We start from the raw sequence: 72089 nt of genomic DNA on the forward strand, positions 1-72089 counted from the left end.
CGTCATTTAATGTTCTTGTTAGTCATTTGCATATTTTCTTGGAAGAAAGATTTATTCAAGTCCTTTGCCCATTTTTAAATAGGGTTGTTGGTCTTTTTGTTGTTGAGTTGTAAATGTTCTTTATATATTCTGGGTATAATACTTTAACAGTTATATGATTTGAAAATATTTCCCCCCACTCTGTAGGTTGTCTTTTACATTGTTGATACATTTATTTGATGGACAAAGTTTTTAATTTTAAGGAAGTTTAATTTATTTTTTGATGGCTTGTACTTGTGGTGTCAAATCTAAGCATTCATTGCCAAATCCTAAGTCATGGAAATTCTTTCTTATAGTTTCCATGTTCTGCTTACCTTACCATCTGTCCTTGCACATTGTCTACTTTTTAAAAGTAGAGTCCTTAATATATCAATTATAGTAATTTTAAATTCCCTTTCTGATAAATTTATATTAGTGTTATACTTGAATCTGGCTCTGGTACTTGCTTGATCTTTTCAGCTATGTGTTTAATTGCTTTTTGGCATGACTTGTATTGTTTTGTTAAAAGTCAAAGATGTACTGGGTAATAAGAACTGATGCCATTGGACTTTAGTGTAAAGATTTATGTTAATTTGACTAGGAGTGAGACTGTTTAATGTTTGCTCTGTTAAATGTTTATGTGCCAGAGGTTTCAAGTCCCTCTAGTTTCCTGTTCCTGTCTTCTCCATTATCTCTGAGCCTCCCTGACAACTCCTCCTTAGTCAAAATCTAAGTCTCACAACTCCCTCAGCTATAATGTACTGATACTACACTGGAGCCCTGTCAGTAGTGGTAAGGTGTGGTGGAGGGAAGCATTCTATAATCTTATGATTTTATCTTAGTCTTTTAGGGGGTCTGTGTCCCTAGATTGTGACATTCACACGTGTTTTTTCATTACTTTTCAATCCCTCTAATCACCCATCACCAGGTGAGGCCAGAAGTTTAGAAGGAGCTGGAGTGAGGACAAATGTCCTTCGCCAGATGGAATAAGACTCTGATAACCATAGATGGTAAGCTTCTGTTAAGTAGAATAGTCTGAACCCATTCCCCAGTGGGTTACTCTTCCCTTCCCACTGGGGAATTTTCTGAACTCTTCACCCTGAAAATCTGGTGTGGTCTCAAATGACAAAACCTGTGAAAGTATGGGGACCCTGTAAGATTGCAGCCCTCAGATGTTTCTCCAGAAGTCTCCACTCAGCTTCCATCAATTCATCAAAATTACTATTTAAGTGTTTCTGCCTGTGTGTGGTTCTACAGGCTTTGGCTTCAGGTAAGTAAATCTCAGGTGTAACTCTGGATTAACCTGTTTCTCCAGATTCCAGAGTGGAGTTTTCCCTGCTACCTCATTTCTCTGAAGGGACCAAGAAAACTAATTGATTTTCAGTTTGTTATTCTTTTTTCTGTGTGTCCAGGAGTGATGTCTTCTAAGCTCTTTACATGCCTGAACTAAAACAGGAAGTCCCTCTGGCAATATTTTTACTTCTCCGATTGCTTGGGTAGGCTAGTCCTGCTCCATTTTCTCTCTCTCTCTCTCTCTCTGTCTCTCTCTCTCTCTCTCTCTCTGTTTTCCAATAGTTCTTTATAACCCTCCTGATTATAAACTCTTATGCCCATAGCCATACTGTCATCAACTCTGATTTAATATACTCCTGGAGCAGCTCTGTTCTTAGCACTCTACCAGTGGCATTTGGCTTCAAATTAACTGCATGGTTTGTGGCTTTGCATGATCTAGCTTTATTATCTCACTTTATTTTTGTAAGGATCTTCTATCCAATCCTCCTAGCTTTTCATCTTGCATAAATTTTTCTTTCTGATCATCATGCTCCTCTACTTATCTCCAAGATAGTTATTGCTTCACAATCATTAGGTTTAGACTTTCTAAGGACTAATGAATAGATTTTAATAGTTTACCTTTTGGAAGCATAATGGATACAAATCTCACACCACAAGCTTAGGTACACAGAAACTTCATTTTCAAGAATTGTACTTAAATTTGTATTTCAAGCTCCCATTTTAAACAGGGGGCAGAAAATTAATCTTAATCAGTTTAACGTAATCTAAGCCTATGGTGGGTTTTATCATATTTACTGGGAATTTATATATGTCAAGGCATCCACATATTCCCACAATGTAGGAAAAAATTGAGGGTATTTGGCATCCACTGAAAGTTCTTTGATCCTACTGGTGTTCTGGTCATTCGTCTGCGATGGCATTGGCCACCATCACTTTTTTTTTTTTTTTTTTTTTTAACTTGCAATGCTGCTCTACGTCTGCTGATTCATAATGACAAATTTTGTACCATTAACAATCACATGGAAAAATATTTGCCTGTGTCCATGTGATGATGCTATAATCAACAAATGTCTTCATATTGCATGCATCTGATTCCACCCTAATGCTCTCACATGGTATATTGTTTCAGAAAGCCCCAGATGAGATCTTGAGAAGCTTTTATTTCCTTTAGTGCAAAAGAGAGAAAAAAGTAATTCTTCACTTCCTACTTGAAACATCCATTGTTTATGGGAAAAAAGTATGCTTCAAGTCTAATATTGATTCTGACATGAGTTTCAAGCACTATTTTAAATGCAGGGAAAAAGTCTAATCTTAATGTCTAGCTTTAATAGGATAAAGCCAATAGGATAAAAACAAACAGGAGAAGTTAAAGACACAGAGATTGACATTAAAAAAGTTATCCCATGCTCCAAGTTATTTTATATTTTAATAGATTTATTTTTAAAGTAGTTTTAGGTTCACAACAAAATTGAGCAGAGTACAGACAGTTTCCATTTTACTCCTTCCCTCACATATGCACACCTTTCATCAAGCTCAACAGCCAACACCAAAGTGGTACATTTATTATAATTGATAAACCTCTATTGACATATCATTATCACCCAAGGTCCATAGTGTGTATGGGGTTGTACAGTCTGTAGGTTTTGCAAATGTGTATTGACATATATCCAAAATTATAGTATCATCGAGAACATTTTCACTTCCCTAAATATTCTCCCTGTCTACCTATTTATCCCTCCCTATTCTCAACCCTTGGCAACCACTAACCACTTACTGTCTCCATATAAATTGGGGTTCTAGACCCAATTCCAATAAAAAACTCTCAGACACAGAAAGTCTGAGAATGAATTTATTACTGACATTATCTTCCTATAGATAACATTAGATTCCACAGGGTTAATGGTCCAATCCCATAAGACTGCCCTCCACATGACCGACCATACACACACTTCACACACCAGCCTCAAGCCCAGTCTCTTACCTATAACTCTGAACAACCAGCTATAAATTGGGGGGTTCCAATGACCCCTCTGCAATTCAGAATGCTAATCACAAGTCCAGGGTGCACTTTTGACCAACTGGCCATAAATCAGAAGTTCCCACAACATCCTCCTTGGGTTTGATTAATTTGCTAAAATGATTCACAAACTCAGAGAAATGTTACTCACTCGACCACTGGTTTCCTGGAAAAGGACATAATGGATATAACTCAGGAACAGCCAGATGGAGCAGATGCATAGAACAAGGGATGTAGGAAGGGGTTCAGAGCTTCCATGCTGTCTCCAGGTCACCAAATTTCCCCACATTTCCATGTATTCACCAACACATAACTTCTCTGTACTCTGTCCTCTTGGGTTTTTATGAAGACCTCATTACACAGGCTTAAATCATAGACTGCTGGAAATTGATTCAATCCCTAGCCCCTCTCCTCTTCCTGTATGTCAGGAGTGACATACAGGATTGAAAATCCAAACTCTCTACTCAGTGATTGGCCCCTTGACAACCAGCCCACTTCCTTAGGTGCTTTCCAAAAGTCACCTCCTAAATATAACAAAGAACACCTTTTCACTCTTCAAAGCTTCGAAAATGTCAAGGGTTTCAGGAAATATAAGCCAGGAATTATGGGTAAAGACCAAATATATGTGAAAAATATATTTTGGTCATCTGAATGAGCAAATATACATTGCTTATAAACCACAATATCTCACCATAGTTATGTCTTTTCTAGAGCATATATAACAAAAATCATACAGTATGTAGCCTTTTTAGATTGGTTTTCTTTACCTAGTAATATGTATATGTATATGGACATATATTTTCCATGTATTTGGGTCAACTCCAAAGAGTGGATTGCTGAATTGTTTAATAACGATACATTGCATTTTTTAAGAAACGACAAACTATTCCAAAATGGCTGCATTTACAACAGAAACAAATGAGAGTTTCTGTTGGTCTACATCCTTGCCAGAATTTTTTGTTGTCAGTGTTTTGGATTTTGATCATTCTAATACGTAAATGGAAAAGGGGCCACAGCCTTGGCTTGTTAGGCTTAGGGGTTAGAGCATCAGCCCGCCAATTGAATGGTCTTGTGTTCAGTTTTGGTTAAGGGCACATACCTGGGTTGCAAGTTTTATCCCCAGCCCAGGTCAGGGCCATGCAGGAGGCAACCAGTCCATGTGTCTCTCTCACATAGATGTTTTGCTCTCTGTCTCCCTCCCTCCCTTTCACTTTCTCTAAAAAAATTTAATGAAAAATATCCTCAAGTGAGGATTAACCAAAAAAAAAGAAAGAAAGAAAGAAAAATGGGCCACATACTAAATTGGCCTCGTGAGGTTATGTGGGAATGACCTTTCTAACTTGGTAACTAAAAGTAACTTACACAGAATGGCCTGAACATTAAAATTCCTAACTAAACCAGGTGTGGCAGGTAGACCTGTCCAAAGCCAGGAGTTTCCTTGTCAATCTTTTCCTTAAGTGAGCCCATTTATTATCTTTGTGCATCTAGGATAACATACGTTTGAAAAAACAGAGTAATTTTCTTTCTTTTTTTTTTTATCTCTTAAGGGCACAGCCACTGTCACCAGAGCACAAGACCATAGGGGCAGGCGACCGCAGAACCACTCTTTGTTATTATCTTGTTGCATACATACCATCTCTATGTGCTGTTGATTATTTACTATTAATTAAAAAAAAACAAAAAAACATTTTTTTGGTTAAAAAATATCACCTGAAGATATTTTTTTATTGATTTTTAGAGAGAGTAGAAGGGTGGGAGGGAGGGGGAGAGACAAACAATGTGAGAGAGCCACAGTGATTGGTTGCCTCCCACACACACCCTAATTGGGGCCCAGGACTGAATTTGCAACCCAGGAATGTAGACCAGGAACTGAACTTGCAACCCTTTGGTGCACTAGACAATGCTCTAATTACTGTGCACCACTGGCCAGGGCTTAACTGTTAATAATTAATGACCTTGTACCCATAAATGTAACAGAAGTATGTGTCTCTCCATTTTGCTTTTTATCCAGTCCTAGAGATTTCTCCACTTTGCTTTCTTTCGCCTCCTTAATCTACCACCAGTGGGTTTGTTGTACCTTCCTTATATCTTCTCCTTTGATCCTAATGTGTAAAATAAGCTACAAAACTACAATTCTCTAAAGCATTTTCTCAATCCCTTGAGGTTTTTCTTCCAGGCACAGTCTCAAAATTTGGCTCAGATAAAGCCTTATAAGACTTTTCTACAGACTGGACATTCTTTTGTCAACAAATAGATGAGTAGTGGTATTTCATTTTTTTAATTTGCAATTTTTCAATAACATATGAAGTTAAACATCATTCATATGATTACTTGCAATCTTAATATCTTTTTGGGTAAGGTGTCTTTTTTTCTTTTGTGCATATTTTGTGTTGTAAGTTACAGTATTGTTGAGTTTAATAGTTCTTTGTGTATTTTGAATATCAGTCCTTCATCAGATATAACTTTTGCAAATATTTTCTTTCATTCTGTGGGTTGTCTTTTCATTATCTTTACAGTGTCTTTCACAGTTTAGAATTTGTTAATTTAAGAAAATCCCATTATCAATTTTTTGTATCATGTCTTTGATGTTACACTAAAATATTATTGCCATAAGGAAAGTCATCTAGATTTTTTCCTATGTTATCTTCTGGGAGTTCTATAGTTTCATGTTACATTTAGGTTGATGATCCAATTCAAGTTTTTTGTGAAGATCCATGTCTACATTTTTTTTTAACATGTCAATGTCCAGTTGTTCCAGCATTATTTGTTGAAAAAATTATCTCTTCATCGTGTCAAACACCTGTTAAATATATTTATATGGCTCTATTTCTGAGCTTTTAAAATTATAGCAGCTACATAGTGTGTCTTGAAGTCAGACAGTGTCAGTCTTCTACATATGTCCACATCCTTTAATATTCTGTTGGCTGTTCTGGGTCTTTTACCTCTTCATATAAATTTTAGAATTAGTTTGCAATATTCACAAGATAAACTTCTGGAATATTGAATTGGGATTGTGTTGAATATATTAATCAAGTCAGGGAGAACTAATATCTTAACAATATTCTTTTTATCCATGTACATGGAATATTTATTTATTTAATCAGAAATCCATAGATGTGTTTATATGTAGTATATACTTTGTTAGATTTATACATATATATTTTATTTGTTCATTGATGATATATAACACAGCAATTGACTTTTGTATATTATCCTTGTATCTTGCAACCTTGCTATAATTGCTTATTACTTGCAGATTTTTTTTATTTTCTTCTCTTTTCTGTAGATTCTTACAGATTTTTTTTTTTTTTTACATAGAGGATCTTATCATCTGAAAACAAAGACATTTTAATTTTTTCCTTTAAATCTGTATACCTTTTATTTTATTTTCTTGTATCACCATTAAGTATGATGTTAGCTATATAGTTTGTTGTTTTTTTGTAGATGCTATTTATGAAGTTAAGAAATTTCTACGTTATGCCTTTTTTTCACAGATATTTTTATAATGAATGAGTGTTGGATTTTGTGAAAGGCTTTTTCTGAATGCATTATTATACTTATATGAGTTTCCTATTTTAGCTTGTGTTAGATTATATTAATTGATATTTGAGTGTTTACCAGCCTTACATATCAGTGATAAATCCCACTTGATCATAGTGTATATATTTTTGTATACACTGTTAATTTAGATTTTCTTCAAATTTGTTGAGGGTTTTTAGATTTATGACCATGAGATATATTGGTTTGTAGCATTATTTTCTTATAAAGTCTTTGTCTTGGTTTGGTATTAGGTTAATGCTGGCCTCAAATGAGTTAAGAAGTATTTCCTTTGCTTCTGTACTCTAAAAGAGATTGAAGAAAAGTGGTATAATTTTTTTCTTTAAATGTTTGGTAGAATTCATCAGTGAACCCATCTAAGCCTGGGGCTTTCTGTTTTAAAATGTTATTTATTTGTTATTCAGTTGGGCATTTCCCTTCCCCCAGGCCAGTTAGGTTCTGATAATACTCTAGCAAGTTTGGTTCTGGACATGCCCAGTTAGAAATTTATAGTCAGATCACCTTGTGAGGTTATTTTCAGTCACTGAACTTGTCAGATCTATTATTGAGCTGCTTTTCTGTCCACAATTATTCCTTTCAGTGGTAAATCAATCCTAAGAATTCATTGAGGACCTACGATTTGGTTGGATAGTCTCACAGTGCTAGAAATGATCATTCCTAGGAAGTCTCAGTATTGAGGTCAGTGTTGAAATGGTGGACCATTGTGGACGGAGCAATATCATAAACATGGGATGTGAGTTTAGGTCAAAATTTCCCAAAAGGGACGGGCAGGTAAATGGAAGTCAGTCAGGTCTTATGGCCTTCATTGAAAAAACACTGGATCATATCTATTCTATGAACCATCATGATCCAGATTTTGCAGGCTGTCTCATTTTTCTGGATTTTGCATCTAGTACAACATTTACATAAGCCATAAAAAGAATATTAACAGTTATATTACACATCTCCAGTAATCATAAACAGTTGTACTCCACAGAAAAACCCAAAGAACAAGTATAATCATTATTATGACTAATACCATTGGCATACAGATAAAGACAATCAAACAATTGATTCCTAGTTCAACATCAATTCGTAGGTATACAGACCTCATTGATATCTTAGGGTTGCTATATGTCTTTGATGTCAGTGGCTTCACATCTTTGAGGAGTCTGTTGTAAGTGGAGGAAAGTATCATAAATAGGGGTATATATTCATTCATGCTTGGATGACTGATATGGTCTTTCAATGAGACTGGAGAGTGTCTTTTATTCAATATCCTATGCAATAAGCAAAATCTCCAAGTAGCAGTCAATAATTTTAAAAATATTTGCTTCCTGGGAGCTCACCATGATAGGAAGCACTTATCTACTTTGCATGTTCTTGAATTAACTTTATCAAAACTTGGGAATAGTGTAAGATGTCTTCTTTCAATAATATCGAATTATAAATTCCTTCATCTAACTTACTTGTAGCTTAAATTCACTATGATGCATAAAGGAATGCAAACATCAAAAAACAGGGTTAGCCAGCAAACCAGTATGAAACAAGCAGCTCTCTTGGATTTCCCATAGTTTCAACTATTCATTTAGTTTACTACCATTGTTTATACATAAAATATAATCTAGAAGTTTCTTATCACTTACTTGATAATTTTTCCCATGTAATTTAAATGACAAATATTTTAAGGTATTTCAGGGGACTTTCTGAAACAACACAAAGTTATTCTTACATATTTTGAGATTTAAAACCTTAAAACCTCAATTACTAATGAAAGCTAAGAAGTCAAATTCATGAAGACATTTTATAACCTCCATAAACATATTCCATGGATGTTAAAGTCATTATTGAAATTGATGTATTTTTGTAAATCACAAGTAAAATATAAATACATTTAATATCAATAAAATACATATCTGTTTTACTTAAACCAACAAACTTCAACTAGCTTTCATTTGCTAAGGATTAATCTTAGATAATGTGAATTTGAAAAACATTTTAATTAGTTTCTATATTCCTGAGTATTTTAGAATACCCATTCATTACAAACATTTGTCTTTAAATTAATTTTAAGAATACTATTTGGTGGTAAAAAAATTATTTCACATTTACTACATACCTATATATACACATATAGTCAGACACAAAAAGACCTTTTAGCCATGATAAAAACTCTCTAGATTATAAAAGAACAGTTGGATACAAATTTTGTTTTGGACACTTATAATTTATATCTATCTTTGACAAATCTGGTTTCAAATGACCTTACCCATTTACAAATAAGCTCATTGCCCTGGCCAGTTTGGCTCAGTGGTTAGAGCATCAGCCTGTGGACCAGAGAGTCCCAGGTTCGGTTCCCACTAAGGGCACATACTAAAATTAAGCTTATCTATTTTTCATGCCTCAAAGAGTTGGATTGACACCTAAATGACATCATAGGTTGATCAATTATCTAAATCCTCTTTTTGAAGCTTTGGGGAATCAATTAAATATTTTTCTAAATTTATTCTGCCTAATTTTATTTCTTGCTTTTTCTAATTGTGTGCACAAAAGATTAACTTAGAAGTATCAAAGGGTCCTCATCTCGGTCATCTTCCAGCAGTAATAGTAATGAGAAGCTGATTGTCATGGGGCTTGTCAGCCTCAGAAGCTCAATTTTTCATGTTAACTTTTAGTTTTTGTTTGAGATCTCTAGAGTCTAAACAGACTTCAAGGGGAAATCAGCCTTTATGTGCATGTCTTGTGCCAGTCACTTCACACCAGGGGGGAATTTTTCCTCAGGCAACCCCACAAAAATTCTTAGTCATCTAGGAATACCTGAGCAAGCACCAATAAGAGCTTACCTGATGCCCCCAGAATTGTGATGCTTCCCAAGACTCAAGCCTCTCCTTCTTGGTGAAACCAAGCCGGGGTGCCCTGCCTTCACAGAGAACTCTCCCGTTGTCTTCTCAGGAATCAGTTGCATTACTGTACTAGATGCCTCTCAGTGCCCATCTTCACCACTCCAGATACAGGACTCTGCAACAGCCACCACTGGTGTCTATTAGGGTTAGGGAAGCAAGTGTCTTTTCAGAGCTAAAGAGACTTTAGTCTCTCATTTAACCAGCAAACCTTTTTTTTTCATACTCTCAGTAAGCAACCCAATAAAAAGCCAAAATTAGAAGCAGCAACCATTTTTTTTTCTCCCTTCCCTGGGTTATTTCAACCCGTGTCACCTTAAGGATTTTCTAAGAACAACTAGAAAAATTAGAACCTGCTACCAAAATCAGGGAGGTCCAGGATTCTGAGAGAAAACTCACCTAAGTTCACCTATTGGAAAATGAGGAGCTGGTGGGCACAATGGGTCCATGCTGACACCTAGAACTGGGCCCCGGTGCACTGGATGATGCTAGGAACCTTGTCTACTACACCAAGTAAATGTCAACCTAAGAATATCCAAACCTGTAGAAACTTTTTATAAGGTTATTTGAGTTTATTTGAGCCTGGAAAAAGACCTCAACAGATTGAGAAAAATATTTCCCAGAATGGCAGTTTGCAGTTTTTTCTTTTATTTATTTATTTTTTGGATTTGTTTAGTTTTTATACATTTGGAATTAAGGACAAAAAGTAAGGAAGGTTATAAGGAAAGTTATCTAAACATGGCAGAAAGCAAGGCAATTGTATTACAGGATAGTTACCAAGATTATGTAATGTTTGAGGGCGGTTACCTTTCCAAGTGGTCTGAAAAAGAGGTATTTCAGAGAAAGATGGTGGTGGGCAGGACCAGAGGGAGGGTGAGTGCGTGAGAGAGTGAGCAAATGTGTGAGAGAGTGTGAGTGGACCAGAAGGTGGACGACCAAACTCTTGCAGTGCAGAGATGCAGAGCAGAAGGTTCCTGTGCCGTGGACGGGGAGCAGCCGGCAACCTCAGCAAGCAGCTCTTCAGGGCACTTCCCCATGAGCCATGGGGAGATCCCACAATTTTGGAAGATCCCAGGTCTTCCCTGGGAGGAGGCAGTGAGGGTGGCTAGGGCCCAGCAACTTAAGCCCACCAGTGCACATGGCGCCATCAGACCAGTGGACACTCTGTGCCAACACAGACCAGTGCACAGTAGTGGAGCTGTCAAGGTGCAAGTTGTGGATATCGCAAACAGCCGGGAGCCCAGCCCCATCCCCCGCAGTAGCAGCCTGATCAGAGCTGAGATATATACCCCTAGCAACAGAGGCTGGGGAGCAGACATCCATCCCCAGGCAACAGAAGCACAGACCAGCAGCAGAGGACCATCCCTCAAAACTACAGCAAAGGCTAAGCAGGTACTGAGCCCCACTGGGCAGCAGGACTCCCTAGTCACCAGCAGCGGGACCTGGGGCTCCATTGGGGCCTGTGCCACACAGCTGCTCACAAAAGCAGTGGTGAGCTGGGGATCCATAGGGGCCTGTGCGACCCAGTGGCCCATGAGAGTGGTGCAGAGCCTTGGCCCCAGATGGCCCTGTGTGACCCAGCTGCCCAAAATGCGGGCAGGGAGTGCTGCTCCAGCAGGGCGGGAGTAATACAGCTACAGGTGGCAGCAACAACCAGCTGGGAACACAGGTCCAGAGGAGCCCACATGATCCAGCAGCAGCACCTACCAGGACACACCAATGCCAGCCCCAAGTAGTCAGTCCTTCAGGATCCACAGCAGGCAAGAAGCCATAGGCAACAAAACAGTCTGGGAGGCACAGTAGCCTCATTTGATACACAGTAAACTGCCTACACCTCCAAACTTCCCTAACCAGATCCAGAGCTACCAGATGGCTAAAATGGGGAGACAAAAAAAACAACACCTAAAGGAAAAAGAGGAATCACTAGAAAAGGAACTATAGAAAATGGAAGAAAGAAACCTGTTAGATAAAAAATTCAAAGCAATGATTTTAAGGGTGCTCAATTTGATGAGAACTACAAGCAACTTAGTAAGACTTATGAAGAGCTCACTGAAACTACTTCAACTTAAAAAAAGAGGTAGAAGCTATGCATAAAAATCAAGAGGAAATAAAGAATGACATAGCTGTTATGAAAAATACCTTAGAAGGGTTCAATGGTAGATTAGAAAAAGCTGAAGACTGAAACAGCAATTTATAAGACAAAGTAGAGAAAAACACCCAAATAGAGCAGCAAATGGAAAAAAAAAGTTTAAAAAGCAGGAGGACAGTTTAAGGGAGCTGTGGGACAGTATAAAACATAATAACATTTGCATTATAGGGATACTGGAAGGAGAAGAATCAGAGAAAGGAATAGAGAATCTGTTTGAAGAAATAATGATGGAAAACATCCCTAAACTGGTAAAGGAAAAAGTCACACAAGTCTAGGAAAAACAGAGTCCCAAGCAAGATGAACCCCAGAAGACACACAGCTAGTCACATCATAATAAAAATGGCAAACATTAAAGATGAAGAAAGAATCTTAAAAAAAGCAAGAGAGAAACAGAAAGTTACCTGTAAGGGAGCTCCCATTAGACTATTAGCTGATTTCTTAATAGAAACGCTGCAGGCCAGAAGGGAGTGGCATGAAGTATATAAAGTAATGCAAGGCAAGTGTCTGAATCCAAGACTACTCTATCCAGCAAGGCTATCATTCAAAATTGGAGGAGAAATAAAGAGCTTCAGAGATTTAAAAAAAAGCTAAAGGAATTTATCACCACCAAACCAGCACTGCAAGAAATGCTGAAGGGACTGTTGTAAGAAGAAGAAGAAACAGAGAGAGAGTGAGAGATAAGAACACAGGCATAAAATTAAAATGGCAGCTAATAACTATCTGTGAATAATTACCTTAAGTGTAAAATGGCTTAAATGCTCCAATCAAAAGACATAGGGTAGCTGATTGGATAAGAAAACACAACCCATATATATGCTCTCTACAAGAGATCCACCTCACAATAAAAAACCCACACAGGATGAAAGTGAAGGGACGGGAAAAAATTTTTCCAAGCAAATGGACATGAAAAAAGCTGGTGTAGCAATACTCATATCTGACAAGATAGACTTCAAAACAAGGGCCATAATAAGAGACAAAGAAGGTCACTACATAATATTAAAAGGACCAATCCAACAAGAAGATATAACACTGGTAAACATTTACGCACCAAATACAGGAGCACCAAAATATATTTAAAAACGTCTAAAGTACTTCAAGGGAGAGATCAATAACAATATAATCATAGTGGGTGACTTTAACATGCCACTGGCACCACTGGATAGATATTCTAGACAAAAAAGTAACAAGGATATAGAGTCCTTACAAGACAAACTAGATCAGTTGGACTTTATTGATATTTACAGAACATTTTACCCCAAAGCTTCAGAATATACATTCTTCTCAAGTGCACATGAGACATTCTCAAAGATAAACCACATGTTAGGACCCAAAAAAGTCTCTACAAATTTAAAAAGATTGAAATCATATCTAGCATCTTCTCAGATCACAGTGGCATGAAACTAGAACTCCATTACAATAAAACATTCAAATACTTGGAGGCTAAATAGCATGTTATTAAACAACAAATGGATTACTAGCAAGATCAAGAAAAATATAAAAACTTTCTGCAAACCAATGAAAACAAACACACAACAACACAAAATTTATGGGACACAACGAAAGCAGTCCTGAGAAGGAAGTTCATAGCACTACAGGCCTACCTCAAGAAACAAGAAAAATTCCTAATTGACTTTCTAACCTTACAACTTAAAGAACTAGAAAGTAAACAAAAAGAAAAACCCAGAGCTAGTAGGAGGAAGAAAATAGTAAAGGTCAGAGCAGAAATAAACAACATAGAGACTAAAAAAACAATTCAAAAGATCAATGAAACAAAAAGCTGATTCTTTGAAAAGATAAACAAGATCAATGGACCTTTAGCCAGACTCACCAAGAAACAAAAAAAGAGAGAAACCAAATAAACAAAATCATAAACAAAAGAGGAGAAGTAACAACTGACACCACAGAAATACAAAGGATCATAGAAGCATACTATGAACAATTATACACCAACAAGCTGGACAATCTAGGAGATACGGACAAATTTCTAGAAACACACAGCCTCGCAAAACTGAACCAGGAACAGATAGAAAACTTAAACAGACCAATAACAACAAAGAAAATTGAAGATGTAATTAAGAAACTCCCAGCAAACAAAAGCCCAGGCCCAGATGGCTTCACAGGGGAGTTTTATAGAACATTCAAAGAAGATCTAATACCCATTCTCCTCAAACTATTCCAAAAAGTCAAAGAAGATGGAACACTTCCAAACTAATTTTATGAGGCTAGCATAATCCTAATTCCAAAACTGAATAAGGACACTACAAAGAAAGAAAACTACAGGCCAATATCCCTGATGAACACAGATGCCAAAATCCTTAACAAAATACTAGCAAATCAGATCCAGCAATACATCAAAAAATTATTCATCATGACCAAGTGGGATTCATCCCAGGGATGCAAGGATGGTACAATAATCACAAATCAATAAATGTGATACACACATAAACAAAATGAAAGATAAAAACCATATGATCTAATAAAAATGCTAAGCAATGTGGGAATAGAGGGATCATATCTTAGCATAATAAAAGCCATATATAGAAAACCTACAGCCAATATCATACTCAATGGGCAAAAGCTAAATGCATTCCCCTTAAGAGCAAAAGCAAGACAGGGATGCCCACTTATTTAATATAGTACTGGAAGTCTTTGCCGTAGCAATCAGACATGAAGAAAAAATAAAAGGGATCCACATTGAAAAGGAGGAAGTGAAACTGTCATTATTTGCAGATGACATGATATTGTACATAGAAAACCCTAAAGACTGCATCAAAAATTTACTATACTTAATAAATGAATTTGGCAAATTAGCAGGATACAAAATTCATGTCAAAAAATCGACAGCATTCTTATACACCAATGATGAACTCACAGAAAGAGAAACTAAAAAAACAAACTCATTCACCATCACAGCAAAAAATTAAGATACTTAGGAATAAACTTAACCAAAGAAGTAAAGAACCTATTTGCAGAAAACTATAGGACATTGAAAAAAGAAATGGAGGAAGATATAAAAAAGTGGAAGCATATACCTTGTTCATGGATTGCAAAAATTAACGTCATTAAAATGTTTATACTATCCAAAGCAATCTATAGATTCAATGCAATCCCCATCAAAATACCAATGATATACTTCACAGAACTAGAACAAACACTCCAGAAGTTTATATGGAACTAAAAAAGACCCCAGATGGCCACAGCAATCTTGGAAAAAAAAAAAAAAAGTAGGAGAGATCACATTACCAGATTTCAGGTTATACTACAAAGCCACTGTAATCAAAACAGCCTAGTACTGGCACACGAACAGACAGATAGATCAATGGAACAGAACAGAGAACCCAGAAATTGACCCAAGACAATATGCTCAATTAATATTTGAGAAAGGTGGCAAGAGCATACAGTGGAGTCAAGGCAGTCTCTTCAATAAATGATGTTGGAAAAATTGGCCAGCCACTTGCAAAAAATAAAGCTAGACCACCAACGTACACTGTACACAAGAATAAACTCACAATGGATAAAAGTCTTAAATGCAACTCGTGAATCCATAAAAGTTCTAGAAGAAAATATAGGCTTCAGACATCATACGCAGCAGAATTTTCACTGACACATCACCTAAGGCAACAGAAACTAAGGAGAAAATGAACACATGGGACTACATCAAACCCAAAAGCTTCTGCACAGCAAAAGATACAATCATCAAAATGGAAAGGCAACCCACAGTATGGGAGAGCATAATTGCCAATGATATATCAGATCAGGAGTTAATTTCCAAAATATATAGAGTACTCATACAACTCAATATAAGGAAGACAAAGAACACAATTAAAAAATGGGCAAAGGACCTAAATATACACCTCTCCAAACAGGACAAACAAATGACCAAGAGACAAATGAAAAAATGCTCAACATCACTAATCAACAGAGAGTTGCAAATTAAAACAACAATGAGGTATTACCTCACACCTGTCAGAATGGCCGCCATCAACAAATCATCAAACAACATGTGTTGGTGAGGGTGTGGAGAAAAGGGGACTCTAGTACACTGCTGGTGGGAATGCAGACTTGTGCAGCCACTGTAGAAAACACTATGGTGTTACCTCAAAAAATTAAAAATTGAACTTCCGTTTGACCCAATGATCCCGCTTCTAGGAATATACCCTAAGAAACCTGAAATACCAATCAGAAAGAATATATGTACCCCTATGTTCATTGCAGCTCTATTTACAATAGCTAAGATCTGGAAATCACCCAAGTGTCCATCAGTAAATGAGTGAATAAAAAAGCAGTGGTATGTGTACACAATGGAATACTATGCAGCTGTAAGAAAAAACTATCTCTTATCATTTGAGATGACATAGAAGAACCTGGAGAGTATTTATTTTATTTTATTTTTTTGGTACATGCCCCTAGCAGGAACCAAACCCAGAACTCTCTGGTCTTCAGGCCAATGCTCCAACCGCTGAGCCAAACCGGCCATGGCGGACCTGGAGAATATTATGCTAAGTGAAACAAGCCAAGCAGAGAAAGACAAATATCACATGATCTCACTATTTGTGGAATATAATTAACTAAACAAACTGAAGAACAAAATTGACCCAGGGACACAGAGGTAGGGTACAGACTGATAAACCCCAGAAGAGAGAGTGTTGGGGGAGAAGAGATAAACCACAGAAATTATATGCCTGTATGCATAACCAATGGACATAGACAACAAAGCTGGGGATGGGGCAGGGGGCATGGGGAAGAGGGTGTCAATGGGGGGAAAAGGAGAGACATATGTAACAAAAACAAATTAATAAAAATAATTTTTTTAAAAAAAGAAGTATTTCAAAGGTGTGTTGACCTGGATGCACAAAAACAACGGACGGCAGTTGCTTAAGGCAAAGATAAACTTGGTGCTAAAGAAGTTATATGCCTTGGGTGCGACTACCCACCAAAACCTGCCCAGTAAGAAATTTATGATCAGATCACCTTGTGAGGTTACTTTCAGTCACTGGATTTGTCAGATTTATTATAGAGCCCATTTTTCATTCACATTTAAAAAAAAAATTTTTTTAAATCCCCACCCCTTGCCAGAAAATTGAGAGGATTTTTCTTTAATACTTGTGAGAATCTGATTGAGCTTCTGTAGGTAAATTTCACAATATTGTGAGAGCTCCCCTATGACTGATGCCCTCGGAGTTTGTAACTCTCACAATTGTTCACATTATGAATGCAGTAATTTCTCAGCCACAGTTCAGGTTTTTCTGTACTTACACTGGTACCTGTGGCAGTTTCCACTTGTCAGCCTCTGCTTCATGCACCTGTCTCTCCAATCTTGGGTGCAGTGTTTTGCCTTGTGTTCTGCCCTCTCCTCTAGATCCAAGATGACTTGTTTTTTAGTCTACTCAGTTTTTTACTTGTACGGTGGCAACTTCCAAGCTCCTTACATGTGTATCTGAAAAATGGAAGTCTCAGTTGCATTTTTCATCTTCCTCTTAATAGAATAAAATGTCATATAAATTATAATGGTTGAGGATGATAATGTATTTGGTCTTATGATTTGATTTTATTAAGATTGTATTTTGAGATATTTTGGAGTTCATAATAACACCAATAATATTTTATTGTGTTTATAATTTACTTTCAGTCAGTAATACTTATAAGCAATAAAAATACTTAAAAATTTTTAGAGCTGATAAAAATGGTAGATTCTGAAAAACATCTAAATAGGACTATATAGGATAGCAGTATAGTCCTTTGGTGGTATAATTACCTGGACCAAATTTAGTAAAATAAAATCAAAGAATAGGCCTTCCATTTTTGGCACTGTAGCAGACTATATTCTCTGCAAAACCCTGTGGATAAAAAACACTTAGAAATGCTGGATAAAATGCAAAAGTGTGTTTTTAAAGAAATATTCGAGCTTATAAGAAAATAAAGGAAATCTCTTGTTGACTTCAAATTTAAAAGACTGAAAACCAGACAGTTTAGTGTGTACAAAAGCTGTTGTTTTACCAATTCCAGGCAGCTTTTCTGTAAGAAACCCCAGAGATGAAACATGAGCATCCAGTGCATACCTCTTATCCTTGCTCAAGTATTACAACATCATGTATATGTTCATCAGCAGACTGTGAGTTCTTTGAGGGCAGGAATGCTACCTTTTTCATCTTTGTACCCATGGTTTATGCAAGTACTTGGCACGTAGAAATAACTCAGTAAATATCTACTGAAATGAAAAGAAAACAATGCAGCTTAAGAGAATAGATAAATGGCCTACAGAGAAATGACATTACAGTAAGGGCAGAACTCCTAGAGCAGCAAGAGAAAACTGTCAAATAATGTATTAAATATTTTGAGATGAAGTAAGTCTCAATATAGCTCAATCATCACTTAAGAGAAAAAATATAATTATGAAAAATTTAAAAATAAAAAGTTTATTACCACCTACTAATGTTTAAAGTGTATTATTTTGTTGTTGTTGTTAATCCTCACCCAAGGATATTTTTTCCATTGAATTTTTTAGAGCAAGTGGAAGAGAGGAAGGGATGGGAGAGAGAGAGAGAAACATCAGTGTGAGAGAGTCATATCTATTGGTTGCCTTCGCATGCCCTAGCCAGGGATATGGATCAAACCTGTAAGCCAGGTACATGCCCTTGACTAGGACTCGAACCCATGACCATTTGGTGCTTGGGCTCATACTCTAACCACTGAGCCACACTGGCCATGGCAAATGTACATTCTTCAGGACAAAGAAAATGACTTCTGAAGAAAATACTGAGATGCAAGGAGATATAACAAAAAACAAAATTAGTAAACATATGAACAAATTTTAGTAAACATTGACACATTTCATAATAATTATAAATATGGGGAAGATAACAAAAGATGACATTAAAATCATGTAAAATAGTAATGTGTAATAACAGAAAGTGTAATTGGTTTTAAAATGATTTAGCATCCTTATATTTTAATTATTCATAATCAAAATTAAGGGTAACTACTAAAGAATTAAAATAGTGTATATTTAGAAATTAATTGATTGACAAATAAAATTTAAAAAATTAATTCAAAAGAATGCCAAAAAAGCATAGAAAAACAGAATACTTAGAAAGCACATAATAAAATAATAAAAATAATTTCATAAGTAAAAATAGACTAAATTAATTAATAGAGATTACATGAAAAAAAATCAGGTAGCAGAAGAACGCTTATAATATGAGACCATTGATATACATGTTATAAATGTGCAAACAAGATATTGTTCTTTAGGGATCGTATATCAATAAAAAAAGCATTTATTAATGATAAATATTTCATTTAAATCAGTGATTATCTTAGGAGTACTGAGTATACGTAGTGAGCATTGGTTTATTCTTTATGCCTTTATAGATCTGCCTTTATGCCTTTATAGATCTGAAACATTTGCTAATATTTTTGGTAAAAATCCAGATTAGATTTTAATCTGCTTTCAATTAAGATATTATTACACTCAGTAATACTGCATACAGTAATTTTGGCTCTCAGAAAACCCTGTATGCATTGTAGTATTTCAATTGTGTGTATTTTCATTTTTGGCCACCTGCTGCTTTGATGCTTCACATAGTGTCTTTAAATTATGGCCTTGAAAGATGACAGCAGCAAAGAAACCAGTTTTCATAAGCAGCATCTTAGAAGTTCAACCACATCTTAGATCTTGAAAGATGAGGAATGGCCTCAGCTGTGGGAAAACTGGAATGTAGAAAAACATTTAAGCCAGTATCAAGTTACAAGAATTTTCTATCTTACTACTGCTCATTTTTAAGGGATGCCATTTTAGGGAGTGTGAAGAGCAAAATGAATTCCTTTATTCTCCCAGCTTCCAACACTACAATCTGCACCATCTGTATTAAATGACTCTACTTGCCCAATGGAGCAATAGAGTTTGTTATATTAGCCTTTGTGAGATAAATGACTTGTTAGAATTCTTCAGTTTAACTAATGTGAAATTCTCATTATCCTGCCAATCCTTAGACTTGGTTTGAGTGTTGACAGAACACTCACCAAAATCACTGCAGAGACTGACACATAGTACCCAATCAATGGTTCTCTTCTCGTCTCAATTTTTCTTTCTTCTGCAATATATTCTTTCACTTTTTGGACATTATTAAATGTATGCCTTTTTTCGTTGATTTTTTCCAGCAATATTGAAAAAGTGGTAGAAGTATTTGCAGAAGACTTTTTCATTGTAATTTCAGCCCTGACATTTGGTGTATTTCATTACTCATGCTGCAGGCATAAGGGAATATGGCTGCAAATAATAAGAGTAGTCACTGCTGCAATATCATAATTACTGGAGAAGTGATTATTGGACACCAGCTGGATATCCTAAACTTCAACTCAATTCTGAGACTTTATACCTAGAGATGGCCTCAGATCACACCGTTTAAGGGTTCAGTTCCACAACACTGCCCCACCCAATTCAGAAGCCAATTACAAGCCCAGGTTGTCATCTGTGCTCCTGACCTGGTGACTATAAATCAGAGGTTTCCACAACTCTCTCTTTAGGTTTGATTAATTTTCTAGCACCTCACACAACTCAGAGAAATAGTTTACTGCCAGATTACAGGTTAATTCTAAAAGAATATAACTCAGGAGCAGCCAGATGGAAGAGTCACACAGGGTGACTTACAGGGGAAGGTGCAGAGCCTCCATGTCCTCTCCAAGCCAACTCTCCCAACATCTCCTCGTGTTCAGCATCTGGGAAGCTGCCTGAATACAGTCCTCTGAGAGTTTTATGGAGGCTTTATTTATTACATAGGCACAGTTGATTAAATCATTGGCATTGGTGATCCATTCAGACTTCAGCCCCTCTCCTCTCTCCAGAAAAAGTTAGGGGGTCAGAGAGAAAGTTCCAACCCTCTAATCATATGATTGGATCCTCTAACAACCTGTCCCCAAAACCTCCCAAAAGTCACACGTGAACATAACAAAAGACAACTTTTTGGCTCTCATCACTTAGGAAATTCCAATGGCATTAGGAGCTCTTTGCCTGAAATGTTGAGGAAGACCACATATATATTTCTTATAAATCACATGTCACAGTAGCTTTCTTTAGTTTCCTTGACATTTAGTTCTAAAAATCTTCTTTGTTTTTAAAAATTGAAAAGGAATTTTTCATAATATCATGTATATGAGAGAAAACCTACCTCATTTTTAGTAATAATTATGATATTTAGTACTTACAAAACTTTAGTTGTAAAAGATCTTATGTGTTATCTCAATTTATCCCAACAATTCAATTAGATAGTAGATAACATAGGTATAATTATGAGAACACTGATCCTCAGAGAAATGATAATGATAAATGGCATTATCAAATTTAGTCTATTAATCAGAAGCTAACATATTACTTTTCCTAAATTTGGTTTGTTCTTACCCAAAAACATTTCTGGCGGGGGCTGGGGATGGGGTGGGGAAAGGAGCTTATTAAAAAAAAGTATTTGCACATTGAGAAGACTAATAAAATTTTAATTGATTTTATAATATTCTTGATTACTAATTCAATGATTAATACTCCCAATGAAATTAGATAGGTGTGATCTTTGTCCTCAGACTTTCAAAAGAGCAAATTCATTAGTAATTAAACTATGACATGCAATTAATTTGAAATACCTTAGACCTGCCTGCCTAGAAAAGCCACCTCACCAATAGTAATTTAGATAAAATCCTTTTGCTCTTCATAATTCCTTTCAGCAAAAGAGCAACCTCAAGTTCTTATCCAATTTGCAATGGACACTTTTCTTTAGTTAGTAATTAGGTAACTGGTTAGAACATTATTTCCATTCATCAGGAGATTTTTCTTTAAGTGGCCCAAATATTATTCTTTTGTTCTAGTTTATGAATTGGTCTTTACAGCTAAGCCAAACTCTTTAGTCAATTATGTAGCCTCAAAAGATGTTCTTAAGATTTTACAAAACAGCATTTTAAGTTTTACTTTATTATCCATGTTACTGATCTAAAGGCAGAAAGGAGTCTTGTTTGAAAGCAGAACACAGCTCCACCATGACTAGCTGGCAGAGACCTTCAGCAAATCACTTATCTGTCTCCTGGTAGGTAAAATGACAGTACTGACCTCATTAGGTTATTATAAGAATTAAATGTTCTCTTTTAAGTAAAGCACTTGGAACAAAACTTGGGTTCACAGCTATGCTGTATATGTTAGTATATGTTGAGGTTGTTGATACATTCATAGCCTGACATTTAGCTTCTTGACTACTCTGCCTACCCCCTACCCCCACTGTGTGCAAATCATCAACATAGTTAACTCACAGTGGGGAAGACTGGGCAAGGGCTGTGCGAATAAATTAAAACTTTCAGTAGACAATGTGTTAACTTTTTTTTCCCCAATGGAATGATAGTGGAATGTAGGCTTTTCCTTAGGATAGGATTTAAACACCTAAAAATAACTTATGAGGTATCCAGCAAATACATTTAAACATTAAAATTATTTTTTTTCTTAAACTTTCACATATATATAAATATTTATAAATATTTTAGAATGTATTTCAAATGTTTAGCTTAATTAGATATGTAAGATGCTAGACGTATTTCTAAAAAGCAGTGCACACTGAAAAGTATTTAAATATTCCGTTTTAGATAGGAATTGCTAAAAATGTAATGTAGATTTCTTCATCTCCTAATCAACAGAATAAACATAGCTGGACTTTCAATATTTTTTGTTGTTGATTTTAATCCTCGCCCTAGGATATTTTCCCATTGATTTTTAGATAGAGTGGAAGGGAGGGAGGGAGAGAGAGAGAGAAATATTGATGTGAGAAAGAAACATCAATGTGAGAGAGACACATCGATTGGTTGCTTCCCACATGACCACAACCAGGGCAGGGATGGAACCTACAACCCAGGTACATGTGCCCTTGACCAGGAATTGAACTCATAACACTTTGGTCCTCAGGCTGATGTTCTAACCACTGAGTCAAACTGGCCAGGGCTCAATATTTTTTTACTTAAAATTTTTATTATATTTTATACAGCTTGAAATGTAGAAGGACAATTTTTTTTGGAAATGAAAGACACACTTTAACAAATGCTTTTAGGACTTTTCAAACAGTATAATTTTTTCTAGTGTGCTCGGAGCACCTGAGTTCACTGTGGTGTGAATCCTGAGTAGACATAGGGCCAGCTAACATGGGCTGTATTTCCTTTGTTCCTCGTTTTTCCAATCGTCCCAATTTATTTGGCATACAGACTGCTGATATAATTTATAGGATGACATGAGTTTTAGTCTAATTTAGGTAACTTTCTAGTTTTGAGTAAGTCTTTCATTACATTCAAGTCTCAGTTTCTTCATTGTTAAAGCACAGATGACTGCAAGTGATTAACCTCTCAGGATTAGGGTCATAATGAAATTATAAGGCATATGTGGATGTGGGTGGGTAAGTGGTGGTGTGATTTTAACTATCTTGGCAACTACAGAATAATCAAGAGGAAGAATTTATAGAGATAGTACTCTTTTTTTTTTTTTTAAATTTAATTGACCATATTGCCATTGTCTCATTATAAACATAATATAATTATTTCTAGAGAAATAAGATGTCATAGTTAAGTAATGGTAATTATGTAGTTGGTAACTACTATGTAGGACATTCTTTCACGGGATGAGAAAACAAGCATGAATTCAGACTTTCCTCATATCCAACCAACATTCCTAAAGGGCCTTAAGGGACACGGAGCAACTGAGCTGTCCAGGAGCCTTTTCTGTTGCTGCTTTCCTCCTGCAAGTGCTCTGTGCCCTGGTTATCCCCAAGTGAGCACTGCTCTTTCTTACCTCCTACCTTTAAACATATTCTATCCTCTGCCTAAAGTGTTATCTTTTCCTTCATGTTCCCAGTGAATTTCTACTCATCCTTCAAAACTCAGCTTATATTTACTTCATCTATCAAGTCATTCCTGACTTTCCCAAGTGGCCGGGTATTTCCTTTCTACATCCATCGTAAGTCTATCATTGCTGGTATTTTAGACATAATTGGAATTGTATCTTTGCATTTCAGACTTTTACTCTGAATTGTGAGGCTCCAGACAGCAGGGACATAGAGTTTAAGAGCATAGGGTCTGGCTTCATACATGGGTTAAAATCCTAGAGCGCTACACTTTCCTACCCATATAAATGTTGGCAAGTAAAGAAGTCACTCATCTATAAACTGGAGCTAATAACATATATTTAGATAATTGGGCTGTTTAATGGATTTAGTGGGCAAAACTCTTAGAACAATGTCTGGCACATATTATGAACTCCACTAATGGTAAAAATTATAATTATTTATTTACCTCCAAGCAAGCATTGTGTTTAAGATATAGTATATTTCTACTAGCAATTTGAGTGAATGAATAATTGTAATGTCTACTTCTTAGAAAAAATGCACAGGTAACACTTAAAATAATTTTGTTGTTTGTTTTTTAAAGTTTTTTTTTTTGTTCTGTATTGGTTTTAGAGGGAGAGGGAGCGAGGGATAGAAACATCGATGAGAGAGAACATCGATTGGCTACCTCCTGCATGCCCCACATGGGAGATCAGGTCCAAAACCTAGGCATGTGCCCTGACCAGGAATCGAACCAGCGACCTCTTGGTGCATGGGTCGATGCTCAACCACTGAGCCACACTGGTCAGGCTTAAAATAAGTTCTCATTGCCATACTTATAAAATATGATAAAATCTTAATTAAAATGTAATTATTAAATGCATAAAACCAATGTAATTAAAAAACAAACATGTTAAATAAGAAGTCAGTTATGCCTAAACTCATAAATTATTTTATTTGGGCAATAAGTACACAAAGTGGAATAGAAAATAAGATTTATTATGTCTTCTAAGTGATTTTAAAATTCACACCAAAGTCATACAAAATAACTTTAGTTTAAGTTGCCTTGTTATTAAAGTCAATATTTGGTACAAAAACAGGCATTTTTCCCTCAAATTTATTTATAAGCTTAATGCACCTTCCCCACCCCACCCCTCAAAATCTTGAGCATTTTTAACATATTCTAAAACATTTGTGAGGTTTAGAAGGAAAAGTAAACAGGTGAGTTATAGGCAAAACATGGAAAACAGATGAATGGGTGACTAGCACTGTTAGATCTTATTACATAATTGAAATAGTATGGCTAAAACATAAATCACTAATATTGATACATCAGCATTTTAGAGCACCAAAGAAAATTAAATTATTAAATAAATAATCCTAGATTAATATATGAACTACATAGTTAGAAAAATAAAGATGCCTCATATCATATTGTAAAATAAATTGCAGGTAAATGCAAAAGTGAAATATAAACAAAGAAGTAAAAAAAATACTAAAAGAAGAATCGAAATGACTGTATCTTATCATAGGATTAGAAAGTCTCTCTAGGCATAAAAGTGAAAGAAAAAATTAATTAGTAAAATTAGTAGATTAAAACATCAAAATTAAAAACACCTGTAATGATAATACCCAGTGGTCAAGAGCACTGTCCTTTGAGATAGGCAAGCCCAGATTTAAAAACCAGTTCTGCCATTTATTAGGTATGACCTTAGTCAAGGTACTTAACCTCAATATGTCTCAATTTTCTGATTTTTAAAATAGTCATATTAACAATAATAATTAATCATAAGTATTATTATTGATATCAATAATAATTATTATTACTGTTATTATTATTATACAGTAACTCGCATAAGGGTTTTTGTGAGGAATAAATAAAATAATATTCATCAAGCACTTAGCATAAACAGTGAATGCAAATGGAAAAAAGGAGAGATATTTAGAATATAGATATAAAATACAAAGATTTAACATCATCAATATAAAAGGATTTCTTACACATATACATGAATCAAGAAATAAAAGACATGAACATGTAATTCACATGAATAGTTGATGACAGAAGTAGTGCTAGAGATGGAAGTTATCTCTAACTGATAAGATTAAAGTGATTCTTTTTGTTTTGTAATTTTCCAAATTATCTACAATAAGCAAATTCTTATTTCAGGAAATTATTCTATTTATTTGATTTTACAGAAAGAGAAATGTCTCAAATAAGTATGCTGACAAGCTTTTTTTAGTTTTGAGGGTCCACTCTTCTATTATATCTCATTTAAAGGGCTAATCCCCTGTCTGCATGCCTTCAGGATATCAAATACTTCAGACTATTTCAAATATTCCTAGGATGTTCTTGCATGTCCTGGATTTTGTTGATTACTTTTGTGTTGAGACACTTTCTTGAAATCTTTCTCACCACCTTGTAAGTGCTTGTTCTTGTCTTGCTTCAAACATCCCTAAAGCTAAGAGATAGGAGGGAGGTGAGGAAGGAGATTAAAATATTAATTGCCAATTCTAGTGAAGGTTTCAGCATACTAGTCTCATTAGAGTACAAAAAGAAACTTCATAAAAATATATGATGATATAAAAATTGTATTTCTTAAAATGTTCTATATTAAAGTATTCATCATCAATGTGGTTTACCTATATGAACCTGATACAAAGTTTAGGGACATATTTTAAAGGAAGACATAATGAGATTAGTCTACAATAATCCATACTACTGTTTCAAATAGATTGCTCTTCTTTATTTGCCCATGCTTCTGCCTTTTATTTTTTATTGCTGTTGTTTCATGACCTTTAACTGGGAAACATATATAAAGATTTCACGCCAATGTTTCAACTGATTCCTTTCATTGTTATTGGTAAGTTTTATACATAAGGTTCTTATTGTTCTTGTAGAAGGGAGGTAAAATCAATTTCCTCCTTAACATATTGATAAACAACTCCAGATATAAGAGGTAGGGAGGAGAAACTAGATTTACCTTTGCGTGACCTACATAGGAATGCTGGAAAAAATTAATTCCAGAATATTATGTCAACATTCCTTGAAGTTGTGGATATGATTTACATAGTAGGTCTTCTCCATCCACCGAGCTACTTTCATCTTGATACTGTAAATTGCTTTCATTTTCCTCCTCCGATCTGTGTGCTTGAGGTATTGTTGTGATAAATTATGGAGGTACAGAACTGAAAATGGTGTGTAGATTGTCTAAGAAATTGAGTGCAGTCAGCCTTAAAAGTGGTGGATGATGTGCTAACGCAGCTACCTCACCCTGGCCATGTCCCATATGTCATCAATGAAGAGCTGCTTTTAACTTTGCCTTTTGCCCAGAGCAGGAGAGCTGCTGGATTTATTGAATTAATAACCACTCCATTATGTGTGTTTTGTTTTCCTGTGACCGTGAAATCTGGCTATAATGTTAGGAAAGTGTAAGACAGGTCTCCTTAACAAACAAGGCGGTATCTATTTTTTGGATCATTATTTAATACTTAATCTTTTGGGTAGAAAATAATAAGGAAATCCTTTCAAATCTGGAATGGAATGTTCCTAACAATATTGAGTTAAAAAGGCATTTTATGGGTTACATAGATAGATAGAAACTGGCTTTCACTATGATTTGTAGTCTGAAGCACAGCTACTGACTGCAATGTGTTTGTGATTGAATAGGGTTTTTTTTTTTTTCTCTACTGTTTTCTTTTTTTAAAGGCAGAATGTTTATATATATATTTGTGTGTGTATATGTGTGTGTGTGTGTGTGTGTATGAAATCTGTCCCCCCCAAATGAACACAGGAATACTTTCTGTAGGAAATAAGGGCAAAATAGAACACTCTCTTCCTTTTACAACCTAGGTCATTTCCTGAAGAGTTTTGAATTTAGCACGAAAGGCAAGATTGTGGCGGGGAGGAATGCCGCACATGTGGAAAAGGTTGTAGCTGCGACCTTTAATTCTTTTGACCAAGAAGGTGCAAGATAAGTCTTCTATCAAGAAGTTTCAGTGAGGAGCATTTTGATTAATGGTGGTTTTCTTTCTTTCTTCCTTTCTTTTTCTTTCTTTTTAAATCAGGCCACCCCCACTATTGTTCAAGTTTCTCCCCCAACTTCCATCCTTTCCACCATGAGTTTATAGAAAAAATGCTGAAGGTGTATGAATACTTTTTCATCAGCTGTGCTTCTGCTCCTGGTTCTTTCCCGATGTCACTAGCAAGTGACAGAAAGAGCTCCTTTTGAAGCCTATATAAGAATAGTTTTGAATTTTTTTCTGGCTTGTTTGTTTCTTAAAAAGAAAAATGATAAAGATAATAAAGTTTATTGCTACTGAGGCCTAAAATATTACCTATTTCAAGCATTTATTTTATATATGGAAAAACTGAGGCTCAGAAAATAATTTTTAATTTGCTTAAGATTATACAAATGCTTATAACACATTAATACTGATTCCCAATTCAGTTTTTTCTTCTACTAATTAAGGAGAATAGTCTGTGTTTTTGAAAAGAAATATTATCTTCTCTTTTTTTATTTGTTTATAATACCATTATACCAAACTATAAAATAACAAAATAAAATCTTTGTTGCATTCTCTTTTAAAATTGTATTTTTTAAAGCTGGGACTCAAAACTGTGGCGTATTAAAAATGAAGGGTTATAACAGTGCTTTGCAAAAAAACTGTAAGAACCTGAAATGCCTTCTGAATTATTTGAGTAAAGTTAAATTTTGTTTAGCATATTATACTTTTTTCTCTTTTTAAAACTGAGCAATAAGAAACAATTATTTAGCAAGTGACTACTATGAACCAGGGACTGTGCTAAATGTCACCAACCTTCAAAACAAAACTCAACAGTAGGTGTTATAGTGCCCATTTTACAAACTAGAGAAATGAGAATTAGACTTTTAGCAATTTGTTTAAAGTCATATAAGTAAGTGACTGTGTTAGGAGTAAAATTCAGGTCTATTTCAATTCAAAGTTTAGGCTCCTTATATTATGTTAGGTTACTTGCATATATGTAAAATATGAATTAAATTAGTACTCATACTTAAAATAAGTAGCAGAGTATCTGCTACATTTGCCTTTAAAATATACTCAAAAATTGAGTGAATGGTTTCTCTTCATTAAACAGCCCCTCCTCACCCACACACCACACATTGTGTTTCAATTTATTATGTGCAACCATGGTTAAATGATTAAAAATGGACTCTATTATTAGTTAAAATTCAAGAAAGGGTATTGTTTTTATTTGTAATTTTATTTGTAATTTCAGGCATTATTTGAGCCAATGGAAATGTTTCTAAAATATATTTTTGAAATCTAAAAATGTATATTACAAATGATTAAAGAAGTAGATTCAATTTCACAATTGTCTTCCAGAATAAATTTATTTATTGATGATGACACATGAAAATAAGAGAAAACATAGATTTGGAAGTTTGTTTCATTGATATGAAGATGGTTAGTTGGATTCGAGTGGTATTTTGGGGTCACTGTTTCTATTTCTAAGTTTAACATGAAAATGAAATGAAATATAATGAAAAAAGGATGTATTGGAGGAGTTATTTGTAGATGGACTGATTGTATGTGCGCCTAGGCGTGTTGGTTGTTCATACAGGGACTCGTGATTCCTGATCTCCTTCTCACTGGTCTGGCTTGGCTGACAGCAGGTGCCGGGCCCAGTGCGAGAGCTCATGGCTCTGCATGCCTTGAGGAAGGGTGAACTGATAAGCTGTGTTCACATCTGCAAATGGAAATTTTAAAAAGTATACTTTTTAATGTGTATTAATGTTTCCAAATATTAATAATCTAGAAGTTCTTCATATAATTACTTCCTTATGTTCCAAAGAATACTGTACTGTTAGCTGTTCAGTTAAATAACTTGACTCTTGTGTACAAGGAGCCTGGTGCAAATAGGACAGTAACTGAGCCATTGTCATCAATGAAACTAAATCCAGTTTTGTCTTCAACTCTTTCTGTAAGGGACAAAAAGAAAGGCTTTAGCACGTTGACCCATGTGTCAAAGAGAATTATTCTCATACCAACCTGTTATATATCATAAGACAAACCTTTCTCTGGACACTTCACAGCAAAAACTACCCCCTGGCCGCCCCCAACCAAAACCTGAAATTACCATCTCTAAATCATTATGCACATTTTACATTAACCATATATTAGACTACAAAGTATTTTTAAAATTAAGTCAATTCATTTTAGAAAAAATACATTTTTCTACTACATGAATAAGATGAAGCTTCAATTCATCTTTTATTTATTTATTGGTTTAAGGGAGACAGAGAGAGAAACATCAATTTGCTGTTCCACTTATTTATGCATTCACTGTTGATTTTTGTATGGGCCCTGACTGAGGATCAAACCCAAAACCTTGGCATATAGGGAAGACCCTATAACCAACTGGGCTACCCAGCCAGGGCCTGAAGCTTCAACTTTAAGATACATTTTTATTTAAACCTTACTTATCCCCATAAATGAGAAATTCTAATCATGGGTGGCTGTGTTGGGGCTGGTACTATAACTGCACATGCATTTTGATATCTGACATCTAAGATTATAGACACAGCACTGGGTTTTTGCTAACATGCAGTGGTGGTTTGTAAGGCAATCTTGGATGGATATGATAACACATTAAGAGAGACCAGCTCACTGCTTCTTAGTCCAGAGCCTCATCCTCAGCTTTCACAGGGCAGAGGAGGTGCTGTGTTAGAAAGGAGAATAAAGATTCGTGTACCAAAACTTGCAGACCAGACCATCTGTTTATTAGAGAAATGTAAATAAAAGTTTACTTTCTATTCAAACCTTCTAACCTTTGACCTTTGCTAAACATAAAGCATATATATGGCTTTACTGCCTTTAGAAACTCCCATCATGCATCTCAGTAAGCTTTAGGTATTTTATTTAATTAAATTTATAAATAGAGAAATTAAATGTGCTTCTTTTGGAAATTAGCCTTATGCTTCACTGTGGGGATTTTATTTGTATTTAGGTTTGGCATGAGATTAAATAGATCCTCGCTGAAGAACTCTGTGGCCTTTGTAGATGTACACAAAACTAGACCAAGACCTGCTTCACAAGTAACACACTGAGGGGAGGACCTGACAGTGCTCCACCAATGAACTGCATTCTAGAGAAGCCAAATATTCAAATTTCATCTTGCATATTTTTAATTGTAGTCTGAATGAGCCAGTTGCTGTTACACTGTAGAACACAACTGAAATGTTATCCATTCCTAGATCGACAGACTGCTGCTGCATTGTTCAGGCGACTGGCTTTCCTGGGTGGTCTTTAGGAATTGCCTCAGGAGGTAGCACTGTCATGGTCTAATCCGGATGTTGCAAAGGTATGTACAATGGCATGTCTGGCAAGTTTACTTTATGTGTTGTCTGGTCCTTCATGTGGAAAAAGACATTCTTTTAAGCTGTTTTGGAACCTCTGTCAAATAAATGGGCTTGAAAAGCTTTTAACGTCGATTTTCTTAATAAAAGTATTGAAATGAGACCTGGCGCTTATGTTGAAGTATCAAACTGTGTATAAGGAAAGTGACAAACTTTTGGAATTAAAGTCCACATTTTGAATTGTAGGTTGAATCTGTACGTGGCGTTTATGCCACCATAAAATTTTGTATTTGTTTCTGCATCATACAACAATGTTTAATGAGTTCAGAATTAATTTTAGCCCTGGCCGGTTTGGCTCAGCGGTTGGAGCGTCGGCCTGCGGTACAGAGAGACCCGGGTTTGGTTCCCGCTAAGGGCGCGTACCTCGGTTGCAGTTTATCCCAGGCCCTGGTTGGTCATGCGGGTGGCAGCCACTCGATGTGTCCCTTCACATCGATGTTTCTCTCTCTCTCTCTTCCTCTCTCTCCCTCCCGCTCTATCTGAACAAAAAAATGGAAAAAATGTCCTCGGGTGAGGATAAAAAAAAAAAAAAAAGAATTAATTTTAATGTTCATTTTTTTTAATGTGGGAGAGAATCAAAGAGCATTTGGTGCATGCTATAATATAACCCATCAGCTGACGTCATTTGTTCAGTGATGAGCTAGAGATAGGAAATAGTGAGATAATATTAATCTTTCAAAGGATTTGGAAAGACATGCTGTGAGGAACCACCCCTATGACTAGGAATTTGGGAGCCCAAGTAGAACCCCTTACAGACAGATCTTCCAAAACACCTAGAAATGCATCACTGACGTGACAATCCAGCACCTGTCCTCCTAAGAACCATGAAGGAGCTCGTGTCGGTTAGTCCAGAAAATCAAAGTGGCATCTCCCTTAAGAGGTAACTGAAAGGGAAGCAATCCATGCACTGCATTCTGAGCCCCCTGGAATTTAAAGCTAAAAACACTGGCTTTTACCTCAAATGCATAAGCAGCCTATCTCCCCCGCATGACCTTTTGCTCATTTTAGAGAATTAAATAGAGCTTACCACAGGGTAACCGTCTCTCTTTTTCCTGCACCTGCACCTGCACACATCCCAAATCAAGAGTGCTGGAACTCAATGATCCTGGAAAGCTGGGAAACAGCAGTGACCTTTCGTGTGTGAGTCTTCCTGGGAAACATCTGGGAAGAAAGGTCTCGATGACATTAGAATCCGTGTCAAAGAGCTGATGTGATCATTTGAGAACACATTCAAAGATTCAGAATTTTAAAAAATGGAATCTCAAACTCCCAGAAAAGCAAGAACTTGATGAAATTAAATGAAAAAATAAAACGTATTTTTGCCTTCATCTACACGGCTCCAGTGAAAACCCAAGCAAAGCAATTATTTAAGGGTTACTAAGATGAATATTCTAATCACATCGTTATAACCAGTCATCTTCAGTGTGAAATCCCGGGGAAGTGTGCTGCTTATAGCTGTTCAAGTAAGAAACCCAGTGTAAATGGTTTTAATTCTTCCTAGTCAAATTAACACAGTGTGGGTGTCCAGTGGATACAGACACTCAGTTATTTTTCTTGTTCCCACATATAAGAAAATTCCGGCTGGGCTTGCATGATTTATTCTTTATATCTGGAGGGGTGCTGTAATCATTCACCCCTTTTCAAGTCAATTTTGGCAACTTTATCTCACTTGCAGTTTGCATTTTTTTGAAAGTGAAAATATATTCTGCAGCTTTTGATGTGTTGATTGGTAGGAAGGTAAAGACAGCTGCAGTCTCTGGAGACGGGCTCAGTGGCTAAATGAAGACCTCTAGTGCTTTCTTGTTAGCCAAGATAGATCTACATCCCTACGAACCACACGAGTCAATAGCAGCGGCTCTCAACGCATGTGCTCAGAAGCCACAAATCAGTTTTCCCTGGGACTTAGCTATCGGCATATTGTGCCGTAGGCCGTGCCCTGCTGCGGCTTGCCCGACTGTAATTTTTCCCTTAGTGAAGTTTTTAAAGTCACAGGCTGAGACTGTAACCATGCTCTCCTGGCAACAAGGCTGTCACTAGCCTGCCAGATATCAATTGCTCATCAAATAAATTGCTACTTTAATGTACTAGGCCTCTCACTATGAGGGAGGCTCAATGCTAGCAGGATTTCCCACTGTAATGTTTTCCTCTCCGGAATTTATTTCAAATGTCTCCTCACCTATGGCCAGAATTTATATTACACTGATGCATGTGCATGAATTGGACTATTACATTGTTAAGTCTCTACCACTTTGTCTGAAGTTTTGCAATAACCCCTTATTGGTCTCAACATAACCAGCCTCTCCACTATCTAATCCATCCATTACTTACTTCCAGAGGCACCGATCTAAAATACAACTCTAGTCATATTACTCTTCTTTTTAGAATTTTACACTGTGACTCCGACATATGTCAATACAGCTCCTAGAAAATCTTGTATTAGAGCCTAGGATACCCTAGAAAAACACCATTTTATTAGGAAGATTTGCTTTCTTTGGAAGCCAGACTGTCCCTGAATGTAGTTCAGTGACTCTTCTTTGTAACATTACAATATAAATGTGGGCTCCAAAGCTCTGTCTGAAATACCCGGATTATTGGCTTGCAGTGCTGTATTTAAAAGGATTAGTGGACCATAGCTGTGAGGGCAGCCCCATCTTCGGCCAGCAGGTCTGCCCTGATGCGCTCTGGGAAGACCAACACCTAAGCACACGTTCTCCCTCTCCGTGAAGAAGCTGTTTTCTCCTAGCCAGCTGGGCCTCTTCTCAAAGACTCCGGTTTCACACGATGCATTCCGAAAGGAGGCTACTGTGGCTGCACATCCTGGGCACTGGAGAGTTAGTTCTCATCCTCCTCTGCTCTCAGGGTCTCAGGGCAACACCTCCTTCCTCCCTTGCCAACAGCAGTCAACACCCTGTTCTACAGTGTAAAAGCACAACACCCAACTCTTGAGAACAGTGTCAGTGAGACATGGTGACCTGCTGTCAAGCTAACCACTCCCCCTCCCCTCCCCAGGACATGGCAGCAGTACCACACTGGTCACATTCCCTGAGTGTCTGCCTCTTCAAGCCTCATGGCTTTTCATTCTCCACACTGTGGTTGCCTTCACCTGAAAGCTTCCTCTTATTTATCTGCCTGCTATACTCTCACTCATTTTTCTAAGACGCAACTCAAACATCACTTCTTTTCTGACACAAAGTCTTGGGGGGAAAATGAGAAAGTTTGAGACTTCTTGGGAAAGAAGGCAGTCAAGTGGGAGAGATTGATGGGCTGGGGTAATTGATGAATGCAGGCCACAGGGAGATGAGGAAGAGGAAGAGGAAAAGTGCAGAAGGGAAGGAAGCCCTGTAGGCCTGCCCTGCGGGGCTCCCATGGACTGGCATCATTTGTTTGCTTGTGGCTCTCCCCACTCAACAAAGTGGTGGCCCAAGCCACGATCATCTCTTGCTCACATCCGTGTAACAGCCTCCCTCGTGGTCCTTATTTCCACTCTCGCTCCACTTTAGAATTATCTCAACACAGCAGCCAGAATGAATCTTAAAATGCAAGGCAGATCCTGTTACTCCTCTGCTCAAAATCTCCCATCCCCTCCATGGAAACAGCAGGGGCCACAAGCCCCCATGTGGTGTACTCAGGTCTATTCCCTTCATGGAACATATCACCTTCTAATACAATATTTATGTTACTTATATAGATTTTTTATTTAAACCTCCCATGCCAACTAGCATGTGAGTTCCGCGCAGGAAGTTTTGTCTGTTTATTTTTCTGCTGTATCACCAGTAACTGGGATACCTAGTAAGTCCTCAATAAATATTTATTGAATAAATGAGTGAATTTTCCCATGGATATTCACACATAAAAACAGTGAAGAAATAGAAAGATGTATAATTTTTGTCATCCATGATCTTGGCAAAGATCTTAGATATCCCCACCCTGGCTGGGTGGCTCAGTTGGTTTGTGTCCTGCCGAATACCAAAAGGTTTTGGGTTTCATTCTCTCTTTCTCTCTCTAAACATATCATCAGGTGAGGATTTTAAAAAATACTGGGGCCCTGGCCGGCTTGGCTCAGCGGTTAGAGCGTCCGCCTGCGGTCCGGAGAGACCGGGTTCGGTTCCCGCTAAGGGCATGTACATCGGTTGCAGTTTGTCCCCGCCCTGGTTGGTCGTGCGGGTGGCAGCCACTCGATGTGTCCCTTTCACATCGATGTTTCCCTCTTTCTCTCTCTCCCTCCCACTCTGTCTGTGCAAAAAATGGAAAAATGTCCTTGAATGAGGATAAAAAAAAAAAATACTGGGTATCCCATTTTCAATAAAATTTTTTAACGACAAGTTAAATTTAGGAAATTTGAACTACTCTGTAGGTACATTATAGCTAATAGGAGAATAAGACATGAAGGTAACTAGCCTCACATATCTCAGCTGATTATTTCTTGGGTGTTGTTTTTCTTCTTACTTATGACCCTTCAGTTAGCTGTTTTTTCTGAATACAGTAGCAGAATGATTTTAAAGTATTGACTTCCTTATACAAATGTCACAGAAAATGAAAATAAATGTACTGAGCAATAAACAAAGTTAACAAAATTTATAATGTATGCTTGCAAACTAAAATAAATGAAAATAACTTTGTATCTATTTGCTTAATTATATTTTGATTGCTATTATGTACACCAATTGCCATTATAATTTTTCCTTTGTTTTTTTTTTTTTAAATCCTCACCTGTGGATATTTTTTTATTTATCCTCAGACTGGGTGGGAGGGAGAGAGAGTGAGAGAGAGAGAAACATCTACATAAGAGAGAGACATCAACTGGATGCCTCCCGCACAATGCCGACCAGAGCCAGGGACGAACCGCAACCGAATCAAACCCAAGACTCTGGTCCATGGGATGACACTCCAACTGCTGAGCCAAATCGGCCAGGGCGTTCTTTGTTTTTGTTATTTTAATCTTTATCCTGGGACATGCTTAGAGAGAGGAAGAGAGAGAAACATCAAAACATCCATGTGAGCGGTTGCCTTCCCTATGTGCCCTGACTGGGAATCAAATTGGCAACCTTTCAGCTCACAGGACAACACTCGACCAACTGAGCCACTTCAGCTGGGAGCCATTATCATTTTTATCCAGAAAGTTGTCCCCAGTTTTCAATTTTTTTCTTTATGAACTGTATTTTATAGAAACATATAACCCTAGCTGAAGGACTTGTTTTTATTTTAAACTACAGAAAAATATATTTCTTAACTGAGCACATAACTACTGTTAGATTTTTATTTCTCATGGCACATGAGTGCCAAGAGAACATTTTCATGCCATAGAAAGGTTTACCTTCTGTGTCGTGAAGAGCAGAGGGGTGGCTGTTTGGGCTTTGAACAATATATCAGGAAAGTCAGGTCACACATCTCTTAATGCCATTACATAAAACAAAGGGAGAATGAAAGCCAGAGCCTGTAACAGTAATTTTTGGACAGCTTGAGGAATGTATAAAATGGGCTGTATAATTTTCAGCCCCCTGCAGTGCAAGCGATTAGCTAAAGAAACACTTTGAACCTGTTAGTTGTACATCTTTAAACCATTTTAAATAATGGAAAAGATAGTCCTCAAGAAATTAATTAAAATTTTGGACAATAATGCAATCAAGGATATCTGTGTTTGCAGTCTTTTCTCTGTGCTTGCATACATCTTTCTCTGTCAAGTACATCAAACATCTAATTAGCCCCATTTTGAGGGCTTCCCTGCTCACATCACTTAAAAGGATCGCCAGGCTGCCTTCTTAGAGAATTCACACTTAGTGTGCATTGGCTTCCTGAATGCTTCTGAGACTTTGAAAGAATCTATTCTCTATATATTGGAGGAACTTTAAAAGTAGATGGACTTTATTTCCAATAAATCAATTTTCTTTGTTTTCTCACTCATGATCAACATTTTAGAAATAATATTATAAAGGTTGATTAACCTGTTTTACCTGGCATTTGCTTATTTTAGTTAAATATCCTTGGGTTTGCTGAAGACATCTGAAAAACATTACAATGACTGCTTTCTATTAAGACACATGGTCCCAGAAAAAAAAAAAGAGAGCGAGAGACTAAAGTGTTGCTTTCATTTAGCATAAAGCGTTACCCTGAGAAAAGTTCAGTGTTTCAAATACCCATTTCAGAAATAAATACAGGTCACGTGATCTACAGATATCACATGTTAGCACATGTTAAAAGTTATAACCATAATGAGAGACAGAATTTATGACTCACAGCTTCCATTAATCTGAACTATCACATGTCATCTCAAGTTGACTATAAAAATAACTCAAGACGCCAGAGTGCTTCAATTAACAGCTGAAATATTGTGATATTTCAACACAGGTGATATAAAGGATCAGAGCCACAAATAGATACATGGCTGTGAATTATAGCTATCTACTTGCAGGTTTACTGTTGAAGGCAGATGTAAAGAATGCTTTTCCTCTTTATAAGCAAATCAAACAGGATAGGGTGAGGATGGGTGCATGGAGGTGGATTATACTTACATGATTTCTTGATCATCTGAAGATAAGTATGAATATGACCTGGGGCAAGAGAGGTGGTAGGTAAACCAAAAACACTCAAGAGTATTTGAATTAGGGACTCTGGTGTCATAGAACAAGGTGCCCAGAAGAGGCAAGTAAATATTTATGAAATAGTAACAACAATATTATTAGACATCTATTGTGAACTTGGTGTGGTTTAAATATGTCTGTAAAGGTTGTAAATACATATTTTTTTCCAGTTTTATTGAAATGCACTTGACATATAGCACTGTATAATGTAAGGTGTGCAGCATAATGATTTAAATATTTTAAATATGTTAATTCTTTGAATCTTCACAACAATCTTTTAAGGTAGGTACTATTATTAGATATTATCACCAAATTACCAATGTACAAACTGAACTGTAAGAGTTTCAGTAATTTTCTCAAGTTCACACATCCACTAATTGGTGGATTGAGCACTTGACCCCAGGTAGTTGGGCTCCAAAATGCTACATTCCTAAGATCCAGAAAGAAGTATGCAAAGAAGAAATAGTGAAGATAGAATGGTGGAGGTTTAGATGGGAAGGGAGGTGAAGAAAGAAGTAAGAGAAGAAAGAAAAACTAGAAAGAGGCTAGGAAAGATTCTCTCCAGGAAGATGGCAGAGGGCAGGACCAGAGGGAGGGTGAGTGTGTGAGAGAGTGAGCTAGTGTGTGAGAGAGTGTGAGTGGACGTGAAGGTGGATAACCAAACTTATGCAGTGCAGAGGCATGGAGCAGAAGGTTCCTGTGCTGTGGACAGGAGCAGCCGGCAACTGTGGTAAGCGTCTCTTCAGGGCACTTCTGCGCCGTGGGGTGATCCCACCATTTTGGAAGATCCCGGGTCTTCACTGGAGGAGGCAGTGGAGAGGCTAGGGCCTAGCAACCTGAGCCACCAGTGCCCCTGGCACCATCGGACCAGTGGATACTTTGTGTTAACACAGACCAGTGCACAGTAGTGGAGCTGCCGAGGTGCAGGTTGAGGAAGCCACAGACAGCCGGGAGTCCAGCACCATCCCTCAAAGTATCAGCCTGACTAGAGTCCAGATATACCCCCAGAAACACAGGCTGGGGAGCAGACATCCATTCCCAGGCAACAAAATCATAGACCAGCAGCTGAGACCCATCCCCTAAAACTACAGCAAAGGCTGAGCAGGAGTTGAGCCCCATGGGGCAGCAGTACTCCCCAACCGCCAGCAGTAGGACTTGGGGCTCCACAGAGGCCTGTGCAACCCAGCTGCGCACAAGATAGGCATAGAGGATTTGAAAATGGCCTCGTAGTGAATGGAAGCTACACAGACGATCTCCCAGTACCAAACAGGAATTACAACTGAAATAAAGACAAATCTTTGGAAAAAAGCAACAGAAAGGCAACAGGACAGGACCATATAACCTGGGACACTGGTACGATCTGTGGAGGCACAAGAGGGTGGAGGGCTGAGAGCCCACAGTTAGCAGCAGTCCTAGCTGTGAGCAGCGCCCTTAGGGAATAAAGATCAAGCCTACTCTAAAGCGCAGCCAGGACAGAACACTAAAATAGCCACAACCACTCACCTGGGGCTCCAGCAGAGGGAGGGCAGATTGGGCTGGAACTCTGTAGAGACACCCGGGATTTGGAGGGCACTCAGAGTTTTTGCTGAGTTGCGGCCACAAAGGATGGTGGCCAGTGTGCTCCTTCCCAGAACTGTGGGGAAGAGCAGCAGCCCTCCTTCAGAGATTCAGCATTTTCCAGGTAAGGCAAAAAAAATGCAAATTGAGGCTCATTAACAACCAGCATCTATCTCACCCTCTGCAAATTCTCTTATGCAGAACACCAGGGCTACATTCCAAGGCCCTGAGTGACTGAGAATACTAGCCTACAGGAAAAAAGCTGGAGGATAACTGAGCCTTTCCTGGGCTTGAAATTCTACCCAGGAAAGTAAGACTTAACAATGGTGTTTAACATGGGCCCATCCAAGCTCAGCCAAACCCAGTAGAGGGAGCCACAAACAGCATAACGCCAATACCCATGGTAAAAATTTGGCAAGCTCCAAAACCCACTGAGATAGCCAAAATGATGAAACAAAGAAACAAATCCCAAATGAAAGAACAAGAGAACTCTACCAAAGATGAGAATAATGAAATGCAGTTAAGCAAATTATCAGAAGTAGAATTCAGAGCCATGATCTTGAGGAAGCTCAAGAGCATGTGTAAGGACATGAGCACCATGAATGAAGACATAGAAATGTTGAAAGTCAACCATCTGGAAATTAAAAACCACCAAGAAGAAATGAAGAATGACATATCAGAAATAAAAAACACATTGGAAAGTCTAAATAGCAGAGTAGAGGAAGCTGAGGACCGATTCAGTGAATTAGAAGATAGGGTAGAAAAAAGCAACCAATCAGAAAACCAAAAGGAAAAAATAATTAAAAAACAGGAAGACAGCTTAAGAGAACTGTGGGACAAGTAGAAACGAAATAACATTCGCATCATAGGAGTCCCCAAGGAAGAAGAAAATGAGCAAGGGTTAGAGAATATATTTGAAGAAATAATGACAGAAAACTTTCCTAACTTGGTGAAGGAAGAAGGCATTTGAGTTCAAGAAGCACAAAGAGCTCCAAGTAAGAAGAACCCAAACAGGCCCACACCAAGACACATAGTAATCAAAGTGCCAAAAATTAAAGACAAAGAGAGAATCCAAAAGGCAGCAAGAGAAAAGCAACAGGTTACCTACAAAGAAACCCCCATAAGGCTCTCAGCTTACTTCTCAACAGAAACACTACAGGCCAGAAGGAAGTGACATGAGGTAGTCAAAGTCATGAAAAACAAGGATCTGAATCCAAGACTATCTACCCAGCAAGACTATCATTCAAAATAGAAGGTCAAATAAAGAACTTTACACACACACACACACACACACACACACAAAAGCTGAGGGAATATATTAACACCAAACCAGCACTGCAAGAAATGTTAAAAGGACTGCTGTAATTAGCAGGAGAAATAGGAAGAAAAATACACCCACACTAAACAAAAATGGCAATAAATAACTACATATCAATAATCACCTTAAATGTAAATGGATTGAATGCTCCCATAAAAAAACACAGAGTAGCTGATTGGATAAGAAAGCATGACTCACATATATGTTGTTTACAAGAGACCTACCTCACAACAAAAGACTAACATAGGTGAAAGTGAAGGGATGGAAAAAAATCTTCCAAGCAAAAGAAAAGAAAAAAATAGCTGGGGTAGCAATACTCATATCTGATAAAATAGATTTCAAAATGAATGCCATAACTATAGACAAAGAAGGCCACTACATAATATTGAAAGGATCTATCCAACAGAAAGATTTAACCTTGATAAACATATATGCACCCAATATAAGAGCACCAAAATATATTAAAAATCTTCTGGAAGACTTCAAAGGAGAAATTGATAGCAAACAATCATGGTAGGGGACTTCAACACCCCGTTGACATCACTGGATAGGTCCTCTAGCAAAAAAATTAGCAAGGAAACAGAGACTCTAAATGAAGCACTAGACCAAATGGATTTAATAGATATCTACCGAGAATTACACCCCAAAACTACAGAATTCACAGTCTTCTCAATCTGCACATGAGACATTCTCAAAGATAGACCACATGTTAGGGCACAAACTAAGGCTCTACAAGTTCAAGAAGACTGAAATCATATCAAGCATCTTCTCAGATCACAATGGCATGAAACTAGAAATCAATTCAACAAGAACATACAAAGACATTTGAACACATGGAAGCTAAATAGCATGTTATTAAACAATGAATGGTTTACTGAGATCAAGGAAGAAATAAAAAACTTACTGGAAACCAATGCAAATGAACACACAAGAACACAATATCTATGGTATGCAGCAAAAGCAGTTCTGAGAGGGAAGTTTATAGCACTACAGGCCTACCTAAAAAAAAAAAAAAAAAAAAAAAAAAAAACAAGAAAAATCTCTAATAGACTATCAAACCTCACAACTTAAAGAACTAGAGAGCAAAGAAAAAGAAAACCCCAGAGCAAGTAGAAGGAAGGAAATAGTAAAGATCAAAGAGGAAATAAATGACATAGAGACCAAAAAAGTTATTCAAAGGATAAATGAAACAAAGAGCTGGTTTTTTGAAAAGATAAACAAGACTGATGGACCCTTAGTTAGACTCACCAAGAAACAAAGAGAGAGAACCCAAATACACAAAATCAGAAATGAAAGAGGAGAAGTAACAGCTGACACCACAGAAATACAAAAGATCATTAACAACTACTATGAACAAGTATACAGCAACAAATTCGACAATCTAAGCGAAATGGACAAATTTCTAGAAACACATAGTCTCCCAAAACTGGACCAGTAAGAGATAGAAAACTTGAACAGAGCAGTAACAACGGAAGAAATTGATGATGTAATCAAGAGTTTCCCAGCAAACAAATGCACAGGCGCAGATGGCTTCATGGTGGAGTTTTACCAAGCATTCAAAGAAGAACTAACACCCATTCTTCTCAAAGTTATTTTTAAAAATTCAAGAAGAAAGAAGACTTCCAAACTCCTTTTATGAAGCCAGCAAAATTCTAATTCCAAAACCAATAAAAGACACTACAAAGAAAGAAAACTACAGGCCAATATCCTTGATGAACATGGATGCCAAAATCCTGAACAAAATACTAGCAAATCGAATCCAACAATACACCAAAAAAATTATTCACCATGACCAAAGGGGATTCATCCCAGGATGCCAAGCTGGTACAATATTAGCAAATCAATAAATGTTGTATACCACATAAATAAAATGAAGAATAAAATTCACATGATCATATCAATAGATGCTGAAAAAGCCTTCGACAAAATCCGGCATTCATTTATGATAAAAACGTTCAGTAATGTGGGAATAGAGGGATCATATCTTGACATAATAAAGACCATATATGAAAGACCTACAGCCAACATCATACTCAATGGGCAACAAATAAAAGCATTTCCCTTAAGAACAGGAACAAGGCAAGGATGCCCACTTTCGCCACTCTTATTTAACAGTACTGGAAGTCTTAGCCTAAACAATCAGACAGTAAGGAAAAATAAAAGGTATTGAAATTGGAAAGCAGGAGGTGAAACTGTCATTGTTTGCAGATGACATAATACTATATGTAGAAAACCCCAAAGACTCCATCAAAAATTTACTAGACTTAATAAATGAATTTTGAAAAGTAGCAGGATACAAAATTAATGTCAAGAAATTGATGGCATTCTTATACACCATTGATGAACAGAAAGAGAAACTAAGAAAACAATCCCATTTACCATTGCGGCAAAAAAATTAGGATACCTAGGAGTAAACTTAACCAAAGAAATAAAGGTCCTATTTGCAGAAAACTACAGGTCATTGAAAAAAAAAATAGAGGAAGATATTAAAAAGTGGAAGCATATACCCTGTTCATGGATTGGAAGAATTAACATCATTAAAATGTCCATACTACCCAAAGCAATCTATAGATTCAATGCAATCTCCATCAAAATACCAACGGCATACTTCACAGAATTAGAACAAGTACTTAAAAAGTTCATATGAAACCAAAAAAGACCTCAAATAGCCACAGCAATCTTGAAAAAGAAGAACAAATTTAGAAGGATCACATAACCATATTTCAGGTAATACTACAAAGCCACTGTAATCAAAACAGCCTGATACTGTCACAAGAACAGGCATATAGAACAGTGGAACAGAGCAGAGAACCCAGAAATGGACCCAAGGCAATATGCGCAATTAATATTTGACATAGGTGGCAAGAGCGTACAGTGGAGTAAGGACAGCCTCTTTAATAAATGGTGTTGGGAAAATTGGACAGCTTCATGCAGAAAAATGAAACTAGACCATCAACTTACACCCTACACAAGAATAAACTCAAAATGGATAAAAGACTTAAATATGACTCACGAATTCATAAACATCCTAGAAGAAACTGTAGGCAATAACATTTTAGATATCATATGCAGCAGAATTTTCACTGATATATCACATAAGGCAATAGAAACAAAGGAGAAAATGAACACATCGGACTACATCAAACTCAAAACCTTCTGCAGAGCGAAAGATACAATCATCAAAATGGAAAGGCAACCCACTGTAGGAGAGAGCATAATTGCCAATGATATATCAGATAAGGGGTTAATTTTCAATATATATATAGAGTGCTCATACAACTCCACAAAAGGAAGACAAAGAACCCAATTAAAAAAATGGGCAGAGGGCCCTGGCCGGTTTGGCTCAGCGGTTAGAGCGTCGGCCTGCGGTCCGGAGAGACCCGGGTTCGGTTCCCGCTAAGGGCACGTACTTCGGTTGCAGTTTGTCCCCGGTCCTGGTTGGTCGTGCGGGTGGCAGCCACTCGATGTGTCCCTTCGCGTCGATGTTTCTCTCTCTCTCTCCCTTCCTCTCTCTCTCCCTCCCACTCTATCTGTACAAAAAAAAAAAAAAAAATGGAAAATATCCTCGGGTGAGGATAAAAAAAAAAAAAAAATGTTTTCTGGTTGGTCGTGCGTGTGGCAGCCACTCGATGTGTCCCTTTCACGTCGATGTTTCTCTCTCTCTCTCCCTCTCTCTCCCTCCCACTCTATCTGTGCAAAAAATGGAAAAATGTCCTCGGGTGAGGGTAAAAAAAAATATATAAAAAAAAAAAATGGGCAGAGGAATTAAATAGACACCTCTCCAAACAGGACATACAAATGGCTAAGAGACATATGGAGAAATACTCAACATCACTAATCATCAGAGAGATGCAAATTAAAACAACAATGAGGTATCACCTCACACCTGTCTGTATGGCCGCCATCAACAAATCATCAAACAACAAGTGTTGGCGAGGGTGTGGAGAAAAAGGGACTGAAGTACACTGCTGGTGGGAATGCAGACTCGTGCAGCCACTATGGAAAACAATATGGTGTTACCTCGAAAAATTAAAAATTGAACTGCCATTTGACCCAGTAATCCCACTAATAGGAATATACCCTAAGAAGCCTGAAACACCAGACAGAAAGAATATATGTACCCCCATGTTTGTAGCAGCACTATTTACAATAGCTAAGATCTGTAAACTGCCCAAGTGTCCATCAGTAGGCGAATGGATAAAAAAGCAGTGGTACATATACACAATGGAGTACTACGCAGCTGTAAGAAAGAAAGATCTCTTGTCCTTTGAGACTGCATGGAGGGACCTGGAGAGTATCATCCTCAGTGAGGCAAGCCAAACAGAGAAGGACAAGTATCATATGATCTCACTTATTTGTGGAATATAATGAACATAACAGTCTGAGGAATGGGGTAGTCCCAGAGACATGGAGGTGGGGTACAGACTGAAAATCCCCAGAAGAGGGGATGGTGGGGGAGAGATAAACCACAGAACTTATATGCATGTATGCATTAACAGTGGACATGGACAACAAACTGGGGGCAGGGCGGGGAGGGTGGGAGAGGGGGGAATCAGTGGGGGGAAAAGGAGAAACATGTGTAATAAAAATTTATTAATAAAAAAATAAAATAAAATAAAAAGAAAAACTTGGGCCTGTTTTTCATTATGTTCCCTTTGCCCAACACGTTTGTGAGATGTGAGTTCCCACTCCATCTGGCTTCAGTACCTCAGGTCTTAGGATGTCTCAGCAACACATAGCCATGTAAGATATTTAGGGGCAATTTGGACTAGAGGTTATGTTAACTGTCATCCAATACAATCATCTGACTTTAGATTTGAGAAAATTTATGTTCTAAAAGTTAGGATTATTTATTCATTTAATCAACCCACATTTGTGGAGTGCCTACCACGTGCCAGGCACTGTCCTAGACATTGAGTTAAGACATTTGAGGCCACACATATAATCAGGGATGATCAGGAGAAGCAAGACCTTTTGTCACTCTACTCAGTCAGGCAGCTACTCACTTCTGAGATTATTTTATCAGCTTGGTTTTGAAAATAAGTCTGACTATCTGATTGGTTGTGGTCATCCAATTGCTAAATGGTTGCTGGTTGCCTCCTGACATTTATTTTCTGCATAGGCCCAGCCTCGAAGTGTTTGTTACAAGAAGCACAGTTCAATGCTGAGAATTTGCCATTCCTATTGGATTGTGCAGTCCATGTCCTATCACACATTTCAGTATTAAATGTAGCTTAAAGTGATATTAACAAAACCCTTGGGGGATGTAGGTCCTAACTGCAGATATTAGAAACTACCACTGATAATAGAAGGTTTCACTGGCCTTAAGATTTTTGCTGACTCTGTATGCATTTAATATTATATATGTTGAGTTTTTAAAAAGTTTTCTAGCTCTGAAAAAGAAATTACCCAAATAATATGATATGATCTTTGTTACAACACTAAAATTATAAGATAACTTAATTCAAAGTTTACCCTCAATTTACCGTATTCCTATATTTTATTGGTGAACCGGGGGTGGGGATCAGAATTTGAAACCCAGTATGTCTGACTCTCGTTATCCTCCTCCTTCTCCCTTGATTGCTGGGATATTAAATTTATTTTTTTTACAACTACTGAATCACCTATCTCTCTTCCTTGTCTACTTAGCAGTGGTAGAAATTTGCCTAAATTAATCTCTGTGTGTATTTTGGATCTCAGATCTTGCATTTCTTCCTTGTCTGAAATTGCATCTTCTATTATCAATGCGATAACAACTACCACTGATGCATCATGAGCATTAAATGAGTTTTTAGATGGCTTCATGATGATATGGTTGACTTGTATTTATTGGCTAATAGAGTAAATCAACTAAGTATTTTTCATAAGTGTTTCAATTTATGTAATTGAAGAGGTTTTACTTACCAGGAACACATATATCACATGAATATCGATATATCTATATCTACATTTATATAGATGTATCTTTTTATGCCTCGCTTTTTTGATTTCCAACATCTTCTTGCTAGATTAATTGTATAGCTCTTTCTGGTGAGGATCTTTTTGGAACATATTTATCTACATTATTGATATTGGTTAAATACTGATACAAACATTGATGGCACCATACCAGTAGGGCACTGCTACAAATCACAATTTCTGCACATAGAGATATCAATTTACTTTATTTTCCATTATGCTTTTAGTAAAGTTATTCAGCCAATTAATCTTCCTCTGAACAAACTATATATCTTTTCTCTTTTACAAAAGAATGGTACAAGATTTGGGTGCCATTGCCTCTAGGGCTCCATTTCAGTTTAGAATAAGGACCAGCATAGCATGGAGTTGACCACAGTACTGATCTATGCTGGCACACTGGCTTAGTAACTGGGTTTTGCTGCATTCCTGCAACCAAACCTCTACCTTAAATCTGTTTGTTTCACTTGGTTCCTTATCTTGTCCTTCCATGTTTGATTCCCTGCCTTGAATCTGTTTTATCCTTGAATCTGGCTGATTGTATAGTACTTGTCCTCACAACTGCTCTCTGAGGCTGGTATTCTGTTCCTGAATGCCTAACCAGAAACAGTGACCAAATATATTCTCAGAGCTCTTGAATTTTAACCACCTGTTTGCTCTCCTTGGCTTTGCTGGTGGACAGTTCACATGGTAACCTCTTTGTGGTTTTACTCATCTAGTTTTCTAGCTATGATTTCAAGCTCCAAAAATCAGGGACAGTCTGTGAACTATATTTCTTGTGATATAGCACTTGCTTATACAATATTTATTATATGGGTCAATTAAAAAATTTCTTCAATTTTTTTTCCTCCTAAAGTATCTGCTGCCCGTTCTTACCTCCATGCTCTCAATTGTTAGCACTTTTGGACCTCCCTGGTTTAACCACATACCACTTATACTATATTCTCAATGTCTGACTTTCATTTTTACAAGTCTCTGCATTGTTCTCAAGCACATGATTCTCAATAGTGTGTGCACATACTTCCCCAATTCTTAGTTCCAGCCTCTTCTGACTAGCCCTCCCATTGCATGGCCCACTGAACTCAAAGCTCCTATTCTGACATTAATATTACTTTACTATTTTTGACCACATACTTGTACCAGGCACTATTCCAAATGTATGTCCTGCAGCTATAAAAACTGCTCATCTAACTCTTAAAAATTAAGTTCATATGCATATAAATTCTCTTGAGCTTAATTAAGGTCATTGTAATATAAATTTTACTAGATCCAAAAAAAATATATATAGTCACATTATATCTCCAGGCAATAAATACATAGTGGGTTATCCAATAACTTGTATGTTTATCATAGGCTTTATTATAGCTATTAATTTCTGAAGACTGACAAAAATGGTGCAAGGGAAGACAAAATGAATACAATAACTTGTGTTTTCTTCACAGGTTTCTCTTTTGTCATGCCCATTCCTCATTGTCTCTGCACATAACACAACCTTATGGCCATATCTAGAAAATTTTCTGGGGTTAATGACATTCATCTTTATTGCTGCATGACTGCATTTGATGAATTTATAACTTAAATTGTACATTCCTTGTAATCAAGATGTAAGTATAATGTTTAACCTAAAATTTTGAAATAAAAGACACAAAGAAAATATTATGATTACTGAGTTCTGTCTGTGGAATTGTCTTTTGCCAACAATGACAACATCATTGAAGCATCATGAAATATGCAAGACTATAATTATCAATTCTAAAGCATATGAACATATTTACTTTAGTTTCAAGGTAAAGTATAGTAAGGAAAAATGACTAAAACAGCGAGATGTTATAATTCCAAGGACAAATTCATCATATACGGCAAATATTACAGCAGCAGGGATTGACATCATGATAGTTTTGCCTCAAATCTATTATCTTTCAGTTAATAGATGCCTATCACGATGGAAATCTAAAACCCTAAAGTAATATATTATGTTTTTACTTGGTTTGTAGCTGACATTTTTATTACAATTCTGGCATGACAGTTATTATTTTATTTTCAGCATTGATGAGGCTCCCAGAATAGCTGAAATAATTATGAAAGAAGATATACCCAGAATAAAAATGGTAATAAGATTAGATGCCAAACAGTCTTTCCTTGGTACAACTAAATCCTTAAAGTAAAAATTGACTTAACCATTTTACTTTTAGTTTAGATGAACCACATTTATTTCCAAGTTATTATGACTTAGAGGCTGCTCTGACAATTTGTATGAGGAGGACCGTGGCGACAAGAATATGCAGAAGGAACTCTCATCTGTCAGTCCAGTTCACGCCACACAGGAAATGTGGGAGAATTGACAGCATCCAAGTGTTTTATCGACAACACAAAAATGTAACTTCTGAATCCACTGGTCAAATACTTAAAGCATGTATACCTATAATTGGATATCAGTAATTATCAAGGGTTTGGAATCTTTGTATACCTGCACTTCTTAGAATAAAAGATTAAAGCATATCTAGTTGTGTAATCAATATATTGTCTTGTTTTCATTTCTGGATAAAACTTATTTGGCGAAAATAATAAGCTGTTCTTGGTAGAATACTTTGACTTTCATTTGAAAGTATTAATTTCTTTCTTAGCGTTCCTTCCATTTGAAGTATATCTGTTTTGATTATAGGTTCTAGGGATCTTTCCATCTCAGTGTTTATAGAGTGACTCACTTTTTTTCAATAGGAGCAAATTATTTTAATGTATAAATCATTTGTTTAACCAGGTTCCTATAATTTATTCTACTTAAATTGTTTCCAATTTTTAGCTGCAAGAAGTAATGCTTCACTTAGTAACTTATACATACATGCACTGTTTTTTCAGGTACAAATATACTTGTTAATACATTTTCAGAAGTGAGACAGTTGAATCAAAAATACAACTGTTATTTTGATAAATGTTTCCAATGTGATCTCCATGAGATTTTTTTTTTTTTCATTTCACACTCCTCCCAGAAATGTATGAGAATCTCACAAAGAATTTTTTGTCCAACTGTTAGATTTTTGCCAGTCTGGTAGTTGAAAATAATTTATATATTATTGTAGTAATTTTAATTGAAATTTTTTATTATCAATGAGGTCAAGTCCCTTTTCATATATTTGAGAACTATTTATATTTCTTTTTAATTATAAATCTACTTTATGTCTTGCCATACTATGTCACATTTTAAATGTACCCTTTTTAAAATTCTAATTATAAATTCTTGTCAAATTCTCCAGTTTTCCATTTGAACATTCACTTCTAGAAGATTAGACTTCATGTTGATGTTGACAATGCCTCTCCTTGCTGTAAATATTATTTAGAGGACCTTATGTAATACTTTCCCCTCACAATACCCTTTTCCCACAAACACTGCCTCATTTCATCTACTCTGCTCTTGTATTGTTGAAGGCTGAGGGGAGGAAATAGCAGTAAGATTAGTGGTGGGAATAGGTGTTATTCAGGAATACTTCTGACCTGATAAAAAAGAGACCCACAATGATTAGTCTAATCCATAGACTAATATGAAGGTCTCTGTGTAGTCTCAAAATAAATTATTCAATTGAAAGTGATCTGTGTGAATAAGAGGATCAGACACAAAAGCTAGAAAAGTCAAATTACCATTCATAATAGTTGAAAGGGTTAGTTTTGCTTAATTATGAAATCTTTAAAATAACATTATTTGATTCTATCCAAATATTGTAGCATCCATGTTAATGTTGAATGCAAATATCTAGGTTTGACTCTCAGCTTCACTTCTTCCTAGCAGCGATCTTGAGCATGTTTCTTAAATTATCTCAGCATCAGTTTCCTTAAGAAGTAAAATGTGGCTGTAAATTGTCTTAACCACATAGGATTGCTAAATATTTAAATAATGTAGGTAGGATAATACCTGCTATATCCTAAGCAAATATCAACTAATAGATAATAAATATTCTTAGAAAGAATTAAATAATAAATACTAAATAAATGGTTAATAATATTTAATTTACTGGTAAAGGTAATTAAGTAGATCACTGAACAAAGTTAAAGTTTGTAAAAATGAGTTAAATGCTTATTACATTTTTAAAATTCAACATTCAAATGTTAAATTAAAGATAATAAATAAGTTGTAGTATGATACTGAAAAATTAAATCAAAATTACCAGTTTCATTATTGAAAGAATGATACTACATATTTAAAAAATTGATTAATTAATCATAGTTTTTTCAATTGTCGGTTGGAATAGCATACTAAAGAAATGTTATTTTCTTAAAAAGCATATATTCATGTCATCACCTAATGACTGTTTAAGTTTTATTCATTTAAAAACTGGAAATGTCTCTGGCTGATTTGGCTCAGCAGTGAAGAGAATAGGCCTGCAGATGAAGAGTCCCAGGTTAGATTCCCTGTCAAGGGCACATACCTGAGTTGCAGGTTCTTCCACGCTATCTAAAAACCAGTGAAAAAATATCCTTGCATGAGCATTAACAACAAAAGAAAATTGGAAATGTAATAAAAATTTTGGTCTTGATTCATAAAAAATATTTTTTTGTATCACAGCCCATTACACATACACACAGAACAGAAAGAAACATTTTATGAAACAAAATGTAGCTTTTATGTGTTTTTATGCCCTGATCTATTATAGTTTATTCCTTTCAACTAATTTTATTTTAGTTTTTCAAGTGATAGTCATGTGTAACACATCGTATTCATAAACTACTAATGGTCTATGATCTACAATTTGAAAAATATTGCCCTAAAGTGCATCCTAGAGGATGCTAATAGTTATAACAACAAAAAGTTCTGTTCTAAACTAAACTTTAAAAATGTTGTTTTTAATAAAGTTAAACAGGTTTCTCTAGTAAAAAACTTCTCTGAGTTTAGTACCCTTACTTACGAATTTCCAAGAATAGGGCTGGTAAAAAATACAGTGTTTTGTAATTGTATATGAATCTGTATAATTAGCCTTTTGTTCTTCCTTCCTTTCATCCTTCTTCCTTCTTTCCTGTCTTCCTATTTAAAAAAAAAATGTCCTACCTTCTTTTATTTGTAGGAGCCACCTTTAAGGAATAGTTTAGTAGTTTACAGGAAATATACTGCATATATTTTTACATTTTAAAAAGAAATTTATTTTTTGGCTATAACATCACATTTTTTATTTTCTCAACTCCCATATTTCTCCGTGTTAAACAAAATTGTTGTAACTTTCTGAAAGCAATAACTCTTTCATCCCATTTTTTTCAGCTAACACTTATTTTCTATTTCTCATAGTAGGATAATTATAAATTACATATTATCTATTATGTTCTCATTATGAAATCACATCTGCACAATAAATAAAGATTTTACAACACTTTGGTCTATTTTAGAATTCAGCTAATTTTACTCAGTCTACTTAATGGTACCTACAAACCAGAGAAATGTGTATTTTGTTTCATATCAATAAGTATTTTCTATTTATTTGCACTGCATCAGAAAATAGAGAAATGAAAGATCAGAACTAACATTTACTGAGTGTCTGCTACATACCAAAGTCTTTTTCTTTACAAATATATTTCAGTCAATTTTTGCTACCCAAAAAATAGCTGTAAAGACTGGTGATCTAAAAAATAACAGTGACTACCCTGGCCAGTTTGGCTCAGTGGTTGGAGCATTGGCCTGCAGAACAAAGGGCCCTGAGTTCAATTCCAGGTCAAGGGTATGTACCTGGGTTGCAGGTTTGATCCCTGGCCCAGGTCAGTGTTGTGCAGGAGGCAGCCAATCGAGGTGTCTCTCTCACATCAATGTTTCTCTCTCGCTCTCTCTCTCTCTCTCTCTCTCTCTCCCTCCCTCCCCCCCTTCCACTCTAACTAAAGAAATCAATGGAAAAATATCCTCAGGTGAGAATTAACAAGAAAAACAACTATAATAGTAATAATAATAATAATGAATATAATAACAGTGACTTATTATTTTCCACAGTTCTACAGGTTGAAGGAGTTAGCTGGACAATTTTTCTGTTGGTTCTTCCTGCAGTCACATGGCAGCAATTATTTGACAGCTCAGCTGTGGGCGAAGTTTCTAAAATGACCTCACCCCATACCTGAGGCCTTGATACTCCCTATTACTGAGTCCTTCTCCACATGGCCTCATAATTCAAGACCTAGAATTCTTAATTCTGTCACCTTCTATTGGTAGACACAAGTCACAAGGCCAGCTCAGATCAAAGGATTCTACCTCTTGATGAGAGGAACTGAAAAATATTATGGCTATGTTTTTCAGTAAACCACACAATTTCTAATACCATCTTTAGAAGAATGCTATCAGATACATAGGATGATAAAGAACTGTTTTAAAGAAGAAACCTCACAGGGAATTAGAGGAAAAAGTGGTAGCCTATAAAATATATAATATGAAGTAAAGAAAGTTACCATATTCTATATTAGGTTTTACACTTAAATAATTCTATTTTTTAAAAAAATATTTATAATTTATTTCTCCTTTTGTGGAGTAAGTGCAGTAGAGAAGGACAAGCACAAGCTATAGAATGAGAGAAATGGCTTGAACACCAGCTCTTCCAAAGACCAGTTTGTGGGCCAAGGCTGGCTAACACAAAGTTTCTTCAGGAGAATGCAGACAAAGACTAAATGAAATAACTTTAGCAGACTGTCAGCATTTGATAAATAACAATCATCTCCCTTGTCTCCAGCTCTCTCTTTGGGTTTTGTTAATATCTATTTAAACAGAATGAAACAAAACAAAGTCTAGACTCCATATTACTTCCTCCCTAGCCTTTTGCACTAACTGACTTAAACTACAATATAAGTAAACAAAGACGTGTGATAACGTTTCTTCTTTGATTTAAAATGTGATGGTAGATAGAAGGAAGAGAGAAAAATGTTCAATTTTTATTTTCAAAATGAGCAGAAAAACACTATTTATTATTTTAGAAAGAGAGAAGGGAGAGGGGGAGAGAGAAACATTGATGAAAGAGAAGCATCCTGCACGCCCCCTACTGGGGATCGAGCTGGTAACCCAGGCATATGCCCCCGAATAGGAATTGAACCGGCAACCTCTCGGTGCATGGGACGGAGCTCAACCAACTGAGCCACAACGGCCAGGGCCAGAAAAGCACCATTTAAAAAGCAATGACTCAAATGATGTTTGAGTGTGTATGAGTGTGTATTAGAAGATGATAATTATACTGGATCACAAATGCTATAGACAATAGAAATATTAAATGTTTTTAAAACTTAACAAAACGTAATTTAGTTTGAAAGGCAAGTACCTGTGCTGTCTTCTGAGGTGCTTATTCAGACTTCTTGTAAAGGAAACCTTTTCAGTATAATGATCTAGTCTTTCCAAATGTTTACTTCTGTCTTCTGCTAGACCCTCGATCTGTAGGAAATAAAAAGGTGGTTTGTTTGTTTTTTGCAAGGGGAAGGATGCAGTACAAATGTAAAGAACACAGCTGGTTCATGTTGAAGGATGCCAAAGAATAGTTCAAGCAACATTAGGATATCATCTTCCAGAATGGTGCGAGAGCAGCAATAACAGGGGGGAAGGTGGAGGCAATAATAGGTCACTTTTCAGGGTGGCAGTGGCAGCATCAATCCAGAGACTGCCCGGTGTTGTGACCTGTGCTAGGCCACTAGGAGGCAGAGGGAGTGATGATAAGAGGCACTGGCCTAAGAGACTGGTTGTAGGAAGTTATAGAAATCTCGTGAGATCCTTAGAATGACTTATGAAAGCCTAGGCTATGGGGAAAAAAATCACTCAGCTCACTTTAATTTATTCTTGCCCCCTCCAAGTAAATATAGATGAATCAAATCAAGATTATATGCAATTTTGTCATGTTTCAGAACATTTCTCAGAAAATATTGTCACTGTCCTAAATTCAAGGAAGTTCTACTACATTAAAGTTGACTAGGGATTCAAAAGTGATCCTTATTTCAGGTAAGGCAATGAAGGTAATCTGATTTTTAAAGACAAAGATAAGAGCTGCAGAATCTGTTAAATAGCTGCTTCCTTCCTATATCTGGGCAACATCCACAAAATCAAAATGTTATAGACTCACCTTCAGTATTTACCCTTAGCTGTTACAGACATATGGTTTGCCTTATATTTAAATAAATAACATTGATGCCCATCTATTAAGTTTCTTTCTGTTTTTGTTTTTAGACCTCTTTTGGAATACATCTGTATGCAGTGTGCCTGGCAATAGTGAGAGTCATCCTGTCCGTGATTCTTTGCCATCGCATGATGAAACGCTCTATTTATATTAAAATGAAGGTGTTCCTAAGGGAGACATAGAGCAGAATGAAACAACAAACAGAGCTTTAGAGACTGAATATGTGAAGTGACAATGACAGCAAAATGGTAGCTGTTGTTGCAGAGGGGCCCAGAGGACTGCAGAAAGACTTAGAGCGTGAGTCATAGTGGCTCGAACTTGGCAGCTCGAACAGGTTTAAGTACTCACGGTATAGCAGCTAATCAAATAATTTCTCATCTGCACACCTTGACTTGGTATGTCACTGTAAAAATATGCTATTGGCTGAGAGGGATTTTTTCTTCCTTCTGTTGACCAAATGAAACATTTTATCAGATAATCGTATTCTTCATGTAATTGAACTCATAGCAACATTGCGATTGCAGTGATCTGTTTACTGCAGATGAGAGAGTGAGCCATGGAAATTACATTAAGTTTAATGTGATACAACATCTAGACTTTAAAAAGAGTGAAAATATGAATTGAAGTACTAACATTCTCTCCTTGAAGACCAATTTTTACGGTAATAGAATGGACGAGACTGGAGGAAGTGGGTTTCCTTGTAATCCCTGAAGCCATGAAACTAAGCATCTCACACACAGGGCAGTCAATGAATGAATGGTGTTACTCTTCCGGTATATACAATCTTGTGAAAGGGATTTTACCTCTTTTGGATGCAAGTTCATTATGTATTAAATTCTATATTGTATTAAGGGATCTCTAAGTTTCCTTTCAGAACTAAAACCCTTTATTCTTCATAGAATTCAGACTGAAGAAAGAATTGAAATATCATTTATTAGAAGTGTTCAAAATTAATAATTGTCTGGGTGCTTTATTGAGTACCTGAAAGTTAAGCACATTATATAAGCTTAAACAGGTGCCCAAGCTAGTATTTTGTGGTCTCAGTTGTCTATGTATTAGACAGACTTTCTGAGAATTTTGGAGCAGGCTATGGATTTTCTATCAGTTAATCATTGAGTACAGAAGAACTGGTCTTTATTCCATGTATAGGTTCTTTTCTGGCCCCTTATTTTATTTATTTATTATTATTATTTTTTGTAAGAGATGGAAAACCCTTTATCAGATCAACACTTAGTTAAAATGTGCAGGTCCATAGTTGACCATGAGTATGGATAATCTGAATTTCTTATTAAATTATAGTTGACATCTAATATTATATTAGTTTCAGGTATACAACATCGTGATTCAACATTTATTTATATGCCTTATAATTTAATTAGCATAAGTCTAATAACCATCTGCACTGCACAAAGTTATTATTCTTATTAATTATATTTCATGTGCTCTATATTACATCCCCATGACATATAACTGGAAACTTGTACCTCTTATTTTCCTTTACCTTTTCTACTCATCCCCCACCCCCTCCCATTTGGCAACCATCAGTTTGTTCTCTATATCTGTAAGTCTGTTTCTGTTTTATTTTGTTTTGTTTTGTTTGTTCATTTTTTAAAAAGTCCACATGTAAGTGAAATAATACAATATTTGTTTTCTGTGTCAGACTTATTTTCTTTAGCATAATATACCCTATAGGTCCATTCATAATGTTCCAAATTGCAAAAATTCAATCTTTTTTATTGCTGGTATCTATATATTATATCTGTATTCATTCTCCTATTATTGGACACCTAGGTTGCTTCTATACGTTGGCTATTGTGAATAATGCTGTAGTGAACATAGGGGTGCATATGACTTTTTAAATTAATGATTTTGTTTTCTTCAGATAAATACTCAGAAGTGGAATTACTGGATAATCTGCATTCCCAGTGCTTGACAAAAAAATGTAATTTCAAACTCGTTGCTTCTCACTCTCTATAAAAAGATCTGCAGACAGAAACAATATATGGAAACGGTTGCTTAAAAGATAAAATTTACCCATTATTCCAGACACTTTAAAATCTACCCCTGGATTTGGTTAAATCACAGGACACTATGAAACTTGTCATTGTGTCTATTCTAAAAGTGCAGTTGAGAATATAAGCCAGTATATTACATGGTGCTGGTTTTATGAGGACTATGGGGAAGAATTTCTGTTGGATATTAGTAACAGCAATAATTTTGCTTTTCCTAACAACTGTTCTGATTTTATCTTATATATCTTGTAAACTGTGTAACTGATCAGGATTTTATTTTCCCACTGACTGTTAGAAAGCTTAGGGCCAGATTTGCAGCTCACCAATTGCAAGTCTTGTGTATGAATTTTTTTAAGGCTCTCATTCCTGGCTCCATTTTATGACCCTATCAACATTTTCTTCCCTATATCTCCCCTCCTTTTAATTCAATTTATCCCTTTATTTTATTTTACTTTTAATCTAACAAAAATATTTCTGCCACTAGGGGATACATATATTTGCTTATTTACATACTCTTTTATAGGCTCTTTATTTATTTTCTCCATGTTTCAAAAAGGACTTAAAAGAGTTTAACAAAATATATGCAATTCTATTTAAAATATGAGCCAGTGAAACAAGAAAACAGGGTAAGAACGGAGGTGCGCTTCCTTGATGGCGAAGATTAGATCAGAGTGATTCTTTAATTGGATTCTCTGCAGACTCAGCATGAGTGGCTTTTTCCCGTGCAGGAACACTTGCAACTGCACATGGGTTAGTCATTATCCTTTGAACACTTACCAACTCCCATCAGAACTCTAAAAGTCACTTCCCACTGCTTTCTTCTGGGCTTAATAGTCAGTGCATCCATATCTCTACCTTTTTCATGAACAACGTATGATGTTAGAAAATTCCCAGCCCTGTTTTGAAAGATTATTAAGCACATTCTACTTCTGGAAATGCTGTCCTGTATCCAGAATGATATATATTTTTTCTTCTTAAAGTGATATAATATTACCATAGTGGCATTTTTGGAGGCAATATAGAAGAGTGAATCACAGTGTAGGTCTATCTCTACCACTTTCTTGCTATATGACTTTGGAAAAATGGCTCACTCTCTCTGCAAAATAGGAATAAAATAGTTCTTACTTGTAAGTTTAATGTGAGGATTAAATGAGTTAATAAATACAAAGTCTTTGATTAAATTGTCACTTACTAAAAGTACATCCAAAGTTAAGTATCACCCATCACCCTGGAGACTTTTTGATGACGTAATTTTGTAATAAAGTGACACCATGAGAAGAAATCCACTTCTGCACTGATGCCAGGGACGCTGACACTGTAAGAATAATGGCATGAAAATATACCATTTATCAAATCTTTATTTATTAATGTATTTATTTCACAGAAACCCTGTGCTTTCCTAGAGAAAGGCAGTTCGTAACAAATGAAGGATAGTTAAAAGAGACATCTGTTTGAGCCAGAAAGACCTGTGTTTGAACCTCAGCTCCACCATTTGCTACTTCCATAATTTTTTAAGTATTTTAACATCTCAATTTTCTCATATGTAAAACATGAAGGTAATGCCTACTTCTCAAAATTGTCGTAAGGGTGAGCAAGGGACAAGATCAACGCTTTAACACAGTCTCGGGATTTCCATCCAGGAGAGCAAAGGCGGGGCTGCAAATTCTCTACAGCCCTGGCCCTGGGGCTTGTGCAGTGTGGGGACCCTTACTGGGAGGCGAGAAGGAAGGGTCCCGGAGAGGGCCTGTTTCTGCTCTGGAAGTGGCTCTAGGCTCCATCCTCTAATGTCTTTCCTTTTAGATGTAAAATGTCTGTGTTAGTAGCTGAGTGACTCTCTGACTGCTTCTTACCCATGGAATGTTGGAAACCCAGAGGTTGCTTGTTTTTCTTGCTTTTATCCAATGTGATTCAAGATCAGAGTACCATTTTTCAGTACCATTCTATTAAGATTTTGCAAATTTTCTATGGATCAGATTGGGCTTTACTGCCAATTCTAAAAGTCACATTTGTAATTTTTTTACTTTTTTTCCCTTTATTGATTTTAGAGAGAGAAGAAGAGAGAGAGAAACATCGATGAGAGAGAACATTGATTGGCTGCCTCCTGCATGCCCCACACTGGGGATCTGGCCCACAACCTGGGCTTGTGTCCTGACTGGGAATCAAACTGGCGACCTCTTGGTGCATGGGTCGACACTCAGCCACTGAGTCACACGGGTTGGACTGAGCTCTACATTTTATCAGCAAAATCTGCAAAGGATTTGTGAAACTATTTAGTGTACCATAATACTGTTGCTTGCTGAAGTGAGAGTCTTATGTCCTGACCAAGTATGTGTCTTTAAAAGCTGACTTCCCCTGTAGGGAAGCTTCTCTACACCAAGGTGCTGCTAGCTGCTACTCCTGGCTCAGCCCTTACGATCCTGCTCCCACCACTGCATATATGCTCAGCTATTACCTCTCTCCCCAAGGTTCCTGCTATCATTTATGGTGTCCGTTCTCATGATCACTAGAATGTTCTGTCTGTGTCATTGACAGTGCTGTGGGTTAAATTATGTCCCCCTAAATATGCTGACATCCTAACCCCCAGTATCTCAGAATATGATCTTATTTACAAATAGGGTCTTTACAGATGCAATCAAGTTGAAATGAGGTTGGTCACTAGGGTGGGCTCTAATACATATAATCATTATAGTAAGAGGAGATTTGAACATAGATACACACAGAGGTAAGATGATATTAAGAGGCACAGGAAGCGCACAATTTAGAGATGAAGGATGGGAGTGATGCATCTACAAGCCATGGATGCCACAGCTTGCTGGCAAATTACCAGAAGCTTCCAAGAGTCAAGGAAGAATTTCCCTATAGGTTTCAGAGAGAGCATGACCCTGCAAACACCTTGTTGTCAGAATTCTAGCTTCCAGAACTGTGAGACAATACATTATATTGTTTAAAGTCACCCAGTTTGCATCACTTTGTTATGGCAGGCCCAGCACAGTAACAAGATATTTTCATCACGGAATTCTGAATCTTCAACTGCTTGTACTTCTGTCCCCATATCAATCAGTTCCTCGGTCAGTTCAGTCTCCTGGAAGACTGACCAATCTAAATTTTATTATCCACATCTTTGATTTGTCCTGGTTAAATCATTGCCTAGTGCTTCAAGAACATGCCCTGGTAAATCACATTTTACAATGTGTTTTAGTCTTCAATGTCCAAATCTCAGAAGAAAGGAAAGACTTGATTTTAACAGTGTCTTGCTATCATCCTTGAAACGATAACCATTTTTGCAGCAAACTGAAGAGAAGTCTGTTAGGAAACATCCATATTTTAATACAGAATGATAAGGCAGATTCCACATAAAGGGGTGACAAAAGCTTGCATTTTAAAAATGTAATACAACGAAACATCAAAATCTAGAGAAATCAGAAAACAAACTGGCATGACGAGAATGTAATATTATAAAAGGGAAAACAACAAGGAAAAACTCATTTGGTTTCCAAAAGCCTTCCTTACATATCATTTAATTTTTTAATGAATTTTCCCTAAATTTGTGCTATCAAAAAAGGAACAACCTATTGGTATTAATTCATAGAATATTTTATGCCTTTACAAAATTAAAATAAATAAACTGAGACAATTCAATGAGGTGAGTGGTAAAATTAATCAGTTCCATCATAATAAAAACAGAAAAGAACTCCATATAATCAGTGAGACTTCTAAATGAAGAAAAAGTCATTTTATTAGAGCTGAAAACATGATGAAAGAGTTAGCATGGCTTATCCTGGCCTAGGTTAAGCCAAAAGCAAACCTCCGAACTATTGTTGAATTATAAGTTTAAAAATATTCAGAAAGTTTTTTAAAGTACATCTCTTACAAAATTTAAGTTTTTATTTTAAAAGTTACAAGCTAATACACTCCTTTACCATAATATTATTAAAGCACAAATATGCAATTTAACATTCAAAGAAACATGATATTATTTTTTGGGAGATGTCTTTCCATTTATTTGTGTCTCCTTTATTTAAAATAATAAAATTTATTGGGGTAACATTGGTTAATAACATTATATAAGTTTCAAGTGCACGGCTCTATCATACATCATCTGTACATGGCATTGTGTGCTCACCATCCAAAGTCTAGTCTCCCTCTGTCATCATAGAGTTTACCCTCTTCATTCTCTCCACCCTCCCCATATCCCTGTTCCCCTTTGGTAACCACTATGCTGTTATCTGTGTCTATGAATTTGTTTGTTTGTTTGTTGCTTTCTGCTTTATATACACATATGAGTGAAATCATATGGTTCTTCTCTTTTTTTAATCTGACTTATTTCTCTTAGCACAATACTTTCAAGATTCATCCATGTTTTACAAAATGGCAGTAATTCATCTTTCTTATGGCTGAGTAGTATTCCATTGTATGTGTGTGTGTGTGTATGACATCTTTACCGAATCATCCATCCAATGACACTTAGGTTGTTTACATGTCTGGCTACTATGAATAATAAAGTGACGTGTGTCTGTTTCTGCTGATACCATACTGTCTTGATTATTGTAGCTATGTAGTATAATTTGAAGTCAGGGAATGGGATGCTACCAGCTTTGTTCTTTTTTTTTAAAATCAGATTGCTTTAGCTAATCAGGGTCTTTTGTAGTTCTATACTAATTTGAATATTTTTAAAATTATATTTCTTTGAAAAATGCTATTGGGGTTTTGATGGGGATTGTATTACTTTGGGTAATATAGCCATTTTAATTATGGTGATTCTTCAAATCCATGAATATGGGATATCTTTCTATTTCTGTGTGTCTTTCTCAATTTCTTTCAACAATGTCTTCTAGTTTTTAATATATAGGTTCTTTACTTCTTTTGTTAAATTTATTCTTAGGTATTTAATCCTTTTTTTGTTTCAAAGTTGAAAATGGAATTGTTTTCTTTATTTTTTTTCCATGGTATTTCATTGTTAGTATATTTTTATTTTATTTTATTTTATTTTATTTTTGTCTGATTGCTCTGGTTAGGACTTCCAGTACTATGCTGAATAACAGCGGTGAGAGTGGACATGTTTGTCTGGTTCCTCATCTCAGAGGAAAAGCTTTTAGTTTTTTAACATTGAGTATGATATTAGCTGAGAGTTTGTCATGTGTGGTCTTTATTATATTGAGATTCTTTCCTTCTAAACCCATTTTATTGGGTATTTTAATCATAAATGAATATTGTATTGGCAAATGTTTTTCCTGCATTTATTGGTATATCATATGATTTTTATCTTTATTTTGTTAATGTGGTGTATTACAGTGATTTATTTCCATATGTTGAAATAGTCTTCAGTCCCTGGAATAAACCCCACTTAAACATGATGTATTATATTTTTAATGTATTGCTGTATTTCATTTGCTAGTAGTTTGTTTAGTATTTTTAAATCGGTATTCATTAGAGATATTGGTCTGTAATGCTCTCTTTTGGTGTTCTCTGTGCAAGGTGTTGGTAAATGTTGGCTTTATAAAATGAGTTAGGAAGTATTGCCTCTTAAATGTTTTAGAAGAGTTTGAGAATAGGTATTAAATATTCTCTGAACATTTGGCAGAATTCACTAGCAACTCTATCTGGTCCTGGACTTTCACATTTTGGGAGGCTTTTATCGACTGTTTTAATCTCCTTACTGTTGATCAGTCTATTTAGATTTTCCAGTTCTTCATGATTTAGACTAGTAAGATTATATATTTCTAAGGACCTGTCTATTTCTCCTAGGTTATTTAATTCGGTGGATGATAGCCTTTTGCAGTATTTTTGTATAGACCTTTATATATCTGTGGTGTCCATTGTAAATTCCCTTCTTTTATTTCTATTTTTGTTTGAGTCTTTTCCCTTTTTTTTCTTAATGAGTCTGGCCAAAGGTTTTGTCAATTTTGTTTATTTTTGCAAAGAACCAGCTTTTTGTTCCATTATTTTTTCCTATTGTCTTTTGTTCTCCATTTCCAATTTTTATTATTTCCTTCCTTCTACTGACTTTGGGCTTCATATGTTCTTCCTTTGCTACTTCTATGAGGTGAAATAGCTCATTTTATTTGGGATTTTTCTTATTTCTTGATAAGTCTGTATTGCTGTAAACTTTCCTCATATTACTGCTTTTGCTGCATCCCCCAAATATATCATACTGTCATTCTCATTTGTCTCTATGTATCTTTTGATTTCTTATTTCTTCTTTGACCCAGTCATTGTTCAGTTACATTATTTTAAATCTCCACATATTTGAGTATTTTCTAGCTTTCTTTTTGCAGTTGCTTTCTAGTTTCAAAGCATTGTGGTCATAGACGATGCTTGGTATGATTTCAATCTTAAATTTGTTGAGGCTAGCTTTGTGCCTCAACTAAGATCTATTTTTGAAAGTGCTCTATGTGCACTAGAGACGAGCATATATTCTGGTATTCTAGGATGCAAAGCTCTTTAAATATTGGTTATATTCATTTGATCTAACATGTTATTTAAGGCTGAAATTTCTTTATTGGTATTCTGTTTGGACAATCTATTCATTTTTGTTGTGGGGTATTTAGGTCCCCTACTGTAATTGTATTTTTGTCAGTTTCCCCCTGTAGTCTTGTTATGGAGTACTTTACATATTTTGGTGCTTCCAGATTGGGTGCATATATTTTCATGTCTTATGTCCTCTTGCTATATTGTCCCCTTTATTATTATAAAATTACCATTTTGTGGTTGGTACTTTTTAATCCAAAATCTATTTTGTTTGCTATATCAGCTTTTCTCTGGATGCCATTTCCTTGGAATATCATCTTTCACCCCTTCAATGTAAGTGTATATTTTTCTTTGCAGCTGAGGTGTGTCTCCTAAAGGCAGCATACAGTAGGGTTTTATTTTTTTATTCATCTTGTTATTCTGTGTCTTTTAAATGGTGAATTCAGTCCATTTACATTTAGGAAAGATTATTCATATATGAGGATTTCCTTTATTTTGTCTTTTGTTTTCAGAGAGCTCTGTGTCTCCATTGCTTATTTTCTTATGTGTTTCTATTATTTTAGTTTGGTAGTATCTATGATTTTTCCTCCCTCTGTTTTCTCCTTTTTTGTGTTATGTTTCTCAGTTCTAGGTGTTGTTTGGTGGCTATTACTAGAGGTATGCAAGAAAAGTTTCATATGTGTAGTAGCCACTTTTCTTCCATTTGCATCTAATCTCAATTCACCCGTGCAAGTTCAGTCCTTACTCTCCTTTTATATTTTTATTTTAATAAATAATGCATTTACCTCCTTTAGTCTTTATGTTATGTTTATGTGTTCAATACCCTATCCTGAACAAGATTTGCAATTTCCTCCTCCTGTCTGTTTTTAGTCATCTTACTAACAGCTTTATATATTTTTGTCTTTTTGTTTCAGGCAGAAGAGCACTTTTAGCATTTCTAGTAATGCAGATCTTGTGGTGGTGGTAAATTCCCTCTGCTTCTGAATATCTAGAAGCTTTTATTTCTCCTTAATACTTAAAGAATAACTGTATTTGACATATTATCCTTGGCTGATGATTTCTCTCACATTAATATTTTGAATATTTGATTCATCTATCTCCTAGCTTATAGAGTTTCTACTAAAATTTTTTATAATAATTCTAATGGAGTTTTCTTTAGAGGATATTTTCTTCTTATTTCTGGTTGCCTTGAAAATTCTTTCTTTGTCATTAATTTTTGACAGCTTTAATATAATGTATCTTGAAGAAAGCCTTTGGAAATTAATATAATTAGGTATTCTGTTAGCTTCTTGGATATGAGGGTCCAGTTCTTTCCATAGGTTTGGAAAGTTCTCATCAATTATTTGTTTGACTAGGCTCTCTGTTCCTTTCTCCCTGTCTTTTTATTTTTCTGGTATACCCATTTATATTATATTACTCTTTCTAATAGAGTTGGGTAGTTTTGTAGACCTCTTCCTTTTTTTTTTTTTTTTTTTTTTCACTCTTGGATCTCTCTCTACTTCCACTGTCATTTCTAGATTTCTATCTTTAATATTATAACTCTTTTCTCCATCTGGTCTGCTCTATTTCCTAAGCTTGCTAGTTCTATTTCATCTCATTTATTTAGTTCTTCAGGTCCAGAATTTGTGTTTGGTCTTTTTTTTTTTTTATAGTTTCAGTTACTTTGATAAAGAACTCTTATTGTTCATTGATTTTATTCCTGAGCTCATTGACTCATTGAATTAATTTCTTGTATTTTCTTTTATCTTGTTTGAGTTATTTTAGAATTGCAATCTGAATCCTCTGCACTTAAATCACTGTCTTCCATGTATTTAAATTTATTTTCTGGAAAAGTTTTATATTCTTTCTGAACTCCATTGTTACCTTTGTTATTTGTTGTTTTTGATGGATTATTTCTCTGCCTGGGTATTTGTGTGAATGAGCCCCCCCCCCCCCAAGTATTTGACTCTTAATTGTTTAATATGTTGATAAATAGAGGTCTTTCCTTTTTTCCAGTAGCTGATGCTAAAACACACATTTTTATTTTCTCCTACCCACACTACTTGAGCTTCTGCGATCTCTGTGATGCAGCATCACCTTGGTTGTGGAAAATGCCGGATATTCCACAAGGAGGTGGGTGTCCTCTTTACGACCTGTCACCTCAGCCTCAGAGCACCACTCCCATGGTGAGATGTGGGCTATGGGTCTTCTGGCTTTTGTGTTCCCTGCTCCACCTTCCTATAGCCAGAAGTCACAGGTTTTTCAGAGCTTTGTTATTAGATTATGACATTTATACCTCACATTTAATTAATTAATTAGCCCACTTGGAAGGTAAATAAATCAGGCAAAGATTTTGAAATATTTATTACAGTGATATCCAAGGCAGCCTCAAATAAGGACATTAGGTAACTTGTTACTTCATGTTCACGATCTTCCATTCAACATACAATGCTTAAAATTACATTCAACTCAACATCTTTAAATAAACATATAACTAAATTGAAATAAAATGCATCATTATTCATTTAGAAAAAAAAAAAAAATCCCCCAAACAAGCAATATTCTACCTGTGCATTGGCATACAGTAATCTTATTCCTTGTAACTCTGATCTGGAATTGGGGTAGGAAGAGAACTCAGGGATGTCTTTTGAAACTGTCTCCTCCTAGAGAAAAGCTGGAATATTTTTCCACAGTCCCTCTTCTGCACAGGCATTTAGTAAACTCTAGTGGACCAGAACTACTAGTCTTCATTATTTATGCTACCACTTTATATCTGAAAAAAAAAATTGTATAACTTGCTTTAAGAATGTTGAGATTATATTAAATGAGTATTCTATAATTTAAAGTGATTGAAATATTACAAGGAGAAGAAAAGAGGGAAAGAAAGAGAGGTAGATAGATATATGATGGATAGGTAGATAAATCAGTAGTTATTTTGGTTGTAAAACTACAGGTAATTGAACATACAAAATATGACCTGTCTTTGAAATATAACACTGCAAATACCTTTATAACAGAAAATGTTGAGGACGAGGGTCACATTCATCTCAATTTTACCCTTAGCCATTCTGGGTTTTTTCCTCCGCAGAACAGTGAGTATCATTCTCTCTGTAGCCTTGAAACCTGTGTGTACAAAATTGCAGATCCAAGAAAACATCAATTGCTAGCTCCTTAGCCACTAACTCACTTGTAACCTCTTAGAACTCTCTTAACTTCATCTGTAAAATGGGGCTAATAACATTGACCTGTTTTATAGGCTGCTGGGAGGTTTGGCAGTGAATGCTTGAAAAACACTTTAAAAATACAAATGAAAAATCAAAAAATATAGAGAAAGGTCATTTAGGTGACAGCAGCAATGCACACAGTATTTGAGGTGAACCAGGTTAAACAAACACGCAGCTGAGACCCCTGAGTAAGATTGAGCGAGTCAGACTCTTTCTCTTCAATGGCAACAGCTCATTTTTGAAGCATTTGATAAGACAGCACTGTCAAGAAGAGTGGCTTTGACGGCCAGGGGAGAGTAATTTCATTAGAAGTGACTCTAAGAACAAATTTAGCATTGTAAACATTTTGAAATGTAAAGGGAAGGGAAGATATAATCAAAAGAAAGAAGCTCAAGAGACAAACACATTCAGTTTTTCTTTTTTTCATATAAATGCAAAAATATGTAAGGGTTTCAGAGCTGCTTGGAAGTCAGAATGTAGAGTAGCAGTACCAGATCATCAAGAAGGAGATGATTCAAGAGAAAACAGAAACCCAGAGCACTTACTCAGCTGGCTAATTGAGGTAAATGTATCACCAAGGGCAGAAAATGGCAGGTGAAAAAAAATACACCCACAATCTTCCCCTTGTCAAAATAACTATAGTTTTGAAACCCATGATGTGTCAGATATATACTGAACACTTTAATAATTTTAATCCACCTTTTCATAATGCTTCAGGGTCAGTGGCAGTATCTCACTGTACATAAAAGGAAACTAAGTGTCAAATAAATTATTTAACTTCCTCAGGGTCACAAATCTAAAAAGAGCCCCAACAGGGATACATAAACAAGTCTATCCAATTCTAAAGTCCACCATTCTACAGTTATAAATGTGGATGTATACCCCTATCTATGAATTATCCAGTGACAAGTCAGGCATTTAGACAGAATCAAGTTAAGCCTTTAATAATATGTAGGACCAGGTATCTCAGTAATGCATTTATAAGACTTTTGTTTGTATATGTGTATTGTTTGCATTTTATTTTATTTGTTTTTCTTTGTTGATTTTAGAAAGAGAGGAAGGGAGAGGGAGAGAGAGATAGAAACATTGATGAGAGAGAACATCGATTGGCTGCCTCCTGCATGCCCCCCACTGGAGATTTGGCCCACAACCTGGGCATGTGCCCTGTCTGGGAATCGAACCAGCAACCTCTTGGTGCATAGGTCAATACTCAATGACTGGGCCACACCAGCTAGGCTGTGTTGTTTGCATTTTAAAAGCAACTTATCAAAGTATGCTATATATACATAAAATGCATAACTCATAAATATAGAACACGTTAAGTTTTCACAAACTGAACACCCATATAACCAGCCCTCAGATCAAGATATAGAACATACCAGCACCCAGAAGTCCCCAGAAGTCCTCTTACAGTCACTATTCCCCTCAAGGGTACACATATGTTTAAACTAATTGTTCAGTTTTAAAGTGTTTGTTTTAATTTATATTCCCACTTGCAATGCATGACAGTGCTGGTTTGTCTATTTTGCACCAACATGTGGTATTTTCATATTAGGTTTTATATTTTACCTTTATTTTTTAAAGTGTTACAGATGCCACTCCTTTATTTCCGCAGTGCCCCCCTCCACCCTCTTCCTGCCCCACGCCAGGCTTTCAAGGCCCTATTGTTTGTGTCTCAGGGTAATGCATATATGCATATAAATTCTTTGGTTAATCCCTTTCTTCCTCCTCTCCCGTCTTCCCTCTGAGATTCGTCAGTCTGTTCCATGTTTTCATGCCTTTGGTTCTATTTCACTCACAGTTTTTTGTTTGTTTGTTTGTTTGTTGTGGTACATGCCCCTAGCGGGAACCGAATCCAGGACTCTGGTCCACAGGCCGACGCTCAACCACTGAGCCCAACTGGCCAAGGCTATTTTACTCATAGTTTTATTTTGTTCATTAGATTCCACATATAAGTGAGATCATGTGATATTTTACTTTCTCTGACTGGCTTATTTCACTTAACATAATACTCTCCAGGTCCCTCCACACTGTCTCAAAGGGTAATAGATTCTTCTTTTTTTTTTTTTTTACAGCTGCATAGTATTTCATTGTGTAAATATGTACCACAACATTTTTATCCACTCATCTATTGATGGACATTTGGGCTGTTTCCAGATCTCTGCTATTGTAAATAATGCTGCTATTAACATAGGGGTGCATATATTTTTTCTGGGTGGTATTTCAGAATTCTTAGAATATATTCCTAGAAGTGGGATCACTGGGTCAAATGGAAATTCTATTTCTAATTTTTTAAGGAAACTTCACAACTGTTTTTCATAGTGGCTGTGCCAGTCTGCATCCCCACCTGCAGTATACTAGGGTGCTTTTTTCTCCACATCCTAGCCAGCACTTGTTTGTTGATTTATTGATGGTGGCCATTCTGACATGTGTGTGATGGTACCTCATTGCCATTTTAATTTGAATCTGTCTAATGATTAGTGACTTTGAACATCTTTTTGTATGTCTATTGACCATCTGTATATCATCTTTGGAGAAGTGTCTATTCAGGTCCTTTGCCCCTTCTAATTGGATTATTTTAATTTTTTTTTGAGTTGCATGAGTATTTTATATATTTTGGAAATTAACCCCTTATCAGATGTATCATTGGAAAATATGTTCTCCCATACAGTGGGTTCCCTTTTCATTTTGATGCTGGTTTCTTTTGCGGTGCAGAAGCTTTTTAGTTTGATGTAGTCCCATTTGTCTATTTTTTTCTTTGTTTCTCTTGCCCTAGGCAATATATCACTAAAAATTCTGCTATGTGAGTTGTCAGAGATTGTGCTGTTTATGTTTTCCGCTAGGATTTTTATGGTTTAATGACTTACATTTAAGCCTTTTATGCATTTTGAGTTTATTCTTGTATATGGTGGTCAAGTTTCATTTTTTTGCCATGTATCTGTCCAAATTTCCCAACACCATTTCTTGAAGAGATTGTCTTTACTGCATTGTATGCTCTAGCCTCCTTGTCAAACATTAATTGAGCCTAATAGCTTAGGATGATTTCTGGGTTCTCCTCATATTATTTTTTATAGTATATTTAACCATAATTGCCCTCATATCTTTCAAAAATATTTTAAAAGAACTAATACTAAAACAAAAGTGACTTAATATCTTATGCCACAGAATTCTAATGTAACAAAACTTTTGCCCATATTGTCCATATGCATAAACTCCATGACTAATTTTGGTAAGCTTAAAAGTTCCTGGTGGAGTGAATGGAAAGTTTTTTGGGGTTTTTTTGGTCAGGATTTTCTCTCTGTTTTTTTTAATGTAATTAATAAGTGCACCAATGTTCTCTCTTTAAGGGCCACTTACTTTTGACGTAAGTCCCAGTCAGTTTATAAATTTTACTTATTATTTCCTCCTAATACAGAACTCAGAGTATCACAGAAGATTATGGCAGCAATACTAGGAGAGAGAGAAAGATGGGTAAACCATAGCATGCCTCTGAAAGTAATAGGTTCTCTAATTATCCAAGGGTTTTAACATTTCTCATTTCTGTGTCTCCATGAGTTGGAAGGGGCTGTACTGTGATTTGATTTTGACTAAATAGACTTGGAGAACATGTGGCATGTGTTTTAATCTCTGAATAGAGGACTAGAAATGAGTGGCCATGGACAGAGAGGGGTACGGCATAAGGAGACTTGAACTATGAGTCAGAAGTTTTTAGTTCCATTCTTGGTTCCTCCATTGCTTTATAGCTTCACCTGGTTCTGTAAAAGGCCTTCCTTGGCTGTAATTATACACCCTCTAGAAGTGATTCTCAACCTGTGGGTCACGACCCCTCTGGGGGTCAAACGACCCTTTCACAGGGGTCGCCTAAGACCATCGGAAAACATGTATTTTCGATGGCGATTCATAACAGTAGCAAAATTACAGTTATGAAGTAGCAACAAAAATAATTTTATGGTTGGGGGGTCACCATAACATGAGGAACTGTATTAAAGGGTCACAGCATTAGGAAGGTTGAGAACTACTGCCTAAGGCATGTTTCTCAAATTAAGAAAAATATTAACCCAGATTCCTGGATTCCACCCATAGGTACTGAATTAGATTTTATGGGATGGGGCTCTAAACTTATCCTTTTAAAGAAGCATCAGTGGTTCTTCCTATTGAAATTTGAGAATCACTGCTCTAAGATAGAGTCCAGAAAAGTATTTTACAAACTCACTTTACCATAAAAATGATTGGGACTGTTGATTAGAAGTATATATACCCAAGCCTCCACTGTGATGATCCTAGGCATCCTGTTTAGTAAGTACATTCCCAATGCTTCATCGTATTCCATTGTGTAACTATTCCACACTTCATTCACCTAGTCTATTATGATGAGCATTTGGATAATTTCTGAATTTTGGATAGTGCAAACAGTGCTCTTATCAACATTCTTCTTCGCCTTTTTTATTGCTGAGCTTATGTTTGCACTTCTGTTGGGAATAGTCTTACAGGGCCTTTGAGTATAGAAGATATGGTTAGATTTTATAGATGCTGCCAGAGTTTTTCAGTGTGGGTATACCAGTTCATTCTTGCCCATTAATGGAGAGACTTCTAGTTACTCCCCATCCTTAGCACCGCTTAATAATCTCTGTCCTTTAGTTTTTGTCAATGGGCTAGATAGGAAGTTATGTAGTGGTATTTTATCAGTGTATAGTTTTACAACTTTTTTCACTTTTTCTTATGCCTATTGACCATTTGGATATTTTCTTCTGTGATTTGCCTATTTAAATCTTTTGTCCATTTTTAATTTTGTCTTATTTACTCCTTCTCTCACTCTCTTCCTTTTTCTGACCTTTATCATTTTCCTTCTGTCTGAATAACTTCTTTTAATATTCTTGCCAGGCAGCTTCACTGGCAAAAATTCCTTGAATTTGAGGGGTTGTGGTTTTTTTGAAAAAATCTTTATTGCTCTTTCACTTTTAAAATATAATTTTATTAAGTACATAATTTTAGGTGAATATTTTATCTACCAACATTTTAAATGTTTTGCTCCCCTTTATTTGTGCTTGTATGGTTTCTGAAAAGAACTCCAATTTAACCCTCATTCTTTTTCTCTTATAGATAAGATTTTTTTTTTTCTCTAGATTTTTCCAAATTTTTCTGTTTGTCTTAAAGGGCTTTCTGTTGTTGTTAAGCGATTTGCCTAAGCAAAGATTTACTGGAATTTATCCTGCTCCTTATTCTCAAAATTCTCAGTCATTATTACTTCAAATATTTCCTCTACTCCTTTCTCTCTTTCAATTTTTCCTGGTACTCCCATTAGGTGTATATTATTTCTCTTGTAAATTCCCACAGTTGTAGGATATTCTATCCCATTTTCCCACTTCTTCTTTTTAGTTTGGGAAGTTTCTGTTGACATATCTCCAAACTCATTGACTCTTTCTTCAGTCATGTCCAGTCTGCTGATCAGCCCCGGATATTATTATGCTAAGCAAAATAAGCCTAGGAAAATAAGTCAGAGAAAGATAAATATCACATGTCTCATTTTTACACAGAATCTAATGAACAAAATAAATGGATGAACAAATAGGTCCAGAGACACAGAAGCATGCAACAGACTGACAGATCTCAGAGAGAAGGGGGGAGGGGAGGCAGGAAGAGATTAACCAAAGAATTTACATGCATATATGCATAGTCCATGGACATAGACAATAGTGAAATGAAGGCTGGGGGTGGGGCAGGAGCAAGGCAGAGAGGGAC

The sequence above is a fragment of the Molossus molossus genome, unplaced genomic scaffold (genome assembly GCF_014108415.1).
Source record: "Molossus molossus isolate mMolMol1 unplaced genomic scaffold, mMolMol1.p scaffold_m16_p_1, whole genome shotgun sequence".
In the NCBI taxonomy this organism is placed as follows: Eukaryota; Metazoa; Chordata; class Mammalia; order Chiroptera; family Molossidae; genus Molossus; species Molossus molossus.